Raw genomic sequence first — 72089 nt, 5'->3', positions numbered from 1 at the left:
TTTCTTTTGTTAGATCATACTAATTTTGTCTTATGATCAATTAATAAGATATCAGATCTATTCTTCAGATGAAAAGTCTTAAGCTATCAAAATTATTTTGTTATTGTTTATAATATAAAATATGTATATATAATATATATGGATACCATACAATAGTAAGAACATTACTAACAATAATACCACAAATCAAACACTTAATGATTTCCTTATGTAGACATTGCTATGGGCTGTTTAATCATCATAATTGTAGAAAAGAAACACCAAGATTTTCCTCATTTTCATAGAAAGAGATTGGGAGCTAGAGATATTCATAAAATGTCAAGACTTCTTGAACTATTAGACATTATTTTCAAGCTAAATCTACCCTATTCAAGTTAGAATATGCCCCTCTTCAAATATATAGATAAATATGTGATTTACACATAGTATATGATTGATAAAAATCTTAGGTAAAACTAAAATTCAATTAATGGAATTTTGTGACTATTTTAGAATAAATTCTATTATTTTCATTTTTTCAGACCACCATATCAACTGGATTTTTATCTAAGCTTCTGTAGTATTTTTTCTTGCAATGAGCAGCACAGAGTACACATTAACATCACAAAAAGAGTTAACCTTTGACACGATTTTGCTGGCACTTTATTTAGCATATTCCAGATCTACCAGGCATACTTTAAATGCAACTTCTTTCTGGTAACATTCCTATGAACAAAATTTGGAGGGGGTACATCCTTGCCTACGGAGCTAGACAACATGGTCATTAGAATGCAGAATTGTTACCTGAAGACTTGGGGTTTTGCTCAGTGGTTGAGCACTTGCCTAGCACACACAAGGTCCTTGGCTCAATTGCCAGCACCCCAGAAAAGAAAACAACAAAAAAGGAAATATAACAAAATAAAAAAAGATGGAATTTTCACATGAAACAGATACTTGAAGTAAAATAGTTCACTTCAAGGTAGAGTTCATTTTTCACTCATCTAAAAATTGAGCTGGTGTGATAGCTCTGCTCTAGGGAGTTGCATTTACTTGTAGAGCTCAAAATGGTTCACTTTGGTTTATTCACAGCAGATAGTAATGGGGTGAGGAGCCAAGGACAATTGTCCTTTAGGGCACAATCTGGGATAGTCACATTGCCCTTTTCCAGAACTTTGTCATATGGCTACATCTTACTACAAGGGTTGTTAGGAAATGCAGTCTTTATTATAGTGACTGTATGCCTAGTTAGTTATTTAAATACTATAAAAAGAGGAGGGGAGGCACATATATTAGAAGATAAATAGCAATTTCTCCCTTAGACTTGAGAATCACATATTTACTAGGTCAGCTTTCTAGAATCCTCAATCATTTATTTTGCATTAATGTATATGGATAGTGACAAACATTAGATTAAATACAACATAAAACATAAAGTAAACTGAAAACCAATCATCCATTCTTGAGTATAACTTAAGCATTTGTAAGTTGGGTTTGTAGTTGATATCTAATGTTGGATCACAAAGAAGTGACAATATGTTACTTGAGAAATGCTCCTTTGAAGTGAATACTGGTACCAACAATTACACTTTTGAGTGGTCATTTAAGTGTATATGCATAAGCTTTAACTTTACTAAACAGAGACTAAAAATGCCAAAAATCATAGAGAAGTACAAGGAATATTTTGTGCATAGGATGAAATTTTGTCAGTACTATAAAATGTAATGTATGAATAGAATGACTTTGACATATAAAATAAAAGATTTTGTTGAAGCTATTAAACTCTCTTTTCTCTCTTTCAGTGAGGGAGGATCAGATAAGCAGCCTCCTTTTGTCTAGGAGAAAAGAAGAAAAAAATGAAAATTGCACTATGATCTGTGGAATTGAGGTTTGAGGGATAGGTACAAGGGAGTTTAGAAACAACAGGGGAAGTGGATATATGAAGTATCTAGGGTTGATAGAAGAGACTGTGAAGAGGAAAATGAAGCTCTTATAAATGTATGCCACCTAACCAACAGTAAGTGAACAATATAATAAAATTAAAAATGTTTTTTACCTCTATTGAATTATCTCCTAAAACTTTTTGTTATTAAAGATATCATGCATGCATGCATTATTTATGCATGCATTCACTTTCCTCCTTCTAAATGATTTTATCTAGACAAACCATATCACAACACTTCATGAAATTATTTCTCATATATATGTATATATAAAACAAAAACAAAGATGGAATTGTCACATGAAATAGAGACTCAAAGTAAAATAGTTCACTTAAGCAAGATATATGTATGTATATATGAATATGAAATGAATTGATAAAAGGCATTATCAAGTTTTTAATACACTGCTGTAGATGTATTTGGTTCATACATGATTATAGAGGTGATATGATAATATTTATCCACTCCTCTCCTTTTACAAACTCAGCATTCGATTTGAAATTTCAAATATGGATGTATCTTATCAGAAAGAATCAAACTTGGACATGTACAGGCTGTGCTTAATGGTGATTTTGAAGAGTTTCTTTTGGAATTTTTATTTTCATTTTCTGGTACACACTGCCTAACTTATTTCTTTCGATGAGACTGGTTACTTGGCAACAACAGTCTTCCTAAATCTTGGTAAATACTTTTAAAGATGACATGATTGTGAATACTGTAATCTGGAGAATAAATGGACTCAGTTTTAATAGGGTGGCCTAGTTCCAAAGAAATACATGGTCCATTACAGTTGTATGCCATCACAGAATCAGAATATTAGAGTTGGGTGGAACATTAGAGATTTTTGGATCAAGTTCCCACATTTTGCAGATGAAGAAAGAGAAGATTGTGTTCATCTTCATTTCTATTTTTTATACCCAAACCAAAGCATGTAAAGCATAAGAAAGACTACAGGGATGGTGGAGGTGTTTGTTTCTAAAAGAACTTATCATTGCTTTCTGATGAATTGTAGCAGTAGGTGAAGAATTTTCAGAATTTTGTTAAGTTTTCATAAAATAAATTGAATAACTAAAAGTTCTGTTCTTTTATCTACCTTTTCTGTTGTCCTGGGGATTGAACTCATGACCTGGCACTTGCTATGCTACCATTTCAGGCACACCACTAGTCCTTGTGCTTAGTGCTTGCTCCTAGGTTTAACACATTTGTTTAAAACTCTATTCCTATGAATACAAAGGCAGAACACTTTAATTTATAGTCTTAGCTAGACAACACATTGGGAAAATTTTCCTAAAAGAAATCTGCAAGTTAGAGGGATCCCCAGCACTAGACAGCTCTATTTGAACATCAACAAGAAATGTCAAATTCAAAATGTCTAAAGCGAACCTGTGGTTTCCTCTCCAAATCAATTGTTTGGGGCAAAAATTAAGATGGAATCTGAGTCTTCTCTTTTTGTGTTACCTCATACCTAATTCATCTACAATGCTTATTAACCCTCTTTTCCAAATATGTCTCAAATCATGGCACTGGCCAGGTGATGGTGAAGTTTTCTTTTTCTTTTTTTTTTTTTCTGACCTGGATTTCCAGGACAGCTTCCTATCTGGCTTCCCTCCTAATGCACTATTCCTGTTTTTATCCACTGAGAAGTCAGCCTGATCTCCAACAGTCAATCCTTTCTCAGCATCCCCCTGTTCCAACAGGAGAAATTAAGGCACACTGAAGAAAAGCATAGCTGCTGGGAGCTAGAGGAAGGCAGAAGATTACACACAACAAATGTCCACTACAGGGTGGATGGAATAAAACTGATAGAATTTACAGTTTTAATGATGTGTCTGCTGACTATAGAAATGCTGAACTCATTATGGGGGAAATATGGAAAGCCTCTGAATGTTTGATAAGCTGGTGGACTTCTATAACAGAAGTTATAGTTAAAAGTAGTAAGAGAGATAAATGTATTCTTTTTATTATTTTTAACAGAGAACTGCTTTGAATTAAAGATGGGATTATACAGTGTTTAAATTACGTGGTGTGATAGAACATCACTGTCAAGTTATTTTTGCTCTTGAATCGTTTTAATTTATTTGTAACAAAATTAACTGAAAGAAAGAAGAAAGATCATCCCTACGAACAAAAGACCTCTAAAACACAAACAGTACATACATACATGCTTGGTAATATGAGCAGACAGCAGCAGAAGTGCTGGATTCACTTTGAAAAAGGTTGCCATCCTACCCTTGGACAGTAGATGGCGGTGATGTGCCGGAAGAGAGCCAGGAGGGTTTAGACAGTGGCCTACAGGAGGTAGTTTATGCAGGTGAATGCTAAAAAAGACACTATTTTGTCTGAGGAACTGTAAATTGTATTCATGACTCACATATCATTATTAATTCATTTTGTATTCATTATCATATGGCAGATTCATTTGGCATTTATGCAGATGTTAGAGTGTAGGCACTTCCAAGAGTGTACTGCACAGGTTCAGACCAGGCTAGGCTATGTGTGCTGTGTGCAGGTTTCATGGAAGCTAAGTGAAAAGATGAAATGCTTTTTTAACCACAAAAAATTTTCTGGCTGTAGATTGGGCCAGGGATTGCGCAGCTAATGGCTTTCGGTGTCTAATTCTGTGACTTCTGTGTGTGCTCATTACTTCCCTCTGCATATTTTTGGCAGATTAAGTCTGGCAGATGAGAATCTCCCAGTTTAGAGAGCTCTGGGTAAGATAAAAATTTAATAATCTTATTGCTGAACCAGCCACTAAGGGTAGAACAGATAATCCTTTAATAATGCACTTCAGAAGCCCAGTTTGCATAGTTAGAGGTGGAGGTAGCCCAGTAGAGTGGAAAGAGAGGCACTGAGACAGTGTTCTGGTGTTGGCATCGCCACTAACTAGCTCTGGGACTTAGGGAAAATCAATTAACCTCCCAGGCCTCAGGCTCTCAATCTATAAAATGAAGGGACCGCATGACATCATCCCCAAAGTTTCCTCCAATGCTAAAAATAGCAAGATTTCCTGATAGGAAAAAAATTACATACCACATCCAGTTTTGAAACTCTTAACACTTCCTTGTGACCTACTTCAAATCAGATGAGTTGTAAAACTCCCCGTGAATTGTAAAATGTGTATCAGCTGTGAGTAAATGCACCTCAAGCAGTTGCAAGTGTGATTTATCACTAGTGGCTGGTGTAGCATCACATGTAAGTGACAGTTCTTGGTCTTCAAGCCTTCCTTAAGTCTCAGAAATGACAGAATGGAAACTTTGGGGAGAAAGTCTAACTCTAGAACTGCTTTCTTACAAATGAACACAATTTGACAAACTGTGTGTCCTGCTATGTCCTGCTCTTCACAAATGTGTGAAGAGATGATCCATCTTGTTGCATTCCCAACCCTAAACCAGATTTTCCTCAGTGCTCAAGTCATTCTAGAAATAAAGTGAATGCCCAGAGAAGAATGTTAACTCTTTGAAGATAGCAGGCTCTTCCCTTCACTGCAATATGAAAATGGAGTCCTGAATTGGCTTCATACTCTCACATATTCTCTGATGAACGTAGGAAATAGCCCAATTGGTCAATTCCCAAATAAGTGCATCCAGGTTCTTAGCAAAAACACACATTTGACTACTTTTTTTTTTCATTTTTCTTTTATTATTCATATGTGCATACAAGGCTTGGTTCATTTCTCCCCCCTGCCCCCACCCCCTCCCTTACCACCCACTCCGCCTCCTCCCTCTCCCCGCCCAATACCCAGCAGAAACTATTTTGCCCTTATTTCTAATTTTGTTGTAGAGAGAGTATAAGCAATAATAGGAAGGAACAAGGGTTTTTGCTGGTTGAGATAAGGATAGCTATACAGGGCATTGACTCACATTGATTTCCTGTGCATGGGTGTTACTTTCTAGGTTAATTCTTTTTGATCTAACCTTTTCTCTAGTACCTGTTCCCCTTTTCCTATTGGCCTCAGTTGCTTTTAAGGTATCTGCTTTAGTTTCTCTGCATTAAGGGCAACAAATGCTAGCTAATTTTTTAGGTGTCTTACCTATCCTCACCCCTCCCTTGTGTGCTCTCGCTTTTATCATGTGCTCAAAGTCCAATCCCCTTGTTGTGTTTGCCCTTGATCTAATGTCCACATATGAGGGAGAACATACGATTTTTGGTTTTTTGAGCCAGGCTAACCTCACTCAGAATGATGTTCTCCAATTCCATCCATTTACCAGCGAATGATAACATTTCGTTCTTCTTCATGGCTGCATAGAATTCCATTGTGTATAGATACCACATTTTCTTAATCCATTTGTCAGTGCTGGGGCATCTTGGCTGTTTCCATAAGTTGGCTATTGTGAATAGTGCCACAATAAACATGGATGTGCAGGTGCCTCTGGAGTAACAGTCTTTTGGGTATATCCCCAAGAGTGGTATTGCTGGATCAAATGGTGGATCGATGTCCAGCTTTTTAAGTAGCCTCCAATTTTTTTTCCAGAGTGGTTGTACTAGTCTACATTCCCACCAACAGTGTAACAGGGTTCCTTTTTCCCCCGCATCCTTGCCAACACCTGTTGTTCGTGGTGTTGCTAATGATGGCTATTATAACAGGGGTGAGGTGGAATCTTAGCGTGGTTTTAATTTGCATTTCCTTTATTGCTAGAGATGGTGAGCATTTTTTCATGTGTTTTCTGGCCATTTGAATTTCTTCTTTTGAGAAAGTTCTGTTTAGTTCACGTGCCCATTTCTTTATTGGTTCATTAGTTTTGGGAGAATTTAGTTTTTTAAGTTCCCTGTATGACTACTTTTTTAAAAGAAATGTAGTTTTTCATAAATTTCTTGGTCATTTGCTTTCTTCTCTGGAGATGTGTCTATTTATATCATTTGCTCATATTTTAATTGGATTGTTTTCTGTTGTTATTGAGGCTTTTCCATATACTGACTATTTGATAATTACACAGAGTATATGTTCAATAAATATACATTTCAAAGGTATGATTAAAACTATCAATTAATAAAAATGGAAAAATAAAATTACAGATAAAATGAGAAGGCAAATAAACATGATAAGGACACATACTTGAAATTTTGAAAGCATGGACAGGTCTTTAAAGAAGGGTGATTTAAGAGCAACTGTCAGAAAGGGACAGATGTTTTGTCACAGATCTCACACATCCATCTCCTTGGAAATGAACAGATGAGTGAAGAATGAAAAGAGCAATCCCTCAGTCATTAGTACTAGTACTCACTGTTTGGTCTGATTATCTAAGACCAGCTGAAGGGAGTCCCAGTGTTTCTTCATGTCTGCAGCTGAGTCTAAGCTCTTCAGTGCTACTAAATGCTGGATCAATTGAAATGAAATGCTTGCCTCATGAATGTATTGAAGGAATTTCATTCTATAAACACTGAGCACCTACTATACACTTAGAACTCTGCTGGTTTAGAAAATCTCAAGTAATCCAAAGCAACTAAGAAAGCAAATAGATATATAAGCAAATACCTTGTACCACTATGAAAAGTGCTATTCTAAGAAATGTTGGGAGCAATATAGAAGGGAGGCCATCTGAAAGTTTTTTTTAGAGGATTCTGGAATAAAATAAGACCAGAACAGGTTGGTTAGGAATAACTTAAGTTAAAAGGCAGGAGAAGACATGTATGGGAAGTGTTGTGGAGCTGAAAGAACATATGGCAATCTATTGAGCGTTAATTGGAAAACATGATGCCTGGGGCTATGTTGTGGAGCACGTGATTAAGGAGGGAGACAGGATCTTGAGGGATATAATGTGGGAATAACAGATGCTTTTACGTGAGACAGATTCTGTTTAAAATTTTTTTCTTGTACTTACTAAGTGTCCCCACAAGCATTCCTTAATCTTGAATAAAAGTATCCTTAATTTTGAAATGAAAGAATATATGCCTCTCAGGTTCATTGTGAAGTTTTGAAACAGCACATGGATCTTTGCCTCTGACCCATAAATGGAGGTCAAAATCTTAGCTTTTGGCGTTGGGGAAGATGGCTTGGGTCTCCGTTGCAATTTGCTGCCCTCTGTCCTCAAATTCTTCACAGAAGAAATTTATTCAAGCATGCATAGGGACTCAGTTTCCTTCTTCATTTCTCATCATGCTTAGAAAAAATATGTGAAGGTTGATATAGGCTAGCTGGATATCTGACTTGAAAGGAAGTATGCTTGACGTGATGATAGAGGAAATTCCTTCTAACTTCTCCAGATTTTATCTCATTACATCTCCAGATTTCAAAATAAAGGATCTAGTAAATAAAACTATGAGGATGGCCTCTCTAGAAAGACCAAGTGTCTATGCAAACATCTCTGTTCCTACCTCTGGAAGACATTTCCACAGCATTGACTTCATTTATCCTAGGATCTCTGGCATGCAATTTAGATTGGGTTCAAGAAATAAAAGAAATAATTTATAAATTAAAAGAACCCCTAATCTAAACTTCATCTTTCTAAGAAATCAATCCCCTATTCCACATTCTATCTAAAATATAACAAGACAGATCATCCCATATACTATGTAGGAGTTATGACAATGTACATAAATGGTAAGAAAATTTTATTTAATAATACAATTCTAAATGTCATAAATTTAAATTATGGATTCTGCCTGTCATCACTAAGTTCATAAGCAAAACTCCAAGCCCAATAATCAAACCCCTATAATGTTTTAAGCTAAAATTGAGTAAAAAGCTTTAAGTTAAACCCAAAGGAAACTAGCACTCAAACTTTTACCTTTTCAGTTCCTATCCTTGCACAATGTCTTGGTCAAATGTTGCAGGGAGTAAGGCTTCCCTAAGCAGTTGTAGTTGGAACCGTTTTCCTGAAAGGACATCTAAATTTCAAATGATTTACTGAAAGTTTCCCTTGTGCTCATATTTTGAAATTTAAAAAATAAATAATCCACCCAAGTTTTCACAGCCTTGGCAGTGTACCCCCAACGTGTATGGGAATTAGCACAAATAAATGGCATTCTTGTAGTGCAGTGGTTGGTTCATTTGGACACGGATTATCATTAAAGTCTAGAAACCAAGTGAAGAGTAAGTCTCCCTGACAAACTTCTTAGAATCTTATTCAATCTAGTCCAGTTGTCCCAAATCTAAGACCTAGGAACTTATAGTTAATTCCCCAATATGTTTGATAATTTTAACACTGTGTTTATCAAATTTTTTTTGAGAACCCACTTACACAACTTCCATCTCTCCTAAAGATATTTGAGTCCTTTGTACACTTTGCATATTTGCACTACTGATACTTGCACTCTTCTTTCTTCTCTAGCTTCCATTTTGAACCTATTAAATTCCCTTGGAGCCTGACCAATACTCTTTATGCCTATATCTGTTTTATCCACATACGCAGCAATAACAAAATCTGACATCTGCTGCTGCTTAAACCTTAGAAGGAGTTGTCCTCCCCTCAAGTTCAGTGAACACTAAGACTTCTTCACATGAGTTCATCCCAAAAGGGGCCGTTCTTCCATGCTGCTCTTCTGTTTTTCAGAATCACCGCAACATTTTTCTTTTCTTTTTTCTTTCCTTCCTTCCTTCCTTTCTTCCTTCTTTCATTTGGTGGTATAAGGGATTGAACTCCAGGTCTTTCACTTGCTAGGCAAACACTTGCGCCAGACCTCCAGTCCTTCATGTTTTTTCATTTAGGGTCTTCTGCTTTAGACCATGATACTGCTGTCTCTGACTCCCAAACATAGCTGGGATAAAGGTGTACACCACCTGGCTCAACTCTCTCTACTTTCATGGCAAAATGTGTTTGTTTTTGCTGCTGCATCAGACAATTGGATTCACTGCAGTTTCCTTTGCAGAGGTCCTGTTGAGATTGGACATTCTTATTTGCTCCTTATATCAACTGCTTTTCTTATCCTTCTCATAGGGGTTGAACCTTGTTTTTAATATATCATTCATTGTCATTTTAAGTTTCCCTCCTGTCTCAGTTGCAGACTTTTCCTTTCTTAACATTTTCCTCTAGATTGCGTATGGTTAGGCTTGCTAGGAAGAGATATAGTAGCAGGCTAAGGATCCAATCCATTATTAAACTTGTTATTTCCCCTTGTATTTGTTTTCTTGCCTATTTTTCATATGCTCTTTGCCTTCCCTTTAAGTGCCTGCATTAGTCAGGGTTCTCCAGAAAGACAGAATTAATAGGATAAAAGGACAGACAGACAGATAGATAAATAGATAGATAGATTGATTGATAGGTAGACCGATAGATAGATAGATAGATAGATAGATAGATAGATGATAGATAGATAGATAGATAGATAGATAGATAGATAGAGTGGATTTACTAGGGACATTTGCTCTGTGATTATGGAGGCTATGAAGTCCCCTGACAGGCCATCTACAAGTTGGGTACCCTGATAAGCTAGTAGCATGGCTTAGTCTAAGTCTGAAACCTCAGAAACTGGAAGTCAATGGTGTAACTCTTAGTCTGATGCTGAAGGCTTAAAAATCCTATGGAGTCACTGATAAAGAGTTATGGAGTCCCAAGTTTGGAGTACCTGGAGTAATGATTTCCAATGGAAGAAGAAGACAGGTGTTAAACTCAGGAGTGATAGAATAAATTTGTTTTACTTTGCATTTTGCTTTCTATCCAGGCTTCTAGCCAACTGGATCATGCCTGCCCACACTGAGGATAGATTTCATTATTCACTAAGTCCAGAGACTCAATATGCCAATCTCTTCTGAAAACACTCTCATCAACACATCCAAAGCAATGCTTTACCAGTCAGGTAATCTTTAATCCACTCAGATTGACACCAAAAATTAAAATCACAATCTTATTCCCATCACTAAGGAATAGGACTTGATCAATAATCCTTGATTACTAATCCTTCATCCAGTAGACACTTCTTACTCTCTTCCTTAGCATTTCTCACTGTCTTTCATACTATATACTCATATATTTATCTTTATTTTCCATCTTTCTCTCTGAGAGATAAATTTCATAAGGATTTGTGGTCCTTGGTCCTTCCATAGTCCTAAGATAGATCTGTATCTGACAAACAGTAAATGTTCAAATACTATGTTAAATCAACTTTAAGTAGGAAGAGGAAAAAATGTATGTTTTCAAAGAACACAGTGATCTTCCTTTGAAGTAAACTGAATAATGAATGCTGTAGTGCTTTATGTCCAGTTTTTCCCTCCCAAATGTGAAAATAATCCATATTTGCCTCGTGTGGCTTTCCTGGTCTTCATGAGATGGTTTCTTAATGGCTATTGCTACAGGCCTTCCCATCTGCAGTTTCACGGTAATTCCCTGTGATGCTCTCTTGAATATGAGCTCTTCTAGGAAAGTCATTCAAGTGACTGCTGAGAAATTTCACCATTGCCAGAGGAAGAGCATTTGGTGTAAATGTAGTTCAATCTTCCTTTTCATCTAGTTCTGATTTGATGGTAATGACTTCAAGGTATCTCTTAGTTAAGTCCCAGTGTTTCCTGATTCTTTGAAAATCTGACCTTTATTTTTCCAAAGGTAAAATCATTTCCTGAGCCATAGTCATTTATAAAATTTTGGTTGCTCTATATTTAACCCTGTATGTTTTTATTTTATTTTGTTTTCAAATTATCTATAAATCTTATATCTAAAATGAAGGCAGGTTTTAACATTTCTTTGTTGAATTTAAGGCTTTGACTTTTGATTATCTCTGAATATCCCTTAAACTTAGTTCAAGTAAAAGTAATTTCCAATATAATATGTCTCTCTTCTCTCTACTTGCTTATCTTTTTATTGATCTAATAAAACACCCTTTTGTGGGTCAATTATTCTTAGTCTGGACCTTGGAAATTTTATGCCATGCTTATAACTCATTCAGTGACCAAATTAGACTCAATTTGAAACTATATGGTAGAAAGTGGCTCTCAAAATTATGAACAAGTTATATAAGTCCAAGAAATTAGATCTTGGCAGCACTCATTTTTACTTTTTTTTGGAGTTGGATGCCCTTTCAGGTGTGGCAAGAGGAAGGAATTTCAAGTAGCTAAACTAATAGCCTCTATTAATGTCAAACACTAACAATGCAAAGGCCAAAACCTCACCCACTCACATTACAGCCCACACAGACATTAACTCCCTTTGCAGATGGAAGACTCCGTCAGTTGATGACAAGAAACTCTATAAGGAACAAAAATCATTTCACCCCTCAATGCCTGGACAGCCTGTATGAAGTGAGCCTTAACTGTAACTGGAAGACTCCCTTTCTCTTGATAATCTAACCCCTATCTCATTCATGTTTTCATAGGTCAAAGCTGTAGGTGCATCAGTCAAGGACAGCTACAAAAGTCAGTGTGAGATGTGCTTACCAAGCCCTATGTTACTTATAAAAGTGCTGCGAAACACCATAGGCATCTACTAAATAAACTGCAGTGACAAGCTGCCTTGGTCTTAGGAGATTTAGAACTGGAGCTGCACTTGAAGCATTAATTTATCCAAATCACAACTTGTTTCATACAACACTAACACTTTGCAGATTTTTTTCAAGGTTTCTGGCCAATGTACCAGAATATTTCAATTTTAGGATTCCAATAAATAATTAATATGTCTTCCCTTACTCCAGTGTTATGTACAAATTTGAGAAAGTAGACAAATAAACTGCTAGGTGAATATTGAAATGGCAGTTTTATTATTGAGGAACTAGAAGGCAGGAGAGAATTTAGTTATGTGCTTCTTATACCACTTTTACATTCTATGCTTTGTCAATTGAACTTACCTACCTCAGATGGTAAGCTGCTATGCTAAGGCCAGAGATCGCCTCAGAAAATATACAGAGGATATGCAAATAACTGTGATTGACCCATCCTTAAAAAGGCTGCCAAAGATCCTAACCAACAATCTGGTACAAGAATGCACAAAAATGGGTCAATGTGATTCCACAGTCTCCTCTCTTTGTGCTTGGCACTGAAACTCTGTTGGTAAGCAAAACTAAGACAATAAATACCATTGTGGAGTGAAAGTCTAGTAGGCAAGAAAAAAGTTTTAGAAAATAATTTTTAAAATGTTATTTTAGGGATGGATAGGAAGTCTTGTTAGGAGAGAAGTAATAATGTCATCTTGTAGGTGAAAACAATATGGTATCAAAATTGAGAAAGAAAACAAGCTGAAAAACACTGAATGAAGAAAAGCAAATATATAATGTTAATTTGGTAATATCACAAAACCTTCTTCAGGCTGGTTTGGGAAGGGCATCCTTGTTAACTTGAATTTGTGTATCCATTAGTTGTACACAGACAAATGAATGATGTAATCATTTGAGTTTGAGGGAATGACAGTTAAAGTTAGTGCAAATCATCTACATAACTTACATTCAGAAAGAATAGGGTATTTTTCCTGTCTATAAATCTGGCCACATGTATCTTGGTTCTCTATTGAGTAATAAGTACAAAGGTTTTCTCAGTTGTACTGGCTTTACAGATGTGACATTGTGGAAATAACACTATTTCAAGAAGTAAGATTCCTCAGGGCTTAGCTTTGGGCTTACCACTTCTGACACATGTTGAGATGATCAATGCATACAAATAATCTGAACTGTTGTTTTCTATTTTTAATGTGGTATTGCTAATGTTCAATTTAATTTCACTTGCTCATTTCTTCATTGAATCCTCAAAAGTTGCTCTGTTCTCCAAAAAATTTTAATCCAGTGAATGATAAGAACATAATTTGTCTATAGCTGAAAGCACAGTGCCTCTTCAAGTTATAGTCAACAGACTTCTGGTCGTGACTGTTATCATTTAGCATCTGATATAATCATTTTCCCATAAAGGCAATTCGGACCTTAATAGTATTGCTGATGGGCAATAGAACAGGCAGTGAAGATATTTATAGGAACAAGAACAAATCACCAAAGATAACTAAGGACATGGGAGAGTGAGGCTTTATAGTAATAAAGATAAAATGACATCAGTATCACATTAAACTCACACTTCATGATCTTCCATGATCATTAGTTAGTATTTGTGTGTATGTAGAACTTTCAGAAATATGTTAGAATAAGGGGGGCAAAAACTTTGGTACTAGACCCCCAAGGTTCAAATCCCAGGTCTGTTGTGGTCTATGGTCCCAGTTCTGTTATATAAATTTTGTGCCCCAGTTTTCTCACCTGTGAAATAAAGACAATAGCAAAACCTATCACACAGGAGTTTGTGAACTTAGATTTCACATTCTGAAGTACACTGATCATTATCTAGTATACTGCTAATACTATGCATTTGTTAATTTTATTATTAGATAGTCTGGACTTCATTTACAATCATAAAATTTCACAAATAAATTGTCTTAGCTACAACTAAAGATCTGCTCTACAGTTAGCATCTGAAGATCCTGAACCATTGAGAGGTTGTATGCATTTTTCAGGGATCTAGCAGCCCATTGATGGCCAGTTTGGATTGGAGCACAAACTTCTTCATTCTCAGGGCTATCCCATTTCACCAGCCATCTTCATTATTAAATAGCAAACAGTGGTCCTCACCACGGGATGGAGCATATGACTTGAGCAGTGCTTTGGGGGCAAATGTGAGAATAGAATAGCTCAGGGCTCAGACCACATTACCATGTTTTCTTCAAGTGCTGTTGACATAGATATGCTTGAATAAGTTATTATTCTCATCTGAACTAACTCACTTGGAAAAAACAAGTTTGCTTTGTCAATTTAAATAAAGATAAGAGTAAAATTCTTGGGTCTAGGTGACATAAAAAAAGTAACCATTATGGGAGAAAAATCATTTTAAATGTACGAAATTGAGAGTTGGAAAAGAAAAACAGTTCTAAATGCTGGCAAATATTCTTCAGCTTCTACAATATTAATAAGTATTTATTGAACGGAAGTCCAAAAAACTAAAAATAACTCATTGGAGTTTTTGAGAAATGCAAACCCTAAGAGCTCTCCCCCATCTCAGACTTTCCAAATCCAAACCCCTAAATTTGCAGAGTTTCCTTGAAATTCAATTAAAATAGCAAATGAATAAAACCCACAAACAAGCAAAGATTCTCCAGTTGGGTGAAGATGTGAATGTCTGAATTTCCAGAACCTATGAATATGGTGCCTTACTTGATAAAAGAGGCTTTGCAGAAGATCATCAAATTAATGATCTTGAGATGGGGATGTTACACTGGATTATCTAGGTAGGCCTAAATGTACTTTTAAGACAGAGACAAGAAGGTGTAAAAGATGAGGTGGTGTTGGAAGCAGAGATTAGAGAAATGTTGCCTAGAGTCAAGGAATGCAGCAACTTCAAGAAACTGAAGGACTGGGAGAGTGGCTCAAGCAGTAGATCACCTAATTAGCAAGCATCGAGCCTGAGTTCAAATCCCAATGCCCCCCAAAAAGTAAGAAACTGAAAAAGGCAGGAATGGATTCTCTCCCACGCCTATAGATAGAAAAATGCTGCCAACCCCTTAAGACTCATTTTTTACTTACTTATTTATGGGCTTCAGCAATGTAAGATCATATTGTTTTTACTGTTTTAAGGCCTGAAATTTGTGGTTGTTACAGCAACAAAAGGAAACAATACAATATAGCAAGAAAAGCCAGTAAGAATTAATATATGGCGTGTTAACTTTTAGCATCACTCTGTTCAACTATTTAGAGAAACAAGCTATTTAAGATGCTATTGAGAATCATGTGAGGTAGTTATCAGTATTATCTATATTTTGAAATAAGAGAAGCTGCAATTTACAGACTTTAAGCAATTCAGAGTTAGATAACTGTACGAAGTAAGTAACCTACAGAGATTGCTCATACCATGTGATCCAGAATTTAGTCCCATGAAGATTGGCTTCAATCCACATTGCAAACTGCTACAAGAACAAGAGGTTCTTCCCTGCCTACTCACATTTATCTTTGAAATTCCTGACTGTAGGCTTAAGGTAGAGTCTGTGGTCACAGGAGATAATCATTTCCCATGAGCTTGCAAATGAAGCAATTAATTGAACAAATATCTTATAAGCATCCAACGTATGGCAAGAATTCTACTAGCCAGGAAACCATGAAGAATCATGAAGGTGAATGCAATAAATATAGCTTCATTCATTGGCAAGCTTATAGTTACAGAAAAAATGGGGCAAATTTTAGTACTTCTTACATTTCCAGTCTACATTCAGTGTGTTTTTTCGAGTGGGGGCGGGGGTGCTTTTAGCTGTTTTCTGAATGCATTACCTCTGCTGGGTCACCACAAATGCAGTATATATAACTGCATAACGCAAGTATCTCCATGTTTATAACACTGCTATTTGAGGAAGATGAGGAGAGTTATTTCAGAAAAATGAACAGCAAACATGAAAATACAATTCTTCTTGCAATATTGCCATTAAAACCTCTGCATTCTAGCATTCTTTATAGAAGGTGAAACCACTTTTAATTTCATTTCCTTTACTCCCTGGAAAGCAAAAGGAATTAAGCAGAATCACCATTTGGTTTTAGACATGATGGAGAGTTTAAAGTAAAGCATTTGGGAGCATAGAAAAATTTCTAAATGAGGCAGCAATGAGTTCAGAGGACAGATTCACAATCTGGCAGAAAAACAAAAGAATGCTTTTAAAAACAAAGGGTTTCTTTTCCCCTCCTCCCTCTCATTTCCTCGTCCTAATGCTTTTATTAGCCAAATATTTTACAACCTTATGTTAAAAGGAAACAAAAGGCTTCAGTGCATACTATTAAATATAAAATTATAAGAATAATTACATAAAAATATATTGCATTTGGATTCTCCCAATGCTATTTTTTCAGTGAATTTGAGCTCATTATATTCAGATGGATCTATTGATTCTGTTTATACAAAACCTAAGTGATTTTTTTGCAGTGTATCCATTGTTTCCCTTTAATTAACAGTGGATATCTAATACAGCAATAGGCAGTATTTATTCCATAATATTAATTCTGCAGCTGCTCAAAAACAAAGCACTTTATATTAAACAAAAACACTAGCTCAACTGTATGCTTTAGTAAGCAGGGTGCTATAGCATGCCTTGCCATGTGATTGTTCCACTGGAGTTCTGGAAACCTGGTTCTGCTCCTCTCTGTGTTAACAAGTCATTCCCTCCATCTGCCAAGACCTCACCTGCCTGCATCTGTGAAATGAGGATCTCAGGTTTTCTCTAGCACTACTGATCCCTATCTTATGCTGTGTTCAATTGTACTCTGGAAGGAGTCAGCTTTGGGCTATCTTGGGCACATAGGAAAATTCACCTTACACAGATTCTGGCTGCAAGAATATTCAAAGAGCCTCTTGGTACGAAAGGGGTGAAAAGTTTTTCACAAATCTAGTCCCACCCTTTTCACATTTTCTCTTTTCTTTGTTGAACAGCAAGTGCCAGGCCACTAGGTGGCAGCATGGCTGTAGTTAATACTCCAGAGACTTCATGCAGGTCTACATTTTGGTTCCATTATAGAGCTTTGGGTTTTAGAAATCCCATTCAGCTTTTCCATAAAACCTTCAGTACCAAGAGACCTAGAATGGGAAGGATGTTCTCTTTCCAAGTGTGTCTCCAAACTCTTATATCCTAGTGTGAAGTTTACTTCTGTAGGGAGAAGAGAATATGGAGCATTCTGTAAGTAGTTCTAGGACTGGATGGAAATAGAGTCAGCAAAATACTGGTTTATATTAAATTGAAGCATAAAGAAAGAGGTTAGATGATTTTACATTCCATGTAGCTAACAACAACTTTTTCAATGTCAAAGATACATATTAGTTATGCACTGACATTTTATTATTATTATTCATTTATTCACATGTGCATACATTGTTTGGGTCATTTCTCCCTCCCGCCCCTGCCTCCACCCTCTCCCCCTCCCCCTCCCTTCCAGGCAGAACCTGTTCTGTGCTTTTCTCCAGTTCTGTTGAAGTGTAGAAATAAGCAATAATAAGAAAGACATAGCATTTTTTCTAGTTGAGATAAGGACAACTATATAAGAGATTCCTAGCATTGCTTTCATGTACAAATGTGTTACAACCCAGGTCGATTCATCTTTAACTGATCTTAACACTGGTTTCTGATTCCCTTCTTGTGTTGACCTCTGTTACTTTAAGGTTTCTGTATTAATTCCTCTGGAGTGGGGACATCAAATGCTTTCATGTTTTAAACTCTCCCCAAATCAATGAACCAATTAAGAAATAGGTAACTGAACTAAACAGAACTTTCTCAACAGAAGAAATTCAAATGGCCAAAATCACATGAAAAAATGCTCACCATCTCTAGCCATAAAGGAAATGCAAGTCAAAACCAGACTAAGATTCCACCTCACCCCTGTAAGAATAGCCATCATCAAAAACACCACCACCAACATGTGTTGGTGAGGATGTGGGGAAAAAAGAACCCTGGTACACTGCTGGTGGGAATGTAAGCTTGTGCAACCACTCTGGACAAAAATTTGGAGGCTTCTTAAAAATCTAAACATAGATCTGCCATATGATCCAGCAATCCCACTCTGGGGATATACCTAAAGGAATGAGACACATGTTACTCCAAAGGCACCTGCCCACCCAAGTTTATTGCAGCACTATTCACAATAGCCAAGTTATGGAAACAACCAAGATGCCCCACTACTGACAAATGAATCAAGAAAAATTAAATCTTATCATTCCAAGTAAATGGATGGAAATGGAGATCATCATTCTGACCGAGGTTAGCCAGACTCAGAAGACCAAAAATCATATGTTCTCCCTCATAAGCAGTCTTTAGATCTAGGGCAAATACAGAAATGTTGTAGGACTTGGATTACATGACAAGGGGAGGACATATACAGAAGGTGCAGTGACTTTGAATATCGATATTACCTTAGAGCTGTAAACAGGTAAGAGAAAATAATAATAACATCAACAATAGTAAATCCAATAACTTTAAATGCTGGTACATTTTCGAACCCATTCCTAATGGCTCACACTTAGTATCTAGTGCCTTTCTCTTTCAATTAGCCCCATCAGACTCAATCCAATACTATTGACAATGATGAGGACATGGTACCTGCTGGCTCAGAGATGCTGTTTAGAGAACAGTTATATCTCCTTCTCTCCATCTCAAGGCAGGTTGTTTACTGGTGTGAGAGCCATGCAGAATGATTATTACTACTTACATGTTTATTTTGATCAGAAAAACAGAGATAATAATACCTTCCTGTAGATATTGCTATGTGATTGAACAAGATAAATAACATAAATGTCTAGCCAAGTATGTGGCAAGTAATCCTAGAATGGAGGCTGTTACTATTCCCTTATAAAAATGACCACTATGATTACATTTGATCCCAAGCAAAGATAGGTGTGACTATTTAAGTATATTTTTCTTTTTCTGAGACCATCTTACTTTGTAGTCCAGGTTGGACTTAAGCTCTAAGTCCTTGTACCTCAGCCTTGCAAAGGCTGGGATTGCAGATGCAAGATACCATTCCTGTCTTAAAAATAATTTATTATATGTGTGCTTTTCTAGCTTTCTTGAGGCACAATTCACCAACAAAAATTACAGATATATATATATATATTTATAGAGTATAATGTGATGTTTTGATGTGAAATGGTTTGATTGTGAAATGATTACCATGGCAAAGTGGGTAATTAGGTCCATCACCTCACATAGTTATTCTTTTGGGAGGAAAAGAATAATATCTACTTGTAGAGCAAAGTTCAAGTATATAAGCTGGTATTAATGAAAGTCACAACGCTATATATTAAATCTCCAGAACTTACTCATTTTGCCAAATGGAACTTTGACACCATCTCCCCATCTCCTATCCCCCTCACAATCCCCCATCCTCCACAACCACAATTATCTTTTTTTGATATTGTAAGTTTGACTTTTTACATCATACCCTATTTGTTTTTCTGTGCTTGACATAGCTTGTTTAGCATTATGTTTTCAGGGTTTAACCATGTTGTCATAAAGACAAGATTTCTTTTATTTTTAAGACTAAATAATATGTTTGCATTTCTTTTGCATTATCCTGTAGTCTAAAGATAATAGGAGAGGGAACCACTAATTGGCCCTTTCCTTATGAGAGAGGAAAGGCGGAAAGGAAAGTACCACGTTGCTAAATGTATAGGAAACAATCAGGAGACCAGAGGCAGAATTCCAGAAAAGTCATTATGGGTACCATGGTAAATACATGGCTTGTCTTTTAAAAGCAGAACAAAGAGATGCCTTCTTTGTTGCACTTTTGAGCTACGAGAGGGAGACATTTTCCTATTTAAAAAGTTAATTTTATCTTAAAATTTAAGCATCACTTTATATAGTTTCCCATATGTAGCCTATTACATAAGAAGTGTGAAAAATATCCCACCTTAACTGGTATAAAGAGAGGAGTCTTGGAAAAGAAAATCTCATCATCTAAATTGGTAAGTGACAAGCCATCAACTGCCATTATATAAGCAAAGAAAAGATTTATTGGAGGAAATCCATCCTGCATTGGGAATCATTTCAATGCTTTTCTAATACTTAAAACCCATATTCATTCAATAAAACTGATTTTATGAAACAAGCAGAAACATTTTTATCTGTCAACATTGACATATTTTACAAATAATTTCTTTTCAGCCTGAATACCCTACCTGTGCTGATGTTTTTCGATACTTAGCAGCATGGTTAACCATGAAGCTGAAGGAGTTTGGCTTTTTTGTCCCTCATCTCATGCTGTTCAATATTGGATATTGTTGGGTGTGGTGGATTACAGATACAGAGAAAAATTCCTGCTCAATCAGAAGTATTTCTACATAAACATCTCTTGTAAACTACACAGTAAAAGGACTTGAATCTCAAAATTGACAAAGATATGCATTATTTTCTCATTCCAAATTTTTATTTTTTATTGTGGTTAACAGAATAATGGACTTTCAAAAATGTCCACATTCTAATACTTAAAATTTATGAACATCCTAGATGAATTAAAGATACAGATGGAGTTAAAGTTGCTAACCAACCAGTTTTAAAAGAAGGAGGCCATTCTAAATTATCTAAGTAATCATAATAAAATCATAAAGTCCTTAAATGTGGAAAACAGTATAATGTGTCAATTTATGTAAACCACCTTCATCTCTCTTCAGGCTACATTGTGGGCTTTCTTCGACTTCTGTATTCTCTCTTCTTTCCAATCCTGACCTTGACAATCCTTGATTCACTTTTCTTGCTACTTTAGGATTTGTTTGGAATCTACTTGACATTCTCCCCTGAGTAGGTGGAACGGCCTCTTAAAAGCCCCTTTTACCTTTCATTCAAGACAAGGATGCATGCTTCCTTGTCTTCTTGTTTAGGCACCTTGGAGAAAAAAAATATTGTGTCAAATCAATCTTTATAGCCCTAGGAACATCTAGGATCTAGCCTATGCTCAATCAATATTTATTGAATTAATAACCACATTCACTGACTTTAATGCTTCTGTAAAATACTTTTCTAGAAAGAGAACACATATATATTGTTCAGTGCTGGGTTTATGAAAATTTAGGACAATAGAATTTTAATGCATATTTTATGAGACTTATTTACATCACACTTATTCACTAGAATAGCTGCTAGTTTTATCCTCATTTCATAGATGAGCAAACTAAAGATTAAAAATTACTAATCTGGACATACAATGTATTGGTTCAGGTGACCAATGGTCAGGATAATATTCTGTTCTTTTTTTATTATTATTGTGCTGGGTATTGCAAAAGTTCTTACAATGTATCAGATATATAATATTTGAATTCACCCTCTCTGCTGCTCTCTTTCATCCCCTGTCTGTCTGATTCACAGAACAGTCTCAACAGGCATCATCATTTTTGCATTTACTTACACATGAATCCATTATTTGGACCACCACCCTTCCCCCTACCTCCAGGCAGAATCTGTTCCACTCCCTTGTTCTCCAATTTTATAGAAGAAAAAACAAAAGATGATAAGAAAAACATGGTGTTTTTGCTAGTTTGAAATGAAGATAGCTATATATGGAGATTCCTTGTGTTTCCATGCATATGTGTGTTACAACCCAGATTGGTTCATCTCAACCATACCTCTTCACTATTTCCTAGTCCTCTTCCCATAGTGGCCTCTGTTACTCCTATACAGTAAGCATATCAATGACATTCAAGTTTTTGGTTTCCTTTCTTTGTTCTATCCCTCTTGTACTTTTTCCCCTTAGTGTGACCCTTGTCCAATAATATTACTGCATTTGTTTTAGGTCTATAATCTGCATAGGAGGGGTAACGTGATTTTTGGTCTTCTGAGCTTGACTAACTTCACTTCAGATGATGTTTTCCAGTTCCACCCATTTGCCTGTGAATGACAAAATTTCATTCTTCTTTGTAGCTGAGTAAATTCCATTGTGTATAAATACCACATTTTCTTAATCCATTCATCAGTAGTGGGGCATCTTGGCTGTTTCCATAACTTGGCTATTGTAAATAGTGCTGCAATAAACGTGGGTGTGTAGGTGACTTTGTAGTAACCTGTGTCAGATTCCTTTGTGTATATCCCTAGGAGTGGTATTGTTGGATCATATGGCAGGTCTATGTTTAGTTTTTTAAGAAGCCTCCATATTGCTTTACAGAGTAGTTGTACTAGTTTACATTCCCACCAGCAGTGGATGAGGGTTCATTTTTCCCCACATCCTTGCCAGCATTTGTTGTTGTTGGTGTTCCTGATGGTAACAATTTTAACAGGAGTGAGGTAGAGTCTTAGTGTGGTTTTGGTTTGCATTTCCTTTACGGCCAGTGATGGTGAGCATTTCTTCATGTGTTTTGTTAACCATTTTGGACTGCTTCCTTTGAAAATGTTCTGTTTATTTCAGTTGACCATTTCTTTATTGGGTCCCTGCATATTGTGCTTCTCAGTCCCTTGTCTGATGTATAATAGTAAAGATTTTCTCCCATTCTGTGAGTGGCCTCTTTAATTTAGATACTATTTCTTTTGTTGTGCAGAAGCTATTTAATTTCATGTAGTCCCCTTGTCTATCCTTTCTCTTAGTTGCTGAGCCAATTGAGTTCTACTGAGGAAGTCCTTGCCTATGCCTATTGCTTCCAGTGTATTTCCTGCTCTTTCCTGTAGTATCTTACAGATTTCAGGTCTGATATTAAGGTTCTTATTCCATTACGAGTTGATACTAGTATAGGATTACAGACATGGATCTAGTTTCAGTTTTTTGCAGGCAGATAACCAGTTTTCCCAGCAACATGTCTTTTCTCTGTTGTATGTTTTTAGCATCTTTGTTGAAAATTAGGTGAACATAGCCATGTGGATTCATATCCAGGTCCCCTATTGGCTCCACTGGTCTTCATCTCTGTTTTTGTGCCAGTACCATGCTGATTTTATTGCTATAGCTCTGAAGTATAGTTTGAAGGTCGGTATTGTGATACCTCCAGCATTGCTCTATTTGTTTAGTACTGCCTTGGCTATTCTTAGTCTTTTTTTTCCAAATGAACTTTAATGAAGTTAGGTACATTGACATTGGGTGCATATAGGTTGATAATTGTTATTTCCGTTGGCTGTATTGCTGCTTTTATTAGTATGAAGTGACCTTTATTTTCTAGTTTGACTAATGTAAGTTTGAATTCTACTTTGTCTGATATAAGTATGGCTACTCCTGCCTGTTTTCAGGCCCATCAGCTTGGTAAATCTTCTTCCAGCCTTTCACCCTAAGCCAGTGTTTATTTCTGTCAAAGAAGTGGGTCTATTGTAAACAACAGATTGTTGGTTCTTCCTTTTTCATCCTGTTTGCCAAAAGGTGTCCTTTGATGGGCAGTTGAGTACATTGAAATTCAGTGTTACTATTAATAGGTATGTGGTGAGTCCTGCCATTTAGTTATTTTGTTGTTTTAGGATTTGAGTCTGTGCAGCTAAATCAATGCCATTCTGAGTACTTGTCTTTTCTTCTCCTGCAGTTTAATAGTTCCCATTCTTTCATGGATTTGTTTACTTTCATCTTCTGTGTGCAAAACTCCTTGTAGAATCATCTGTAGTGATGGTTTCGTGGTCATATATTGTTTGTCCCACCACTGCAACTTTGTCTGGTCAGCTACTCCCCCAGCAAGGTGTGGTGATTCAGTTTTGAGTACTGCCCTCAGTCCCACAAGACTAGCTCAGTGATCCACCTCGCCCTACTTTGGGAGGTTGCCTTGTTGCCCCACCCCTGCTCTCAATGCTTTTTCCTTTCCCCACCTTCATTCACTGAAGAGTTTGGCTCATTGCCTCACCCCTGTTCTCTGAGATTGGTTCAGTGCTCTAACCCCCTTTCACTGTCAGTGGTACAGTGCAATTCACTGTTTTGTTCCAGGTTCAATCTGCCCAGAGGCTGCACTGGATTATGTTCCTGGGGAGGTGGGTGAGGCATTTGTGCATGGTGTGTGGCGCTCACCTTTAGGTCTGCAGATTTACACAGGTGGCTCTGAAACTGGCTGGCAGGGAGGAATGGTACACTGCTTTCTTCAAGGCACTTAATAGGACTGGGTTCAGCCTAGCAGGGCGTAGGTAGGCTTTCCATGGGTTAGATGTTCAGTATGTAACAGACTCAGTTCTGTTTGATGCAATTCTGGTTTTTGAAAAAAAGAAAGGCAAAACAAAGGAAAGAAATGGCCAAGTGGATTTTTCCAGGCCAGATACACTCTATTGGTTATGCCATGTGGGGATTTTCCTGACAGGTGCAATTAAAACCTGTTTTAAATTTTATGTGCACCTAATGTGTTGGCAGTTATTATTTTAGCTAGAAATAATCAGAATTACTCAAGTGTAGCTCCAGGTCTTGAGGTGGTCTCTGAATCATGGAGCTCAAGAATTCTGATTCACTATTTTATCTGCCTTTTTGGATCCTCAAATTTTCTTTCACTATTATTATTAATTGAAGTCATTCCTTAGAATAAAACACAATGGTGCTGTCTGCCTTCCTCTTCAAAAATACTGCCCTTTGGCATTTAAAGAGAAGAATAAATTTCCTATTTTCAAAGTCTCCACAGCCTGTTCCATGTGAGGGTAGCTCCTGCCATCCATACATTTTTTCTGCTGAAATATTCTATCATTATGGCTATCAGAGAATGGAAAGTGTAATGTATGATACAGAGAGGATGTTCAAAGGGTACAGGGGCACAGCTAAATAGGAGGAATAATTTCTAATGTTCTGTAACTCAGTAGAACTATGATTGACAACAGCTAAGTGAATATTTTCAAAAGATAGTAGGGGTAATTCTGAATGTTGTAAACACAAAGAAATGGTATCAGTCAGAGGTGATTTGTATGCTAATTACTCTGAACTAATCCTTATACATTATATACATGTATTGAAATATCACACTGTACCTCATAAATATGTTCAATAACTATGTGCTAATTAAAAGTTTTACTTGAGAGACAAAGAAAAGGAGAGGGAGGGAGAAGAAAAGAAGGAAGGAAGGAAGAAAGAAACAGAAAGAAGAAAGAAAGAAAGAAAGGCAACTTGCACAATGTTCTCACACCAGGTTAGTGCTGTATAACTTCACCTTGTTACAGTGTAACTCGCTGGTGCCCTTCTTTGGTCACTGAAGATCGATGATGGCGTTCATGGAAGTAGATCTTGGACAACATGTCCTCAGACACATACTATACAATTCTGTCAAGTTGTAGTGCTTTGAAATCATTCACAGAGTTATGAACCAGTGGTTATGGTCAACAACTGGGAAGAATCTGAATGTCCATTAACAGAAGCACAAAAATATGGAATACTACTCAGTCATGAAAGGGACAAATAGCTGATTCTATCAAATGTGATAATCCTCAAAAACATAAAAGAAATATGTTAGTTTCTTATTGCTGCTGTAACAAATAACCACAAACAATGTTACTAAAAGCATAAATGTAGAAGGCAGAAGTCTAAAATTGTTCTCACTGGGATAAGATCAGTGGCATTCATAGCTGTGTCTTTTTATCCTAGAGACTACAGGGAATAAATCATTTTCTTGTTATATTCAGTTTAGGTAACCTTTATTCCTTGTTTCATGGTCCCCTCCAACCTTCAAAGCCATCAATATTTGATCAAATATGCAGGATAATTTCCCTATTATTTATTTAGCTTATTAGCAATCATAGTTTCATTTTCTCCTTTGTAATGTAACAACACATTGACAAACTCTGAGATTATGACATGTATATTTTCGGAAGTCATTATGTTGCATACTACAAGAAGCCTTTCACAAAAGTGCATATACGTTATGACTATCTTTCAGTAAAGTTCTAGAACAGGCAAACTAATTTTTGGTGGGAAAAAACAATGAAACAACCACTGCTCATTTGGCATAAGGGCAGAGATTACCTCAGAAGAAACATAAGAAAATATTGGGAAGTGATGTTAATTTCTCTATTTCGATAAAGGTTATTGTTGCATAGCTATGTTATATGTTATGTATAATGTATATGTAAATTCTATCTCAAAAAGAAAAAAACCCAAAACAAATATCTAATCTTGCAAATGATATCCATGCAAAAGTATCAGGAGAAAGTACACTAAAGTGTGAAACTTGCTAAGAAGTAACGTGACATCTGGGTTAATGTGTGATAGAGGGATGGATAGGCATGTAGCTATGGGGTTCAAGTACAGGAAAAGGTTAGTTTTAAGTAATAGTGGGTTAGTTTTAGGTCTGAGGTTCCCTATAAATTTTGTTTTTGTATGTTTAAAAATCATCATAATAAAGTATAGGTTAAAAAGTTATTGGATTAGGGTAACGAGCTTCTGCAGCACTGTCGTGTTATGTTCCTCCTTGCTCCCTCTCTCCTCTCCTTCCGACGCTGAGTTGGACTGCTTCACATCACTCAGATTGGGGATGAATTTATTCTTACTGAGTTTAAGAACTCACTTTCTCCCCAAACTCTCTTTTGCTGATATCCAAATTTAGATTTCAGAGACTGTGGAAAAAGAGTGAATTCTAATTTACATCCCTATTCCATATAAGCATACCTGGCAAGTCTGCATGTGTGCATGTCGTGGTGTGGACGGCCAGTAAAGTCATGTGAGTGGTGTCAGGTATAAGTGAACAATTAGGAATGTATTCTAGACAGCCCCACCTCCACATCCAGATATAGGAAAATTTCAAAACAGATGCTGTAGCTGTTCTGTGACTACAGGCTGAGACACCAAAGCTGATTCCTATTATCCTCCAAGAGAGTTTGTGTCTGATCAGAGCAAATGAGACCCATTGTCTATCAGTGGTAGACATTTGCATGCAAATTCATTCATTTGTCATATTAGGCTCCAGTGGAGCATGTGAACAGTCTATTCTACTCTCATGAAGGATACAGATCTTTACTGTATCATAGTAGTACATTTGGATATGCCTTTGAAAAATTCTGAAATGTACCAAAACTTTAGAGCATCTCAAGTGGCTTCTCCAGACTCTCAATATTCACTACCTCTGGTAGATGTATGTGGGCTTTGCTATACACACACACACACACACACACACACACACACACAGAGTTTCTCATTATATATTTATGGATATTTCTCTATAAGTGTTGTCAGTGGGATAAATTCCAACCTGATTTTAAAAGAAAAGGACAGAGCTATTCTCTCTCTCTCTCTCTCTTTCTTTCTCTCTCTCTCTCTCTCTCTCTCTCTCTCTCTCTCTCTCTATATATATATATATATATATATACTTTTCAATCACATATGCTTTAGCTGGTGAAGATTCAACATATGATCTTGGGAATCTCCAAAATCTCTAGCCTAAATAAGGTCATCTATGTGGAAACTATAAGGTCAGTAAAAACAGCCTCCTTAAAAAATTCTAATTGTCTGCAACTGTGGCTTCGCATGTCTTTCTTCCCTGTTCATCCATACATGATAGAGAACCACAACTGAGATAACAGCACTACTACTAAGATGGGGCTTTTCCCTTGACACCAAACTTAGCAACTCTCCACAGTCCAGATAAATTCAATACTTTTATATGAAAACCCAGGCTCGGTAAAAACACAACCTCAGCTTGTCTCTGGTGATGTTCTTGTTGGCAGTTGTTCATGGATGATAAATTGCTTTGATTCTAGGGAGCAGCAGTGCTTGCTACTTACGGAGGAACTTAAGAAAACAGCAGAATCTCCTTTGCTCATGTACACTTGACTTCTCATTATTCTTTGTTGGATCCTTTTACATCTGTACAATGCTTCAAACAACTACTGATTTTTCTATGTTAATTTGCTAATCCAGCAAGGTTCATAGTTTTGTCAACTTTAATTTACCTTTCTTAGATGACTGATGATTTTATTTATACTTCTCTTCAAATCCCTCCTAATTTTCTCATGGTATTTATTTGATTAGAGTTTTATTAAGAAACAATTTGTTCATTTTTAAAATTTGATTCTTTGTGAGAAGCTTAAAACAATCTAATGGATGGATTCAAACACACACACCAGAATTTTCCCTGATGCAGAAATGTATATCCAATTTAAATCATTTGTTCATTCATCCATTCCTTTATTAAGTCAATATTCACTTTACCTTTCACATATGCTCTTGCTGAGCCCATTTGGGACTTAAAAATTCTTTTTAATCATATTAACTATAAATCCATACATGATAGACTGTTAGGTCATAAACAAAACAAAGTTTTTGGGAAGGAAGGTCTTATAAAAATTAAAAGAGAAGGGTATTAGAGAAATAGTGAAACATATAATGAGAAAATGAATGCTTATGAAAAATGGGAAGGGATGAATATATTAATCCATGAATAATGAAAGTGAAAGAACATCTCATTAATTTAAACAACTCTTCCTTAATCTTATCTCCCATATGCTAGTTCCCCTTTTTATTACCTTTGTGTGGGATTACATGGTACACAATAAATGATATTTATCAGTCGTGTAATTTGTTAGAGGCCTGCTCTAAATCACTACTACATTCTGTTATATCTCTTCTACCCCCCAAAAAAATATTAACTGCTGGAACAGTAAGTTTAGTTTCATCAGAAGAAGTATTATCTTTTGAATGACTTAAAAAAGTGGTTGTATTCCAATTCTTCAATTTGAGGCAGACCCTTTAGCCTTGTACTAGCATAATTTCTTCTTGACTTTCAAACAGGGACACTGAAGTCCACCTTCTCAATTGCCTTTTATTGAGTTCCTCAATATTCTAAGGAATTATTGACATGCTGTTAAAGTGCTCTAAGATTCTTATAATATAACAACTAAAAATTCTTTGCCATGCCAATGATTTTCTTTTCTTTTTAAATTTCATATTATTGCAGCTTGGTATTACATGTGATTTATCTGGTTTTGATAAAGTATTTTTAAAATCAAACTTCTATGGTTGACGTCAGTGACAATTATGTAATTTTAAGTTTTTCCTCATTTTCTGCCACAAAAAGTCCCCAAAAGGAACTCCCCATTCTTTTCTGTGTTTCGCCTTACATGTCCCAATACCTGTTTTGAATTGTTTTTGGTTATTCTACTCATATGCATTGTTTAGACCTATGTCTATCTCGCTTTCTATTGTTTTCTATCCTTATTTTGTCATATGCTAAGGTCCTTTCAGATGGCAAATTAAAGGTTGGCCCTCTTTTTCATTACTCTGTCTTCCATTTTTTTACTTTTCTTTGTTGCTTGCATTTTCTGTGGTACAGATGATGTGCTTTGCTTCTGTTCTTCCATCCCAAATTCATCTCATAGTTCATTTTAGTCCAATTCCAAAAGCACAGAAATTGTTCTTAAATAATCATTAACTAATACTTAAAGACTAATTTTTCATTCCCTTGTTCTTTTTGATGACCTAGTAGTTTTATTTTAGTTCATTTTATTCTTTGAAAATGTTTTTTCTTTTCATGATATTGTATCAGAAAGTCTCTTCATTTTTGACTTCCCCTTTATGTTCTCTGCTGATTCATTAATTACAAATTTTAATAATTAAATCTGCATTAGTCAGAGTTCCTTAGAAATACAGAACTGATAGAATATGTATATATATATATAATATATGTTTTATATATGTAATGTGTGCTGTATCATCTGCCTACATAACAGCCCATATATCTATCATTTATCTATGTATCTATCTATCTATTTTTCATCTATCTATCCATTTATCAAAATCTATCTACCTCTCTAACTATAGATTTATTGTAAGAAATTCACTCATTTGATTGTGGAGACAGAAAAAAATCCCATGATCTGAATTAGTAAGTTAGAGATCCAAGAAGTTTGATGGTATAAGTTCTAGTCTTCTTTTGGAAGAGATGTAGGAAGTGCTACTATTTCAGTTAAGGTATGAAGGAAGCAAAATATTTATGTCTCACCAACTCAGGAAATATGGCAGGAGGAATTTCCTATTTACTTGTGGAAAGGTCAACTCTCTGTTCTATTCAGGCTTTTGACCGATTGGATGAGTTTCATCTATACTATGAAAGACAATATTTTACTCATTACACCAAGTCAAATGTTAATCTTGTCCTAAAACACACCAACAATCATACCAAGAATAATTATTTACCCAGTATCTGGGTACCCTGTGATCCAGTCAAATTGACACACTGGAATTAATCATCACACTGTCCTTGACCTTCTTATGTCTAAGTAAACTTTTCCAGACAAATCCCTGACTTACTTCACATTTTATTGGTAAACAAAAATTGAGTTATTATATTCATTTCTTTAAGCTTATTCTTCTTTTTGGTTTTTAATCTGCAGTAGTCCTGCCATTCCACTAGTCACTAATTCATCTTCCATTCCAAACCCTCTCTCAACATTGCTATAAACACTACTACCATTGCTGCCTCTTTCAATGTCTACCACTTGTCCTTTACTCAGATATTTATTACCTCTTACCTCAATAATTATTGTAAGAGTTTCTTAAGTATCAGTCTGGACTTTTCAATCCTCCTATTGCTTCTATAATTGCATTATCAAATTACATTAGCTTTTCTTTGATTTTATTTTGAAGTCCAGAGAATATAAAGTGAGTTAAGTTTCTGAGAATTGTACTTAGTACAATTGATTGCAACCATGGCAAAGCGTGGGTATCCTTCTCATGATGGCATAAGATAACTAAATCCAAAAGAAACTCTGTATCATGTCATGAAAGAATAATTAGAAGTGGTTTAGAGGTATTGGTTAAAAAAAGGGTACAAAGAAGCTCTAAATAAGAAAGTGTATTATGCATTCAAATGCTGGAGTGTGCTTATAGGTATGGGATGAATTAAGGCAAGTGAAATAAGAGTGGTTCTGTATAAAATGTAAAATTATACGGGATCCTCTTTTAGATAAAATAGAGGATATAATAAAGTAGAAGTGATAAGGATCAGATGAGCTAAGAAGATCATGTCTTATTCCTAAGCAAATACAAGTCATACTCACATTAATTATAAAATGAATCCCATGATCTTATGATAATAAGCATATACACTTGCATTTCTATATGCCTAGCTTCAAATCCCAAGTCAGTTGTACTGGTTACATAAGAGCCACCATATTTGAAAAAGTTATTTAACCTCTGTATGTCTATTTATCTATAGAATGGAGATAATAATGTATCCTTGCTGTGTTCTTATGAAAAGTAATTCATTAAAATAGCCTGAGTAAACACCACTTTTCCCATTAGGATGGTATTACATAAAATCAAACAAATAAACCACAAAATAACAGATGTTGCTTAGAATGTGTAGAATTTGTACACTGTTGGTGGGAATGTAAATGGTACAGCCACGCTGCAAAACAATATGGTAGTTTCTCAAAAAATTAAAAATAGATCCTCCATGTATTTCAATAGTTCCACTTTTGGGCATATACCCATATGGATGAATGTGGAAGATGTCATGCTAAATAATATAAGTGAGACACAAAACAGCAAATAATGTATGATTCCACATGAGGTGCTTAGAAATTCAAATTCATAAAGTCGCAAAGCAGAATAGTTGTTGCCAGTTCTGGGAAGAGGAATTAGGGGATTCTGGGTGTAGACATTAAATGCTTATGGGTTAGCTGCTTCATATCATGCCCTATGTGTAACTGAGATGTTTCTCATTCTTGTCCACACACCATTCCTTGAATGGGCCTTGTATATTCATATCTGTTATGGTTTGGATCTGACATGTCCTTCAAATAGTTTAATGGGCACTTAGGTATTAGTGGGAACTTTAGGAGATGAGGTCTACTTAGAGGAAGTAGGTCACTGGGGGCATACCTTAGAAGGTCCTTGTTCTCTCCTCTCTCCTTCTGCTACCATGAGGAAAGCAACTTTTCTCTACCATGCCCTTCAACCATGATGTACTGCTCATCCCCCAGCTATAAAACAACCTGCTCAGCCAAGCAATCATGAATTGAAACTCTGAAACCATGAGCCAAAATAAACCTTTCCTCCTTTAAGTTGGTTTCTCTCAGGTAATTTGTCACATGGATGGAAAGCTAGCATAATATTTATGAACATTTCTTCATGGCTGTTTTCTTATTTTCCTATACTGTGAAATCTTTCCTCATGCCAAACTACTAGTCTACCTGTAAGGTCCCATGTCCTTAGTGAAGCATTTCCAGATGGTCCCAAGTGGAACTGTCAATGACTCCTTCATTTGTAATCTTTGCTATGCTTACTTATACTCTGATTTACATTGTATATGTTTTTTCCTATTGGTTCAGGTGGTTGTTGGCATTTGTTGTCCTCTATCAGATTTCAGGCCTTTTGAAATGCAAAGGATCTGACTTCTTTTCTTTTGCCTAGTTATTCAATGAATATTTGATCCAAAATTGGAAAATCTCACTAATAACCTTCAAGACTGATTCTTGCTTCCTCTTGCCTTCTAAGATGCAGATAAAACTAAACAATAGCTAAAGGGCATTTTCTGTGCTTGAAAATGGTTTTGAGAAGGTTTTGCATTTCAATTGATGCTAAAATTATTATTGTTTATATTTTTCCTTTCTTTAGCTCCTAGACTTTAATATTATTTGCATTAGTGTCATTTAAATGAATGAGGGTTGATCTTGTATTTTCAATTTGGAAAACCATGGAGGCAATATTACTTCAAGTTTTATTTTTGTGAGAATTTATAAAGAAAATACTTTTTCTCAAGTGTTTTAGCTAATGATGATAGAGTAAGTGGCAATTATAGAACAAAGTAGCTATCAAAACAACAAATATTTAAGGTGAACAATAGCACTTATCTGGTTTCAATGCTGCATAAATTGGAAACCCTATCTAATTAATGATGCATAGCAGATATATGCTTTTTCTTCCCTTGCTCTACACACTCTAAGTTATCTCCTGAAGTTTCACTATACTCTGAAGGAATAAACTACAGTGTCTTTAACAATGTTGGCTCTTGACCAAATCTCATACTAGTGGCCTTGTGGTTCCAGAATATATAGAATGACTAGGCTAGGGTTTTGTTTTCTGTAAGTGCTTGAAAACGTATAAAAGGGAGAGTCAGGGAGATGTTTTACACCTTTCTTAACATGCAGATCAGGAAAATAGTAATTCAAGCTTGGATAGACTCATTATGAACAAAATAATCAAAGTACTATGGGCTGCCAGGTTTGTTAGTGGCCCTTCACTAACAGGCATGAAGGCAAAAATCTCCTTCCCTCTCTGGAATTCATTGTTATGATAACCACTATCACCTTAAAATACATTTAATCTCACTTCTTTCTTTTTAGCTCCTTTGCTGGATCTTCTCATCCTCTGAAAGAGATGAACATATTGGAATAAGTAACTGTTCTGTCTACTCAGCTGTGAGGCAGCCATTCTCCATAGCATGTTTTAGGACCACTAGTGTCCAAGCACAGAGGAACCTCTAAGCCTCATGCCCCAGACTGACAGAGGTTACAGACCTTTTGGGATGCACTTGAGTTGCTCAGGGAAAAGAATTAGCTTTTGCGGCAATATTGACAGAAGCATTAGAAAAAATTTCATGTTGTTTATTTCTTGCTGGCTGGAGAGTCCTATAATTGTGGCATGCAGGCGGCAGAACACCTTTGGTAGCTGACAGTGAAAATACTTGATCTGAGCTCTCAAAGCCTTTGTAGATATTTCTATCCAGAGAAGAGCACCAAGGTTGCATTAGCTGAGTCCTTGAGATGCAATTGAGGAGGCAATGCTATTTTCCTTCTGGCTGAGAGGAATAGTAGAGCTTCTTTGCAACAAATGATCATAAATTGCCTGAGTGTCTCTGAGGCAATGAAAGGACTTGCATGTTAGTGGTAATGCAAGCTGCTCTCATAGTTGGAGTGGGGCACTGTACTAGGAAGAAAAAACGGCTGGAGGATAAAACTACCAAGGCATATTGGTATCCCCCAAGTATGTGTAATCAAAAGAGAAATGCTTTCAGCTACTAAGTTACTTTAAAAGCAGAGTCTAAAACCTCAATAATCAAATCAAGAGGGGCCAAGTCAGAAACTAAGATGGAGTGAATTTCAAACATTGGAAATGTGAGAGAGCAAACAAGTTTAGTTGACTTTTCAGCCCTGTCTTATATCTGTCTTTTGTGTTTTGCTTTGTTTGGTATTAAATTCTATATAAAACCAGTTGAGTCATGTTATAGAAATAAGTAATAAAAAAGCATGCATACATATCAAGTTTAAAGTCAGAAAAAAGTTATTCAGTGCTGTTTCAGGCTATTTTTACCAATTTTGAAAAATTTCCAGTATGCAATCTAGGTCACTTTTAAGTTTCCCAAGCTATAGTTTTCCTTGGTTCTTGGTAATCATTTTGTGAATATATGTTAAATGTACAGATTTACAGAGTAGATACACTAAATATAGAGATTTACAGAGTAGAAAACTCATAGATTATGCTCATATCTGGTTTATAAAAGTTCCTTAGCAGCCCTCGAGTATCACACATATTTCTAGATTTCTATCTATGAGAATTGGCTCTGCAAAACATAGACATGAATATTTTTCTACCTGATATGATAGCTTATGTTTTTTAAAGGGAGCTCTGACAGCAATGTTGTTGATGCTGATGGCAAAATAGACCTTTTGGAACATGTTTCCTAAGAGCAAGATACTCTGCTAGTTACTTAACATAGATTATCTCATTTAATTTCATCAACACCCATATCATGGCCCTTACTCTTTTCTTTGAATAAATTGAGAGGGAGATTAGCTTGTTTACAGTGATATAGGTAGTAAATGGAAGATGATGGTCCCGAATGCATTTTATCCTAATCTCCAGTGAAAAACATCAGTGAATGAAGACCAATGATATGACAGAAAAAACACAAGTGTATTCATTAAGATATCTGGGTTCTTACTAAAATTTTGTAGCACTGTACAGTGGCTTCTTTTGCTTTTGAGATCCAGCATATGGTAATGCTTAATCAGAAGTATTACTCTATTTGATGAAACAACATTTCTGATGCTCAGCCATGTAGAATTAGTAATATTAGTTCAATTTCTCAACTGCAGGTGATGTCTGAGTGGCTTAAGTACTGCTTTCCTGGTTCCAAGAATAGACCAGATATTTGCTGTAGTTCCTGGGAAAGGAATCTTTTCCTTTTCTGCAAGAACTACCAAAATACACATCTAGTAAATATCAAGTGGTATGAGGTCATATGGAAATAAAAGGATAGAAAATAAACTATTTGGGCATTGTGGAAGGAAGAATCAAAACTCTTGTAACCACGTCCCTTGACATTGTGACATTTACAGGACTTTTATCAAGATACGGAATTTCTTTTCCCACCTCTTGTACCTAAACTGGTTTTGTAAACTTGATATGACCAATAGAAGAGGCAAGAAATGACATTGTGCAACTCTAAAGCTGAGCATTTGCAACTTCTATTTTTGGTCTCATGGAACTCTGCCCTAATACTAGCAGGTAGGGAAACCAGTCTGGTCAGCTGGGGAGTGATATGTGGTGAGGAAGTGGCTAACAATACTCAAGACAAAAGCCAGCTTCAACTGTCAGACCTAGGAGTCAGGCCACCTCGGACCTTCCAGCTCAGCTTAATGGAGCTAAACAACAAGTGAATGCAGAGACAGATTCACAGTTGGACAGCATTATAGTAAGAAATAACAAATTACTGCCTTTCAAGTCACTTGAAGTCACTTGGCCATTTAGTGGTTTATTAAAGTATGGTGATTAAATGATAGTCACTATGGCTAGGGAATTAGTGAGGCAGAGAAAATGATTACAGAGCAAGATGAAGAAATAAAAATGGATTCTGGTGTCAGGTGAACTGCTGAATGAAGCTTAACGTGAAGTCAGCCCAACTTCTAGACTTAACATTTGTGAAAGTTTATCCCTTCTATCTCAATCTTTTTCCTCTCACAGTTTCATTTTTTTAATGTTTTTATTTTTTAGAAAATGAGGGAGGATGGCTTATACCAATTATAATTCATTATGTTGCAATATATAGCAATAAACTTCCCTAGTCACTACAGTGTGCTGTTGGCTAGGTCTATTTACTATTAAGGGATAGATAGGTCATTATCCAAAATAAAACTATAAAGCTAGAATTATCAAAAATTTGAGTAGATTGAACTGTATTATCTTTAGTATCCTCTTTCCCTTATTTATTTGAAGTAAATAAGCTTAGAGATGACTCAACTTGTCTACTGTTAGCAGAGACCTAGGTTATTTTAATTTAAAAAAAAAAACTGATGAAACAGATTTCCACAATAAAATTATGTTAAGTGATCATTACAAACTTTTACTTTCAGAAAGGGAAGAATGTAATTTTTAATCTGAAACTAGAAACTAATATTTCATTCACATAATGGGTCAGTCTAATATTTGATACAAATATCAAGTAAAAGGAAGAGACAAACCAGAGCAAAAATCTTCTTTAATCAATTATATTAACTGTAGATCTATAGTTTTGAGATAAAATTATCTTTGGAAACCTCTCAGCCCCTAAGTCTCATTATTTAGATTAAGTCCTTGACTATGAATTCTGGCTTTCAACCAGTCCTTATTTCTAGATATTGGCTTCTAAATTACCACATTTGCAGAAGTATTTCCTTAATTATGTCATCAAGTAGGAGGATAATATAACCTAGGAGTTAAAAATGATGATCCAACCTCTATGGAAGTGGTTGATTCCGTAACGAAGCAGAATAAGGTAATGTTATCAATACCTAAAGTTCAGTTTTATTTGTAAGAAATAATCAGAATTGAATGTGGTATAAATCTCCTCCAACCCTCTGATTAAAATGTTCCAAGCATCCGAAGAGCCATTCATTTACTTACTAAATTTATTGAGTACCTACAACATGTCAGGCCCTGTGCTGACAGGAATGAAAAATGGTAAATTTTCTCAGGGATCTCATAATCTCAAGAAAGAGCAAAGTAATTTTTCAAACTATCAAGTGACATGGAATAATGAGAAATGGTCAACAATGCCAGACAAAGATATAAAGTTAATTGGGTATTCTCCTCAAAGGAAAATGCCAGTTATGTTATACAAACTTACCACCTTAGTTTTGGAAGCATTTCATTCATTTTCTCCTAATTTCTGAGCTGGTTGGAGAGGCTTATTCATGGGATTGAAATGCACATTACAGAGAGACATCACTGCTAAATACACATATTTTGTTTTGCAGTTGCCTGGTAGGATTATACCTGTTGCCCCTTTCAGTAAGTCAGACAAAGCAAATAATTCTAGGCCATGAACTGTGAATAGAAATATATTTTCCAGTGTGATATGGAGCCTTTTAGCCTATGGAACAAATTCCTACAGAGCTTGTTCTCTTTTCTTTGGCGTAGCAACTCCAAATGTTACAGATGTTGCTGATCTGGCTCTGAGCAGTACGTTCCTGCAGCAAGTTGCACTTTTCTTGGTACCACTCACTGAGACTTTGTTGTTATTCATTACTAGAATATTAACCATCCATCCTGAGCGATCATTTACTTATGTAAAAGAAAAAGTGCGGTTATGAAGTGGTTACTCCCAATAATGACCCCTATTTTTTTCACTTACTTAAAGCCCAGTCCCTGAAATGTAAACTACATGTAAGTACACAAACATATGTGTTTTAAAGCACATTTGTTTAGAGTTTGGCTTTACTCTTCTGTCTATTCAATACATAATTTTTCACATGATGAATTATGAAGTACTTATGAGGTATTGATTAATTGGAGAACAGTTGGTGTCAAGAATGTTTTAAAGATGGACATTATTTCAGGACTTTGGAAAATTCATTTCACCTCACTTAAGGATGTCATTATGAAGCTACTTCATTTGTATCCACCTCAAGACCTGTCATATGGTTTTATGGGAGGCATTTGGCGATATACAGCATTCCCAAATACACTACCTCACAGACTTTCTCTATGAAGGTGGTTTTTATTTCTAATGTGAGCTTTAATATGACAGCTTCTTCAGAATGTTCTTGACAATCTGTTTACATATGATGTTTTAGTGATGTTATAAAAAGCTATCATTTCATGATATATTTTTCTGTGATTAATCCATCCTAGACTCCAGATGGGATGAGATTCTTTCCCTAAGAGTTAAACTGGAAATTTCTCCAGTGTGCATGTAAAATACAATTTGACAACAAAATGTAGCTTGGAGAATAAAAAATGATGACTATTCTAAAGATCTCTTTAGGTAAAGAAACTGAAGTAAGCATTTCATGTGAAGACAATTAACTTTATAGGAGCTAGACTCCCATAACCTAATTACTTTTTGAGTATATAAAAGGCATGATAGGAACCATATTAATACGTTTAAGATAAATTATCTCTTAGTTTCAAAAAGTTCCCTAGGAGATCACATTTTTTCCTTTTTTATTTCACACTAAATATACATTGGTTGAAAAAGTTGAGAGCCTAGATCTAAAGCAAATCTAGAAGGTGTATTTCTACCATTTATTTTCTATTTTGAAAGTAGACACTTAGGTATTTGTGGTTATCATGTTAGCAAATATCTTCATAATTCACTTGAATTATGAAGTATTCATAGAGCACTTGCAACTCAATGGCAGGTACGTGTAGCAAACTTATTTTGCTTTCCCTTTCAGTTCTGTTTAGCTTGCATTTGATTACCAGCTGCTCAGTTCCAACATATGACGCTGAGATGGCAAAAGCAAATCAAATGTGGTCGTTCGGCTGAGGAATGCAGGGTGGTGGGGGACATTTGGATGAGCAACGCATTTTGGTGTTGTGCAGAAAGACAACGGCTGTGGCACATTAATATCCTGCTTATTTCTCTGAGAAGTTATCGCTTCTTCTTCAGTTAGAGGTTGAGGTATATGCATTTATGTTTCAGTGCTCTTATGTAATGTGGACTGGAATGTCACGCACTTACAGTTACTAGAGCCAAAAAAAGCATGGACAACTCAGCTACGACATGGAGTAATTATATTCAAATTTATACCTAAAACCATCTGTCGTTTTGCATGCATTTAAACTGACTGGCATCTGACATTTTTGTTTGAAAATGTTAATAATCAAAATAGTATATGATGAAATAACACCATATATCAATTCGTCTATACAAGATATTAATCAGTATGGCTGACACGACACAGACATCATTAAATAAGTGGTTTTAAGACAATGAAATACAATATTCTAGAGCTTCCGCGCTTGTCTAAATTTTTTAAATCTCTGATTTGAACAAATTGCCATTTATATCTTCCAAAAAACACATACCTCTGCTGCGTGAAAAACCCAGATGATCTGTACTGTCAGATTTTATTATTATTGTGACAGATACTTTAGCATATAAATCTTAAACTAATGAAAAAATGTCATCTTCTTTTTGGAGCTATGTGTTCAAAGCGCATCAGCTATTCAATTTGGTAGACATTTCTTCAGAAGGCTTGGGAGGAATTTCATATTAAAAATACTCATGAAATTCTTATCATTTGCATCCACCTCCATGGTGGATAAACTAATTGCAAACCACTTTTAAGAACCAAATTAAAAAAAATTATCTGCAAAAATGGAACCCCAAAAATGCCAAGCAATATTTCTGTGCACATTACCCTAGACCAATGATTTTCTTTTTATTCTTTTAATATCAAAAACAGAAAAGTAATGCAAGAACTTTCGAGTAGAAACAAAAACTTATACATCCTTGAAGTCATCACAGTAAGGGTGTATGGCATATGAATGAGGGAATAATTGAATATTTAGTTGCCTTACATTTTTGGGTATTGTTTAATGATAGTGACAATTACACATTTTTAGGACAAGCAGAAGTTAATGTAGTGTTTCTTGAAAAGCAATATGCATTAGATCACCTGGGTATTTACTAAATTGCAGATTCTCAGATTCTCTGCAGATTCTTCAGAGATTTTGACTCAGAAGGTTTCTAGTTGGGGGAACTAGATAATTCTAATGCAGGTAGTTCAAAGACCACATTTACAAAAATAGTGATGTGAAATGTTCAGACTTATTTTTATGTGATTAAGGAAGTGCAAGTGCAGTTGGAGTGTATATGAAATTGAATTTGGAATTGGTTGAGAAAACAATGTATTTTTAATGCACGCCTTCTGCTTTAACATAAGTTTATTATTATTACAATTATTTTAAAGAAAATAATTCATCTGAGTTAATGGGCGATCAGCAATAATTAACATTCATCTTTCAAAGTAATTTTCGTGCAACTGCTCTGTCACATATTAGATATGTATTAATATTAGATATTGTATATATTCTAGGATATTAGAATAACTTCAGCCTAAACCATTCTAGTGCAAGTCTTAGGTCTTCCATCAGCTATTACTCTGCATTTTGATTTCCATTGCCTGACTGTCAGCATAGGTTGTACTTTTGCTATTAAAGTGAAGTCAAGAATACTTCGATAATACAATAGGCAGTATTGCACTCTTCTCTGGGGGAATTCATGGCATGTGTTTAGTTCCATTAGGAATGCATTGGTCGTGTGGCATTCTCCTTGTCTTCCTTTAGGACACACTTAGAAGAATGAGCATTTGGGTCACATCTGAAAGGAGATCCAAGCCATTTTTATTTTCATAATCAATCCAAGTCATTTTAATAGAGTGTAATGTGTATCTTCTAATTCTAGTTGAATTAGTCTAAGGCGAAATATCTGAAATGATGTATGCTATGAAAATATTGTTTTTGATCCTCAGAAATCTCTAGATTTAGCAGAATTTCATACTGAGCTTCAAACAATATTAGTGCATGGAGGTTTCCTTCTAAAAGGAGATTCTCACAAACATTAATATATTAAAGGTCTGTAGTTACCCTGGGAATAAGAAACTCTTTAAAGCAGTTTACTCAGCATTTCCAAAATTAATTGGTCACTGTACGTCCCCCTTTCATACCTATTGACCACATAATCTATTAATGTAAGATAGCTTTTTCCAGGTAAGAACTCATGCCAATTCTTAATTCCTTTGGAAAGAAAAGTCACAAGCTCATTCTAGCCTTCACTCTGCACGTACTCAAAAAGATGGACATTTGGGCTAAAACTATGAAAGGAGATGATAGACATTTCATTTCTTTAAATCAGCTCAAGCCCTTTTAATGCAGTACAAAATGAGAAAGCTATCTCTAAAAAATTAGTTGTTTACAATCTCTCATTCTTCTCTTGTTGTTGTACAGAAAAACAGAAACCAGATCCAGCTGACTCAAATTCACAGTAAACATTATCTGTTCCAGTCTCCACACCATGGCTCTCTAAATCTTCATTTCTCATTACAAATATGTAGTCTTTTTGATGTGGTCCCGAGTTTATATTTTACTTCTATATTAATCTACCTATAGATACTACTGAGAGTGTCAAATCTCTATTTAAATGTCTTCTCTCTATATAAAGAGTAAAATTCTAATTTCTTTCAAATCCTCTTGATAGCATCCCAAGTAACTTTTCTACTTCTTTTAATTTTTATGCTCAAACATTCATTCATATTTTGTTACATCTCAAATAAGATCTACAAATATTCATAAGCACACATATGTAAACATGTAAGTAGGATGGTTATTTCATCATTCTTTACTTTTTGTTAGGAACTTCAGTCTTTTCCTCCCTGATCATCTAGTGGCACTGATGAGACTCAAATCATCTTTCTTCACTGTGAATTAAGTGCCTTGGAAATATTGATCAGACTAAGGATGAAACCTTCAGCAAAATAAGAAACGATGACTAATGGCTAAGAGATAATAGGCCCAGTAATGTCAAACATTTCGTGGAAGATATATAAACCCTTGAGTTATTGAAAGTCATGTATACAGGGCAACAAGGGGAACTAGCTAGCAACAAAGCAGATGTACAGAAAGCAATAGAAATATAAAATAGAGTAAGAATCTTCATAGCATTTAGGCATCTGATTTCAACACTCCTGAAGTCTTGTATGCCATAGCTATTTCCACAATGTTTACTGCTTGTTCTTTAAGCAACCTCATACCAGTGTCAGTGTCTTTCAACCAAAAGAGCAGGGATGCCCCCAAAAGTGGATATCTATGCACATGTACAAATACACACATCCCAAAATGCTTTTCCTCGTGTTGGGAATGCTTATGTGTCTGTACTACTTCTCAAATTTCTACCCATCATTTAAAGTATATTTCTTGCTTAAAGCTCATCCTAACTTGCCATTCACAGACATTCTCTTTATGCTTCTGGATTTGAAGCAGTTTTATACACATATGAATGTGAGACAGTGTCAAAGTTACTGTCTATAAGCTAAGGCTTACACCTAGTAGCATGATTTAAACAGAGGAGTCATTAATAATAATATTAATCCATAAAATTACTTATTTCCTCTATAGACATAACTTTCTTGATAGGAAAAACTAGTTCAAAACCAGCATCACAGTGGCAATGAAGATTATTTCCTGGAGAGGACACTTCAATTCCTACTGGTATCTTAGTGAATGTCTCAGCCCCAAGGATTATGAAACCCTGGTTGTCTACTTGTAACTCCTTCAGAATAGTGAGAAATCAAATGCAGATTGTTGCTAGACATATGAGAAGGCAGGTTTTTGCAAGAATCCTAGCTATTATGATGAAAGAGGGAGTCTGATGGCTGAAGAGACCCCAGCTGTGTCTGAAAGACTCTTGCAATGCATAGGAATAAATTGCTTCCATATAACACCTTTAAAATGTATGCCTAATGCAAAGGGCTAAAATCTAGTAGACACTAGCAAGTTGATGGTTAAATAATTATTAAATATACTTTCCTAAAACTAAAGGTCATCTGAACTTATTGGCAATGATATTTAACATCTGAATGGATTTTTGACAGTTTAAGTCATATATCAAGCAAAACTGTGACTCATGTGAATAAACCAAATTATTTGCAAGGTACCTAATGTAGAGACTCAGCTCTTCACCTCTGCCCCTGCAATAGCATGTGCTGAGTTAGGGATAAGGGTTGACTCCCAGAGTCTAAGTCTTGACAATAGAGAAGAAGACATGAACTGGAAGGGTGGACAACATTTTCCCTTGCATCAAACTCTATCAAAGATCTAGTTAGCTAATGTTTATATTTTAGAGAAGGTATTATTTTTTAAAAATGGAAGAACGGGGAAGGCAGGGCAAGACAAGAGAAAAACAAACCATCATTTTGACCTCTGATTATGTACCCACTAACACATTAATTGCTTTGCTGACATTTCAAAAAAATCCTTTTAGGTAGGGTTTTGTTATGATTGAGATGATGATATTACTCATTTTATGAATTAGCTCATTTGACTCAGTTTTTCCCACCTATTAGTGATGGCCCAAGATTTTCACAGAAGATAGAGACTATACAACATTGTCCCTAAATCCTGGCTTACTCAATTCTGTTTTATTTACCAATATCCAAGACCTTAGGTGCTGCTAACTATGTTATAGTTAGCTTTTGGTATGAGTATTATTTTCATCTAAGAAGTACGTAGATGATTTTTCCCACCTATACATGAGATCTGAAACAAACAATACTATGGGATCAATACCCAGTCAATTATGCAATTTTAACTTGGAGTCTGTTTGAGAAGCGGCACTGTCGGTAACATTCTTTGCACAATAGTTGGCATGATTAGATGATACAATTTAAGTTAACAATATTAAAGTGTCCAAAATGAATAAAGGATCTGGTGGTGCTTTAAGTGTGAGAGACCAGATAGAGTTTTATATCATCTAGCTCCTAGGACATCTTTAAAGAATCCTTTAAAAGCAACAAACTTATACCAGTGGAAAGAACAGGAGGTAGACATACAAAAGAAAAGGCTTTTAGTAAATTACTGAATGTAAGAAATGAAAGGACGAATGATGAAATGCATTGAGAAAAATTTTAGGAGTTTATGTCATAAAGCCAGAGCAGGCTCCATTTATTACAGGAAGCACTTGTTCACAGATGCCTCCCAGAAAGACTACAGATGAAAAGTAAAGTAATAAAGCATTGAAACATGGGCCTGGAAGTGGGCGATGAGAGATTAACTAAAATTAGACACATGTAAGATGCAACATCTACACACACACACACACACACACACACCCAGTTTAAGCACATCCCTCTCGCAAGAACAGTTTATACTGCATAGCAGTTCAGTATTAGCCAAATAAAAATAACAATAATCACTATTATTAAAAAGTAAAATAGTGGGAACTCGTTTTTCTGGAAAGATATCTACATAAATACATATAACTTCTCTAACAAAGCACTTAAAATGTAAGATAAAATACATTTATAAGTGTTTTTTATATGAAGAACTGAGAGAGTAAAACATAAGGCTAATTTATTGTAGTGCTTGAAGCAGAGTGGTAATAAGAAGCAAGTAGTTTCTGAATCTTGCCCTGTCTTAGGGCAGCTGTTGACCTGCTTTACTCTAGTGTTTTATGCTTGAGTACTTATGATGTACATACTACCAAGAAACATAAGAGAACATGTTCTGTTCTAGTCAGCTTTCTGTTGTGACAAAATACCTGTGATAAGTGACTAAAGCAGGTAATATTTATTTTGGCTTGGATTTCAGAGGTTTCAATCCATAATTGTTTGGCCCTTTGCATAAGACCTGTGATGAAGCCAAACATCTTGGCAGGGATCACATGGTGGAACAAAGGTGCTTATATCATGGCAGCTAAGAAGCAAAAGAGATAGAGGGACCAGGGTTCAAATATAACTTTCAAGGTTATGCCCACAAAGACATAACTTCCCTTCTATAGGCCCCACCTCCTAATCTTTCCAACACATCCCAGTAGTGTCACTGGCTGGCAACCAAGCCTCCTAACACATGAGACTTTGAGGGACAATCCAGATCCAAACTATGACCCTTTCCATATGTAAATTAGGAAGATTTTGAGGAACTGTCTTCAATCTTACTTTGGACTCAATTAAATTATGCCTGTGTGAAAACACATAACCACAATCTAACCATTCCAGGGTTTTTCTACTTAGACTGAAATTCTTAAGGCAGGAATTAGTTCAAAGATATTAATAGTTCATACATCCCAGAAGCAGGGAAAACAAATGAGATACTGTTATATGCATCAGTATCAGTGTACCACATGAAATACGTCATATGAAAAATAATTAAGTCACAGATGGATGTGTATATCTCCACTCACAAGCATGTGAAACAAAGCAACACATGTTCAATGATACATGTGTACATTGTGAAATTCTAGGTAAGCTCTTGAGAGCAGCAAAGGTTATGACACTATTTTCAAAGTCACACTGGGGACTTCAAATATATTCAAAATTCTTTTTAAAATCAGGGTGATATTGACATAGATGGTCTTCCTGTTATTTATAAAATATTTTACTTCAAATACTATCTTGTAAGTAGGATATACTATAAGTAATTTAAAATTAACTCTCTAAGAGTGAAGGGCAATTAAAATGAAATGTTAACTCCATAGCTACTCTTCATAAAATTGGGCTTGCCAGTCCCTAAGTCCCTCACATGTGCAGGGCTTCCTGCTCAATATGGCCCTGTTTTATTCCTAAGCATGTTCAAACCATAGAGGTTCTCCAGCTGTTTGAGAACAAGCTTCAGCCTGAAAGAAAAAAGAGCCAAGAGAAGTAAGGAGAAAAAATATGGCCCCAACATGAAGATGACAGAATTAGACAAGATAAAATCAATTGCACCAAATGCTATTAACACATCCAAAAACATTTATAGTAAAGTCATCTATAAAATATGAATGACCTAAAAAGCTAATAATTAAGTCATACTAGAAATCACAATACAGTTGCTGAAATTAAAATAATTATGTTATTTTAAGATTGCTTATACAGTTGAGCTAATCTCATAGAAATTAGAGCAGAAAAATAAGAAAAAATTAAGAGAGAAAAGCTATGACAAAAGGAATAAAATCAGAAATTTCATCATTTCATTATTAGTAGAATTAGAAAAAAGAAAAGGGAAAATTGACCAAAGAAAGTTATCACAGAAGTAATATGATAATTTCTCATTAAAGACCACCTTTTTTTTTCTCTTTTTTTATTTTTTTTTCTTTTATTATTCATATGTGCATACAAGGCTTGGTTCATTTCTCCCCCCTGCCCTCACCCCCTCCCTTACCACCCACTCCGCCCCCTCCCTCTCCCCCCCACCCCCTCAATACCCAGCAGAAACTATTTTGCCCTTATTTCTAATTTTGTTGTAGAGAGAGTGTAAACAATAATAGGAAGAAACAGGGTTTTTGCTGGTTGAGATAAGGATAGCTATACAGGGAGTTGACTCACATTAATTTCCTGTGCATGTGTGTTACCTTCTAGGTTAATTCTTTTTGATCTAACCTTTTCTCTAGTTCCTGTTCCCCTTTTCCTATTGGCCTCAGTTGCTTTTAAGGTATCTGCTTTAGTTTCTCTGCGTTAAGGGCAACAAATGCTAGCTAATTTTTTAGGTGTCTTACCTATCCTCACCCCTTCCTTGTGTGCTCTCGCTTTTATCATGTGCTCATAGTCCAATCCCATTGTTGTGTTTGCCCTTGATCTAATGTCTGCATATAAGGGAGAACATATGATTTTTGGTCATTAAAGACCATCTTCATGTTGAAAAGGTCTATTCAGTATCCAAGGGGAAATTGATTAAAAAGAACCACATTTAGTTGTAGCATTATAAAATCTCACTGCATCACAAAGAAAAATGTCAGAATTCACCTGAACATGAAAAAATATAAATTCATTGAAAGAGAATATAAAACCAGGCTTGAATAAAAATTGTTTTAACCAAATTAAAAGAAGAGGCACAACAGCTTTAATGTTCACAATGAAAATGGCTTAAATAATCTGTCCTATTGAGTTGGGTCTGACAATTCTTTCCTATTGAATTGGGATGCTGCTCTGACAATTCTTTCCCATACTCTTTCATGGGAATTCTTTGAGGAGCTTCACCAGAAGAATCAGGTAAGAAATTCAAACAAAAAGACAGGAGACAGGGAGGCATGGTGGTGCATGCTGATAATAACATTCCAGAAAGAGTTGTGAGTCCAAGGTAAGTCTGTTTTTACACAGCCAGACACTGTCTCAAAAACAAACAAGGTTAGTGATCTACACAAAAAATAAACATGTGCGGGAATTAATGGTATGAAGTTCTAGGAAATTAGGTGTGAAATCTGCCTAGATTGTGATCTGGATAGATGAGAATAAAGAGAGATAATTTTTGAGGCAAGTGTGTGGGAAATGAGAAGAATCCATTGCTTCGATCATTTATTTAAATATAGAATAAAGAAAGAAGACACAAGAAAATTTCACAATGGAAATAAATTTTAGATCTGTGAAGGTAAGTAAGTACAATCAAAGCACAACAACACTGGGTTCTGTAGTAAATGTCTTAATAAAATCCTACTAATACAAACCTTATTTATAGGTTTTCCAATGTAAGGTACAGAACAAGAGGCAAATATTACCAAATTAATGCTGTAAAATAAAAGGCATGTAATTGGGAAGCTTTTTCCAGTAGCATTCTCTCATCTCTCTCTTTTTCTTTTAATGTTTATATTAGTTTATAATAGTTGTACAGGGTGTTTCATTGTGACATTTGTATATATGCATATAATCTACCCTAGCATGGTTCATGTCCTCCACTGTTCTCCCTCATCCCCCTCCCTGTTCTTACAATGACTTCAACAGATTTCAATGTTCCATATTCAGACTTGTACAGAAAATGTGTCAATCATGTCCTTACTCTCATTCTTACATCACTACATTCTTGTTGCTTTCCATGTCTCCACAAAGCTTAAGCATGAAAATAGGAATTTTGTTTTTTCAGTGTCAATTGACTGGAATGAACATTTCTCTCATAAAGTAGGGAAGATAACAGTGGGTATTACTGTGCAGCAAGGAAGCCAGTGTTAGCAAGAAAGCATGTATGAGATAAAGTCAAGGAAATCATCTACATTATTATGGTTAATATGTTGGAAAGAATAAGAGTAGAGACTCAGAGAGGAAGGAGGTAAAATCAAATATTTGCGTTTACTCATGCATTCATTTGCAATATACTGATTGAATGCTTATTTTGTTTTTGGCAGGGTTTAAGGTGCTGACATATAAGTTTCAAATAAAATAAGCAAAGTTTTCTCTTCTCACAGTGTTTAACTCTGGAGAATAGTGAGAACTCAAACTGAAAATTCTTACTATGTTTATATTAAGCATCTTCAGAAATATTTTATAGAAATTATATTGTTTAGAATTTCTGCTTTCTGCAGAAATTCTGCTTTTCTGAGGTAGACTCAGAATGCTTCTTTGTGACATAGACAACCAAAGGGTGACACTAGGTTACCTGTTAGATGAAAGATGCTAGTACTGGGTAAAGCCAAAAGGTTCTAGATTATGAATTTGGTCAAAACACAAATCACCCAGGTGCATATATATATATATATATATATATATATATATATATATATATATAATTTATCTATAAAGAATGCTTTCTCTCATATGTGGAAGACAGATGCAAACACAAATACAAGCATTGTAAAAAATGTGTATACATATACACATAGATGTTTATATGCATATATGTGTGCATGTTTGTGTATGTATACAGAATATGTTTCCAAAGGTGAAACAATTAGAGGAGACAAAGGGAGGATGTAAAGAAGAAAAGAATAATAGGGAATAACACTGAAATATATCACATCCACACATCTGCACATCTGTGTAGGAAAAAGAGGCAATGAAACACACTAAACACTGTTAAACAATGCAGGGTAGGAGGAAAAGGGTAAGAAAGAGTAATAGAGGTGGTTAGGCTGATTAAAGTGCAATATCTTTATAGGTAAAATACCAAGGTAAAACCCCACTGAACAGTGGACACTTAAACAATGAAGCACAGGAATGTAAAGAGGAGTATGAGTGGGTGGGGGAGGGAAAATAAAGAGGTAAAGGAAAGTGAACATGGATGAAGTACTTTGTGTACATGTAGGAATATGGAACATTTTTAAACCTGTTGAAGTCATTTTAAGAAGATGAGGGGGAAGAGGGAGGATAATGGAGGGGATGAAACCAACTTGGGTACAATATATGTATATATGGAAATATCACAACAAACTTCTATTTAAAATTATCATATACTAATAAAAACACTTAAAAATCCTTTACTAATGGCAAATTAGGATGGTGTTGTGGTAGAAAAGAATGAATAGCTCCTATAATTTGTCAGTTTTATATTATTTAATCTTATTTTATTTTATGGGCAAAGAATAATTATAAATATAATGAGTTTGGAAGGCTATTGCTAAGTGCCATTGTTCCTTGATAAAGATGATAAAATTCCCTAAGGATTAATGAGAAATTAAAAACTGAATGTAAAAGCCAGAGGGATCCCAGGCAGTTTAAAAGAGTCTCACCTCCTGCAGATGAACTTAAAACTAGTCTCAGAATTTAAGAATGGCTGTATTTTTTAGTACAGTTTGTTAAATGCCAGCCACAGATGTCTATTATGACATAGTCAGGGCCCTACTAGGAAAATAACTAGGAACAATGCCACTTGAGTGAATGTTCCCAGGCATTTTTAATTGCTCAGCATTTCTGCAACTTCTGAGACTGCAGAAATGGCCTATCCCTCCCCATTAACACTTCTTCATTTCCTTGAAGAAAGTATGTTTTTCCAACATAATCTGTCCTCTAATCTTTCTTCTTGCTGAATTACTAATCATCCAGCTAGGCACACATGGGACCCAATAAGGAAGAGAAGGAACTATATTTCAGTGGCCACACTTAGCCACAATATGCTGGCAGGATTCTGGGGAACTTCCATAGAATTGGATTTCTAGGGTGATTGATCAAGGGAAGTGGATTACATGACTAGAAAGGGAAGCATTTACTGGTTTGAAAGTATGAAATGTACCTGGGGTTTTGGGAAATGTTCAAATTCATTATTAGAATGGCTCCTAGAAACATGAAAAATTATGGCCCATATTAAGTACAATTGAATGCCAGAATTTCTGTGCCAGGTAGGGAAAGAAGGGAATAAAAGCTTCCAGGAGTGTGGAAATGCTAGCATAGAAACATCACAGAGAACCAGAATACTTACCAATGGTTGTGTTTCATAGGAACACTTGGAGGATTCACCATGGCATTTACCATGGTGATTAGGAGCCCATAGTTTAGAGCACATCAGCACCACTAACCTGTTCTGTATTTGTAAGGAGAAGAGAGACCTAAAAGAGAATTTACAATGGCTTAAAAGAAAAATTTACTTAAAAGTTTTATCACAAATGTCTGTAGCCATCATCAGCCCAAGTAAACAGATGTACTTTGATAACTAATGATAAAGGTAACTGGTCTCCAGGAGAGACAAGAATAAAACAAATCCCCGAAGCAGTGGCTCTCTTCTGTGTGGACTATTTTTTTTTTAGAGGTTGGAAAGATTTTATTTGTAAAGAAGAGAAGAAAAAGACTGCATAGTGGAGAATGCAGGGGGACCCGGAAACAGGTGGCCCCCTGTGTGGACTATTAACCAGGAAAGCTTATTACATAACTAGTCTTGGGGAAAATAATAATATAACTGACAATTGAATTATCAATTCTACTTTATTAACAGGTAATAGATCCCAGAAATAATAGAAGCCAATGAGAGGTATTTATCACCAGAAGTTAGATGAATGTTATTCTTGTGAGTGGCAGATTTGCAGTTTCAGCCAAAAGGCCCAGACCACAAAAAATTAAGGAGAAAGTTAATTGAACACTTTGTTCAGAAGCACAACTAGATGATCACCTAATGAGATACAAACATGTATGACTATTCAAAAATAGCATTCAGACATTTTGTGGCCCAGAATTACAGACTGTGGGGAAACTTGGACCTCTTTCTCCAGGAGGAAGAACCCTGCAAAACCACTACAAATATTCATTCAAAATGACTCCTGGAGACCTTCCCCAAAGGAACCTACAACCAGGGATGCTTCATGGTCACAAAAAATAAAACAAAACAAAACAAATAAACAATGTGGTTCTACAGGGCTTTGTGCACAGAAAATGACTGACTGGTACTTGGTACTTGGATTTATGGCTCTGTAAATGCCTACTTGAAATTCTTTTTTTTTTTTTTTTTTTGGTGGGTCTGGTGTTTGAACTCAGGACTTTACACTTGCAAAGCAGACACTCTACCAATTGCAATTGAGCCATAACTAAAGTTCATTTTGCTCTGGTTATTTTGGAGATGAGGTTACCTGAAATATTTGTATGGGTAAGCATTGAACCTTGGTCCTCTTGATCTCAGCTTCCCAAGTAGCTAGGATTATAGGCATGAGCCACCAGTGCCTGACAATTTCTTGAAATTTTAATAATTTCATCTTTTAATCAGTGTTTTGTAAGATTGAGGTCCAATGAAATAAGGGAGCATCTGTCAGGAACTTTGAGCTTAGATGTACATATACTTTGCCTCACACCAATTCTCTACCTCCCCTCTTCCCCACATCACTGGAACCAGTTCACTGCTGCCTTGCTTGGTTTCTGTTTGAAGACTGTGAATAGATGCCTGGACTGGATTCAGGAAGGGTTAATGGTGAAAGTCTGCACTCAACTGATGAATATCCTTGTGCCTAAGTGAAATCATGGTAAGTAGCAAATTAAATACACCATGGTAGGCTGACAGACTATGGAGGAAAGAAAAATCCTACTTTTTTCATTCATTTTGAATAAGTAAAATGATTTTCACTTTAAACTGGAACCAATTATGAAGGTACTACCTTAGAACATTTACTCAGGAAAGTGTGCATCAAGAAGACAGGAAGGTTCAAATATTCTGAGAAATATTGAGCACAGTATTTGAGTTGACATTGGTATCTAGCATTCTGAAATGTCACTGTGGTGCCCCTGTGAGCACGGAGACATATGAGAATCAGGAAATAAATAGAATCATGGGCTAGGTGCAATACACACTGATATACTTTTCAGATGGCCACAAATGGTCATCATTTACTGGTTTCCTGAATGTATAATTAAACTTACAAAGCTTAATAGGGTGAGCGGCCTCCACATTGCGTCTTTGGCCTGTGCAGTAAAGAATATCATGGTGAAGAGAAAAACATGGAATCCCTTGAAGTATCTTTTTTCTGGACAAGACATCAAAAATAATGAATGTGCATAAATAGGGGAACAGTGTACACCACCAACTGAAAGAGTCTAAAGGCTAATGTTACTTTTAAAATTATTTGATAAAGCATATTTACTAGAGAAGATTAATATAACATGAGGCAGAGAATGCAAAAGCACTGTCATGAGTAGATTTTTTTCTATTCTAATGAGAAAAGAGGAATAGAATATTTACATGGAATAGACAATACACATGTCTAATTTTGGTTCAAGAATATTTAAATTCTCTTTATCTATCCTGGACTGAATATATCTAGCAGAATGTCATCTTGATCTATGACATCAGACTGAATGAAGAAGGCATGTTTAGTAAGATGGAGTCCTTGTAGGACACACATGCTCCTGGGTGTGGGAGATAAAATCCTATGAAATTTCAAGGGTTTAAAATCAGTAAGCATTCTAGGGGTTCTGTTGATTAAAGCTATAACAGAGCACTGTCTCCAAAGTAAGAGATGAAATATTGCCCTTCATAGGTCCTGCACAACTTAAAGCTAGTGATGCCTCGGAGGTAGTATTTTCTAGCTGGAAATTGATCTGACATCATAATAATAGATAACAGAAATCCTCTAGTTTTTTGGGGTACATAACAGGACAAAACTCTGAAGTACATCCAAGCTTATGTGTAAATAGTCCTGACATTTTGGCTCCCCAAAAATCTGGAATAATCTATGGTTCTAGAGAAATCAGTGGTAGGCAAAATGTTGTGTGGGGTTTATAGGAATGACTAGTAGAAGAACTGTAGTACAAACCCTTGTAATTCTGGAGCAGGGTCATGCCACCAGCAACAAAAAATGATGTACCCATAGTAAAATTGCTTTTAGAATGCTATCAGACTCTGGAAGAGTCAGTGTGTGGTCATGTGGTACCAAATAACTGCTCATGTGATACGCCATGGGTTGTGTCATATCCACAGTTAGAAGATCTGGTGGACTCCAGAGCAATATGGTGGAAAAAGAGCTTCTGAACTGAGAAGAAGGAGAATCAAAAACAAATGTAAGTGGTATGGATGGGTATGTAGCTAAGTTCCCCACTTGAGCACAAGTGAACCACTCGCAGTTTATATTAAGGTCCATGTGGGGATTCCCTTAGAATCATCAAAAGAAATATGAAAACCTGAGACATGGTTTACAAATGGATTAGCTTGGTAAGTTTTGGTTGAAACTGAGAACCAATGGCTACTCCATTGTAGCCTCCCTCACTTGGAAGACGTTTGTGAAGGAAATTCCTCTCCACCTGGTCAGCCTCTTTGTTTGGAAGTAGAATTAGCCTTCATTTCTAGAAGTGGCAGGGTAGGAGGTCTGGCTTTCTCCTTCATGCCACAGAAATTGAGAAACCAGCACTAGACATTGCACCAAAGGGTCTGGTAGATATTGGCTCCTGATGAAGATCGAATTAATTATGGAAAATAAGCTATATTTCTTTTACTCATCTAAGCTGTAAGTGTACTATTTGTACACTTGAAATTGAGAGTAAAAAGTTATGAGGTGGAAAACTGGGAGGTAAAGTATGGAGTAGCTGAAGGGAAGCAAGGACTGAGTAGTATTTGTTTCTCCATGCCTGGATTTTTCACTTAGAATTGTGTCCTCTAGGATTGTATTAGCACATTTTCTGCTACTATCATGAAACAACCTGAGACTGGATAGTTATACAGATGCTTATTTAACTTACAGTTTTGGAAGATGAAAGCCCAAGAAACATGGTGTCAGCTCTGTCAAAGGCTCCTATGGCAGCATCACTATATGGTGGTGTTACCACAGTAAAAGAGGACCATGTAAGAGAGAGAGACCACATTGCTAGACAGGAAGCCAGAGCCAAGGTGAAGGGTCAGTTTTCCTTCCTTAATAGCAATTGTCTTATGAGAAGTAAACAGAATTCCTAATGAAATGAAAATGACCTTAATTCTTTCCAAGCTTGTTCCGCTAATGGCATCCCATTAGGCCTTACCTCTAAAAGTCCCACTTCCTGCTAACATTGTTACACTGGGAACTAAGTTTCCAACCCAAGAACCCTTAGGGGAAAAATCTACCTACAAATGATAGCAAGGTTCATACATGTTGTCATGAGTGATAGAATTGCTTTCTTTTTTTGGCAGTACTGTGGTTTAGACTTGGGACCTTATGCTTGCCAGACAAATCCTCTATATTTTTAACCATGTCCACAATTTTTTTTGCTTTATTTTCATGTTTTTGATCCTCCTGTATAGCTTGTAGCTACACAGTTTTATTAGTTAATATGGGGTATTGCTAACTTTTTGCCTGGATTGGCTTCAAACTACAATCCTCTCATTCCTCATTGTCTGAGTAGCTGGGATTATAGGCATGAGTTACCATGCCTTGCCCAGAATTTCTCTACTTAAAGACTGAATAATATGCTATTGTACATATATATCACATTTTAAATCCATTTATCTGGTGATGGAAACTAAGGTTTCCTTCATATCTGGGCCATTATAAATATTGCTGAATATTTATAATATTGTGAATATTAAGATACTGATTTCATTTCTTTTGGAATAGAAACCCAGAAGTAAGATTGCTGGCTCAAATGATTTTTTTTAAATTTTTTGAGCAATATCTATACTCAATACTGTTTCCTGTAATGGCCACATAAATTTACATTCCCACCAACAGCTTTCAAGCGTTCTCTTTTCTCTGCATCCTTGTCAACATTCGTTGTCTTTTGTCTTTTTAATAATAACATACAAACAGGTGAGAAGTTCTCCTTGTGGTTTTGATTTGCATTTCCCTAATGATTAGTGCTGTTGAACATTTTTAATATACCTGTGGGTCATTTTATATGCCCACTTTTTAATCAGGTTGTTTATCTTCTTGCTACTGTGTGGTTTTAAGTCCTTATATATTCTGGACACATAGCCTTTATCAGACACATGGCTTGTAACTTCCCCCCACTCTGGTTTGCCTCCTCATTCTGTTGGTGGTTTTCTTTGCTGTACAAAACCTTTTTACCTGATGCAATTCAATTTGTCTGTTTTTTTTCCTTTGTTGCCTGTGCTTTTAGGGCCATATCCAAAAACTCATTGCTCAGACCAACGTCAAGAAGCTCTTTCCATATATTTTCTTCTAGAAAAATCCATTTTCTAAGTAAAGTGAAAAATTTTAAAGTAATATTATGCTAGATATAAATTACCCATAATGATACAATTGATGAGCATACCAAATGTTATTATGACATTCTTAAAAATAAAAAGTTTTATCTTCCTGGAGCATGCAAATGGCAGGTGTAATCGCATTTAATTATGTTGGTTCACTAATAATTGAGTAGCAAACAAAACGAAATAATATAAAAATAAGTAAAATTGGTCTTATTTCACTCATACCAGGTATCCTCAATTATTTAAATAGAATATTTTCTGGTTCCACTGCTTTTTCTCCACTAGAACTGCCCCACCTCATAGGCTACAGACAATGGCAGAGCCTTTATTTTCTTTGCCTCTATTATGTGACTCATCTCAATTTGTATGAAAAGCCTTAGAAAAATTTATGAGCCTCACAACTAATGCTAGTTATTGTAACCTTTTCTTCTCTTTAGCTTGGTAAAACATCATATGTTTTCCTCTTATTACATTGCATCCATAAATATTATTAGACATATCACAAGAGTAGGAGTTATTTTTTTTTCTTTTCTTCAAGTTGGTTTTTAATCATTGGTGTCAACCTGAACTCTTCAGCTTTACCTTGTCTGCTCATGCCTATACTGACTCTCCCAAAGTGGAAGGTCTTAAATATGCCAGAAGAGTTTTCAGTACAGGTCCCTTTTCGTAAAAAGTGTACCAACTTCCTAATTTGCTTTTATTTTATTTTTTAAATAACAAGCTTGATAGAAGTTTTGAGTTGATATTCACGTTTTCACAGAATACAATATCCTTGGTGATTCTACTCAGCTCTGATCCAACCTCATGGGTCTGAGGTAAGATTTAAAGCAAAGTGATTTCTAATACATCCCTTTAAAAATGTATTTTTCACAGGCAAGGCAACATTGAAGTCTGAGTAGCCAGTTCACTTTCAAGGAGGATTGAGACAAATGAATCATTAACCATTTTTTAATTTCCTGAGAGTTTATTATGCTCCCAGTCCCTTGCTAACAATGACTTTTGATAGAATTTAAGCAAGGTTGATGACCATTCTGCAAATATCAGTACTCCAAAATAAATATGCAGATCTGGATTTTTGGAAATGACTGCTTAAAGATTTCTGTAACAGAAAGTTATTGGTGTCTTTAACTTATGTTATATACAGATAACTTTGGGACCACTGGTTATTTAAAAAATCCAGTTCCTTAGAAAAACATCACACAAATTAAGAAAGTAACTCTGAAGAAGTTGTACATTAGTACATTTTGGCATTTAAAAATGTCCTGCACACACTAAAACCCAATAAACTTGGTGATGCCAGCCACATCAGTATATGGACCTTTCATGAAAGGTAAGGAAAGAACATATGGTAGACAATTATAGAAGTGGAACATCTGGTGGAGCAGAATCCATAAAACTACAGTTTGAACCCTTGGCTCACTCACTTCATAGCCCTGTGGATCATGCAGCAGTGATAGATAACACTACAGAACAATGGGCCTGTGTGTCTCCCTATATTAAAGTGGGATACCATCGCCTAACAGAGACTTTGTACATGTTCCTTAAGTGAAATAATTTTTTCTTGCCCTTAATAATGAGTTGGTCAATGAACATTAAGGGTGATATTCAAGATTTGCAGATTATAATTTTTTCTTGAAAATCATGCAAAGAAACTCCAGTGATTTGATAGCTTTGGTTGAAATCTATTTGTATTTTTACATGGTGTTTTAGTGACTTCCTAAGGCTGCTTCCTGCTGGACTTATTTATAGCTCTATGTATTCCCATGTGTCCCACATAGCTTCTTCTCTATGAGGTGTAAAATAACTGTATAGTCTTCTTAGGTACAGCCCAGCTTGGTTCTCCTTCTTTCTGGGAACTCTACTCTACTTTCTGATACTTCTGTGGCACACATCATAAGTATCAGATCAAATCAGACTACAGAACATTATAAATAAAGCATTTGACATGAATTTGAATTATTTTACTTTTCATGTGTTTCAGAAAATACTCAATATATATATATCAATAAGATCCTATTTATTACTCAGATGTACAATGCAAGTTTGGTCTCAGTTTCTTACAAGAATGTAGGCAGGATGAGTAAATGTATGTGAATAAAAGTTCATATGTAAATCTACTTAGTGTCCTTATGCACCCATGAACAGACTGTAATATCAAACTCATCAACTAATTAAATTTCATTGTCCATTAAAGCACATTTTCAGTATAAAATACTATATAAGAAAGAAAATATTTAATACATATAAAAAAATCCAAGAAGTATGCTTGCATGAGGTTGACTGTAAGGGACACTTTCATCAGAAATGTCATCTAGACATTATTCCCCTTTCTTCCTTCCTTCCTTCCTTCCTTCCTTCCTTCCTTCCTTCCTTCCTTCCTTCCTTCCTTCCTTCCTTCCTCAGTACTGAGATTTGAACTCAGAGCCTCATACTTGCTAGGTAGATGCTCTACTGCTTGAACAACTTCAAAAGCCTACTTGTTGAATCTACTCCAGAAGTTTCTCTGGATGAAGTTACACTGACAAAACAGGAGAAAAGCTATATTGCTTACAAACTATAAAAAACTTCAAGTTTTCCTATAGATCTTGTGAATAATTCTTGAAAAACAGGCTATATTATATTGTTATCTCAACAAATCTTACCTCCTTCCTAGAAATCTAAGGTGTGGTTTGCAAGCAGTATTTTTGTAATGTAGAATTTCCTTGGAAATGTATTTCTTCAACAAAATGTGAATCAGTAAAAGTAAGTGCTGTGCATCTTGTAAGGGAAATATACATGCATGAATCTGTAATATCAGAAGTAGTGCTACATCCAAAAAATACTAATAATTAATGTATAATTATTAAGCATGTATTTGAAGGGTTTGTAGAGTTTGTATTTAGAAAAACAGTAAATATCTTTTTTGTATACAAAATTTAAGAAAAGTGGAAACATGGATTTCATTTCAAGTTAGCTGACATAATTACATGTGTGTGTCTGTGTGTTTGATTAAAGAGAATTGTTGACCAGTAATTTAGAATTAAAATGAATGGGTATCATCTTTTATATTTTTCAGATTTTCAATGCATTTTTTTGGTGGTACTGTGGCTTGAACTCAAGGCCTACACCTTGAGCCACTCCACCAGCCCTTTTTTGTGATGGCTTTTTTTCTCACACCCTATTTGCCCAGACTGGCTTTAAACCATGATCCTCCTGATCTCTGCTTCATGAGTAGCTAGGATTACAGGCATGAGCCACCAGCACATGGCTCAATGAATTTTTTAATGTCCAGCACACATTACAAATTTGTGTATTTGATCATTGTTTGTAGCAAAATCACTCCCGGTAATCTTTGTTAATAGGATCCTCGCTTCACAAAGAAATGAAGGAATGCAGTCACTGTCATAGAAATTTTTGTGTATCTCATTGTCTCATTAATGATAGTCAGCTCTATGTAAAGAAAAAGAATAAGAAAAATAATTCCCAGAGTGGATGAATTTCACTCATTAGTATTTTCCCCATAAATTGCCCCAATATTTTATCCCTTGTCATCGTGTTTCACTTAACAATTTTAATAAAGATCAGCAAAATTCATTAGAAAAATAATTAGAATACAAACAATCTGTTATTTGTTTGGCATGTGGCTGTTTTGTCTTCCTTGTAAGTTCATTTCATTAATTCATTCTTCATTTGAAAATTTTCATTATTCATAAGAAACTGCTGTGGGCATTGTAGACATGGGAGCAAATAAAAAATGACTGAATCCCTGGCTTCATGAATGTCACATCATGAAGTCAATGATGAGTCAAAATTTGAACAAGGTGTATAATACATTAGTTGATGATAAGTGCAATTACAAAAAAATGAAGCAATAGGGAGAATAGAGTATCAACTAAGGGGGAGTCATCTTTGGGGGACTGATTTTAAATCTGGCTGTTGTTTAAAAATTAATTAAGAAGACAGATGCTTGGGAACTTCCTGAATGAGGTATGGGAACAAGCCATTCACATATTGTAAGGAAGTGTGTAAAGGTAGTGGAGAAAAAAAAATTTTTAAGGATTTAAATTAAGAAATATGACTGCTCTGCTTGACAAAAACCAAGTGAGAGACTACAAGACTTTGAGAATTCACTCTGATGGCATAGGAAGATGTTAGAGAGTCTGCACACTTTCCTTCTATTCATCTCACTTTACAAAGGGTTATTACAGTGGGTTCATTCTGTTAGCTTTTCTACGCATAGTTTTTTGATAAACAAGAGATGAAACAGATCATTTAGCTGACTAATGAGTCTTGTTAGTGACTTACTTCAGTGTTACTGTGATGAGGGCAATGAGAAGTCAGCAAATTCAAACTACAATGTGAATGCTGATAGAGGTAACAGATTATAACGGTTGGTGTAATATGAGAAAAAGAGGATTAACTTCACTCTTGTTAGAATTGCTATCATCAAGAACCCACCAACAGCAAATGTTGGCAAGAATGTGGGGAAAAGGAGCCCTCATACACTGCTGATGAAAATGAAAGCTATTACAACCACTTTGGAAAACAGTATGGAGGTGTCTTAAAAAACTAAACATAGATCTGCCATATGATCCAGCAATACCACTCATAGGGATATACCTTAAGGAGTGTGACTCAGGTTACTACAAAGGCAACTGAATACCCATGTTTATTGCAGCACTATTCATAATAGCCAAGCTATGGAAACACCCAAGATGCCCCACTATCAAAAAATGGATTAAGAAAATGTGGTATTTGTACACAATGGATTTTTATTCAGCCACAAAGAAGAATGAAATTTTGTTGTTCACAGAAAAGTGGATGGAACTAGACAGCATCATCTTAAGTGAAATCGGTCAAGCTCAGAAGACCAAAAATTGCATGTTTTCCTTCATATGAATATTATAGACCTAAAACAAATGCAGCAATATTATTGGACATGGGTCACACACTAAAGGGAGACTAAACAGGAAGGATAGAGAAAGGGAAGGAAACCAAAAACTTGAATGTGGTTGATGTGCTTACTGTATAGGAGTAATATAGTAATCTTAAACTGGCAGAGATCACTATGGGAAGGGGACTAGGAAGTAGTGAAGAACTCTGGTAGAGATGAACCAATTTGAGTTGTAATACACATATGCATGGAAACAACACAAGGAATCTCTCTATATAGCTATCTTTATCTCAAACTAGCATTTCATTTCATTCTGTTTTTTCCTTCAACAAAATTAGAGAACAAGAGGGCAGAACAGGTTCTTTCCTGTAGGCAGTAGGGTGGTGGAGGCCCAAATAATGTATACACATTTAAATAAACATATAAATGATAAAATAAAATTAAAAAAAAAGAAAGAGACTTATGAGAGTAAATAGGTAAGGTGTACATATTAAATCTCTGAAAATTAAAAAAGTAAAAATTTTTTTTCATGGAGACCTGACTATATTCTCTATAACAGATACACTCTTCCCATTGATCTTTAGGTATATTTTTCCCAAAGGTGCAAATGTGAAAGTTATCTTCTTAGCTGAAATGTTTAAATAAAAATATTTTCAAGAAACCACTCCCCTTATAAAGATGATTTAAAAAGTTTTTTATTTTGTAACTTGAAAGAAAAAAAAATCCTGTTAGGGTTGCTGGGGTGATTCAAGTGGTAGATCACCTGCTTAGCAAGCATTAAATCTTGAGTTCAAACCTCAGTATCACCAAACCCAAAAAACTTTCCATGAACTAAGGTAGGAAATGCTATGGCAATAGCAGATTTAGAGAAAATGATCAATAATTCAATATAAGATATATTCATTTTGAGATGTCTAAGACAAGATTGGTAGATAGGATGAATAGAAATATTTCACAGTTGCTTAGATATGAAAATGAATTTTCAAGAATTCCAGACTGGAAGTATAAACTTGGGTGTCTTATCACTTATGTACAATGCATGAAAGTCTATTGGGTATGATTTTCAAATGAATAGTAGAGACCCATGAGAAGTACATTTCAGATTCAAGAGGAAAAGAAAATCCAAAAAGGATAACAAAATTCCACACTTGGAATCTGGGAAATTTCCAAGCACTTTCACATCTGAATTAGTTTAATCCCCCCAAAATGATGAGAAATGATGTGCTCCTGATATAAATGAGGAAAACAATTTTGTGGGACAATCTTACTTAAGGTCAAATATTTTAAATAGTGTGGATTATAGTTGAGTGTTGGTAATCAGATTTTAAGTCAAATGAATCTTGCACTTTTAAACCAGGTCAAGTTCCCTACAGTAGTTGCCTTTGGGTTCAGACATCAACTTTGAACAGTGGCTTAAATATCGCCAAAGGAGTACAATTCGTTTTGGCTGCAATCACTTAGAAAACATCAGTTTGGCCAAACCTAAGATGATATACAAAACCAGTAAGTATGGAAATGCTTTAGGTGTCTAAGGAGAATGGGAGAATTTGAAACAAGGGAGGGCCAATAGACAGGAAAGATAATAAGCTAGGAATACACAGATTAAAATTTATACAAGATAAGCAAGTTCTATAGACCTCCTATATAACGTGGTATCTCCCAATGACACTATGGAAGGATGCATTTAAAATTTTGTTAAGAGGGTAGATCCCATGTTAAGCATTCTTCCCACACGAAAGAGTGAAAGAAAGACAAGAAAAATTTTCAAGTTGATAGATATGTTTATTAACGTGATTTCAGCAATAATATCATAGATATGTGCATATGTTAAAATTTACCAAATTGTATACATTAAACATGTACACTGGTTTTTGTATATTAATATTTCAATAGAGCTGTTCAGCCTAGGTGCCTAGCAACTGATGAATGGATAAAGAAAATATTATATATATATATATATATATATATATATATATATATATATATATATAAAATGGAATATTATTTAACCCCATCAAAAGTGAAATTATGGTGTTTTTAGGAAAATGGATGGAACTCGAGATCATCATGTTAAGCTAAATAAGCCAAACTGAGATAGACAAATATTGTACATTTTCTCTCCTATGCAGAAACTAAACTTACAAAATTAATGACACAGGTCTTGAAAGAGAGCAGATTGCTGGCAGGTACCACTTTCCCATGTCTCCACAAATTAGGTGTGTGGCTAAAAAGAAGGACCCATATGAGCACAGATATTGGCTAGAGAAAATCAAGAAACACCAAACTGTGACTAAACCTCTAAAAGTGGAAATCAACTGCATTCTGTGCCCATACCAGACATTTAAAAAATATTTTGATTTATTTTTTTCCAAAAAGTATCACTGAGGGCTGCTGCACAGGCCAGTCCAACATGCAGACCCAAATTAATCTGACCCAAGAAACGTTGTAGCTAAATGGGCTGATTAAAGGTCTTTACATGCGGCCGTGGACAGGCAGGGGTGAAAGGTGAAGCCACTCAGTGACAGGGTCTCTGGTCAAAGGGCACAGAAAAAAGTGGACCAGCAGGTTAGAGCTAACATCTGAGTATCTATCACAAGACAAGGAAGGTACTGAAGTGAGTTAGCCAGTCAGCTTTTTGATACAAGCTCTGAAGAAACTAGGAATAGAAGAAATGTGCCTTAATATAATAAAAGTTATACATGACAAACCCACAGACAATATCATACTAAATGGGGAAAAAGTGAAATAATTTCCTCTACCATGAAGAATTAGATAAGGGTATCCTCTCTTCCTAGTCTTATACAATACAGTACTGGAATTCTTAGCCAATGAAAAAGGCAAAAAGTAAGAAATAAAAAGTCAAATTATTCCTATCTGTGGATGATATGATTTTATACTTAAAAGACCCTAAGGATTCCACCACAAACTCTGAGATCAGATAAACAATCTTGGAAATAGATCAGGAAATAAAATCAACATACAAAAATCAGTAGCTTTTATATACACCAACAATGAACAGGCTGACGAATCAGGAAAATAATTCCATTCACAGTAAATAAAAAATATCTATACATAAAATAAGGAACTGATATTGTTTAAAGTCCAGTATTGTGAACCTCCAGCAAATGCTCTTTTTGCTGAGTATTGCCTTGTCTATTCAGGGTCTCTTGTGTTTCCAAATGAACTTTAGGGTGGATTTTTCAATCTCTGTGATGAAAGTCATTGGGATTTTAATGGGAATTGCACTAAACATGTAGATTGATTTTGGTAGTATAGCCATTTTTACTATGTTGATTCTACCAATCCATGAGCACGGGAGATCTTTCCACCTTCTGTAGTCTTCCTTGATCTCTTTCTTCAGGGGTTTGTAGTCCTCCTTTGTAGAGGTCATTCACATCCTTTGTTAAATTTACTCCTAGGTGTTTGATTTATTTTGAAACTATTATAAATGGAATTATTTCCATATATTCCTTCTCAGTTTGTTCGTTGTTGGTGTATAGAAAAGCTAATGATTTTTATAAGTTGCTTTTGTATCCTGCCACCTTGCTATAGCTGTTTATGGTGTCTAAGAGTTTTGGGTAGAGTTTTTTGGGTCTTTAAAGTATAAGATCATATCATCTGCAAATACGGATATTTTGACAGTTTCTTTACCTATTTGTATTCTTTTTATTTCTTCTTCTTGCCTAATTGCTCTGGCTAGGAATTCCAGTACTATGTTGAATAGGAGTGGGGATAGTAGGCACCCTTGTCTCATTTGGATTTTAGGGGAAATGGTTTCAGTTTAACACCATTAAGTGTGATGTTGGCTGTAGGTTTGTCATTTACAGCCTTTACAATGCTGAGGTACATTCCTTCTATTCCCAGTTTTCTTGGAGTCTTCATCATGAAGTGGTGTTGGATCTTATCAAAGGCTTTTTCTGCATCTATTGAGATGATCAAGTGGTTTTTGTTTTTGAATCTATTAATGTGCTGTATTACATTTATAGATTTGCATCTGTTGAACCACCCCTGCATCCCTGGGATGAAGTAGACTTAGTCAAGTTCGAAGATCTTTCTGATATGCTGTTGGATTTGGTTTGCCATTATTTTATTTAGGATATTTGCATGGATATTCATTAAGGAAATTGGCCTATAGCTCTCTTTTTTGGAGGTGTCTTTGTCTGGTTTTGGGATAAGAGTAATATTGGCTTCATGCTATGAGTTAGGCAGTGTTCCTTCCCTTTTTATTTTGTGCAACAGTTTAAGGAGGGTTGGTACTAGTTCTTCTTTACACATCTGATAGAATTCAGCAGAGAATCCATCAGGTCATGGACTTTTTTTTTTTTTGGAGATTCTTTATTGCTGTTTCAATTTCATTTTGTGTTATAAATCTATTCAGGTGATTAATATCCTCTTGGTTCAGATTTTGATGGTCATAAGTACCTAGAAATCTGTCCATTTCTTCAATATTTTCAAATATATTAGAATATAGGTATTCAAAGTAGTCTCTGATGATTTCTTGGATTTCCGTGGTGTTTGTTGCTATCTCCCCTTTTGCATTTCTGATTTTACTGATTTGGGTTTTTTCTCTACTCATTTTAGTCAGGTTTGCCAGGAGTCTTTTAATCTTATTTAGTTTTTCAAAGAACCATCTTATCATTTCATTGATTCTTTGTATTTTTTTTGTTTCTATTTCATTGATTTCAGCCCTTATTTTTATTATTTCTCTCCTTCTGCTTGTTTTAGGATTAGCTTATTCTTGTTTTTCTAGTAGTTTGAGATGTAGCATTATGTCATTGATTTGAGATCTTTTTGACCTTTTATGTACTCATGGCTATAAACTTTCCTCTCAGGACTGCCTTTGCTGTGTCCCATAGGTTCCAGTAGGCCATGTTTTCCTTTACTTTAACTTCCAGGAACATTTTAATTTTCTCTTTTATTTCATCAATGACCCATTGATCATTGAGCAATGAGTTGTTCAGCTTCGAATTGTTTGAATGTTTTTTACTGGTGTTTTTGTTGTTGATTTCTAGTTTTAATGCATTGTGATCAGATAGAATGCATGATATTATTTCTATTTTCTTATATTTGCTGAAGCTTGGTTTGTGCCTTAACATATGATCAATTTTGGGGAAGTTTCCGTGAGCTGCTGAGAAGAATGTATATTGTGCAGAAGTTGGATGAAATATTCTGTAGACATCAGCTAGGTTCATTTGATCTATGATGTGATTTAGTTCTAGAATTTCTTTATTGATTTTTGTTTGGATGACCTATCTATTGGTAAAGCTGGGTTTTAAAGTCTCCCATCAACACAGTGTTGGAGTCTATATATGGGTTTAGGTCCTTCAGAGTATGTTTGATGAAATTGCATGCATTGACGTTGGTGCATATAGGTTGATAATTGTTATTTTCTTTTGGTGTATTTCCCCCTTTATAGGTATGGAATCTCCTTCTTTATCTTGTTTGATCAACATAAGTTTGAAGTCTACTTTGTCCGAGATAAGTATTGCTACCCCTGCCTGTTTTGGGAGGCCTTTGGCTTGGTAAATCTTCTTCCAGCCTTTCACCCTAAGCCAGTGCTTGTTTCTGTCAATGAGATGGGTCTCCTGTGGGCAGCAGATTGTTGGATCTTCATTTTTATTCCAGTTTGCTAAATGGTGTCTTTTGATGGGGGAATTAAATCTGTTAACATTCACTATTAGTATTGGTAGTTATGTGGTGATTCCTGTCATTTAGTTGTCTTTGTTGTTTAAGGGTTTGATTGTGTGCAGCTACTTTCTTGCTTTTTCTTCTCTTGTGGTTTGGTACTGCTTGTCCTTTCATGGTTTTGTTTGCTTTCACTCTCTGCAGAATTCCTTGAAGCATCTTTTGTACTGGTGGCTTGGTGGTCATATATTGTTTTAGTTTCTGCTATCATGGAAGGCTTTTATTGCTCCATCTATTTTGAACAATAATTTTTCTGGGTAGACTACCCTAGGATTGAAGTTATTTTTATTCAGTGCCTGGAAGACCTCACTCCATGCTCTTCTTGCTTTTAAGGTTTCCATTGAGAAATCTGCTGTGATTTTGATGAGTTTACCTTTGTATGTTATTTGTTTTTTCTCTCTTGCAGACTTCAATATTCTTTCTCTATTCTCTCTGCATGTTGTTTTAATGATTAAATGTCGTGAGGTAGTTCTGTTTTGGTCAAGTCTGTTTGGTGTCCTGAAGGCTTCCTTACCTGAATGGGCATAAATTTCTCTAGATTTGGGAAATATTTTATTATTTTGTTGAATATATTATGAATTCCTTTTGCTTGCACCTCTTCTCCTTCTTCAATGCCCATGATTGTCAGGTTTGGTCTTTTGATAGAGTCAGTGAGTTCTTGCATATTCCTTTCACAGGTCTTGAGTTGTCTGACTAATAGTTCTATAGTTTTTCATTTAATTTCCATTTTACCTTCAAGTTCTGAGAGTCTGTCTTCTGCTTGTTCTAGTCTGTTGGAGTGGCCTTCCATTGTATTTTGTATTTCTGTTTCATTCTTTTTCCTGAGGTTTTCCATATCATGGATCACTTCTTCTTTAATATTTTCAATTTTCATCCTTAATTCACTTATCTCTCTATTTATGGTGCTCTCTGTATCACTTTGGTGTTTATTTAGGGCTCCTATGAGTTCATTTATTTGTTTTTGTGTTTTCTCATTTTCTTTATTTTTGTTGTCTTAGAATTTCTTGAGTGCCTCCTGTACTTTTTGGTTGACCATGTCTAGTAAATATCTCCATGAAGTTCTCATTGATTACTTGCAGGATTTCTTGTTTCAGGGTGTTCTTGTGGGCTTTGTGGTGTTCCTTGGTATAGTTTTTCTTTGTCTTTTGGAGTCTGGATCTGGGTATCTGTTTTCTTCATTTCCCTCTGAATTATATACTAATTTTTTTGGGGAGGGAGAATGGTTTCCATCCCTTTTTCATCTTCCCATCTCTCCATTTGTTACTTTTTTGTCCCTGGTCTATGTGTAATTTAGTTTTAGCTAACTTACAATAGTAAAACTAACAAATCCAAGAAAGAAAAGAAAAAAGAAGAAATAAAGAAAGAAAAGAAAAATAAAAAATAGAGAACCGAAGAAATCAACAGAGAGCGATGGTAGACAACCAAACTGAACAAGCAAACAAATACTTAAGAAAAAAACAAGAAAAAAAATTCCCAGTTCAGAAACAGTAGAATTTCAGTCTTAGTAGTTCTGTTTTTACTCCTTTAGCATCCAGTCCTGTTTGTCTTCATCTCCTAGGCAGTTTGGTGCTGTCATCTGGCAGTGCAAGAGCCCCCCTGTTTTCTCAGTGTAATGTGGCATGGTGAAGCTTTTTATGGTCTGGGTGTTCAGGGTTTTGGAGTTTTGTTTCTCCTGTTTCTTTTTTTTTCTTTTTGCCAAGTGTGGCTCCAGCAGGAAAGTATTCCGTTTGGTCTGCTGAAGGTCTCCCAAACACATTTGGAGCTGATGGCTGGTGTGCCGGTGGTCCAGCATGTGGGCAGCGGCAGCATGAGGGTGGTGGCCTGCCTGTTCTTTCAGTGTATTGTGGCATGGAGAAGCCTTCCATGGGCTAGAGATTCAGGGTACTGAAGTTTCAGCTTTCCCTTATGCTTTACCTCAGTCAGGAGTGTCTCCAGTGTCTCAGCAAGTCCCTGATTCACAAAGCTCATGCAGTCTGCATCTCTGTCCCAGTCACCATTTTTATTCTAGCATTTTTAATATAAATTTGTTAATTTATCTAAGCTAACTAGAAATATACCAGTCTTACAACATGATATTTACAAATTAACTTTATTTTCCTTCATAAGTGCTACTAGATGAATACCATCAAATAGCTACAGAAATCAAACCATGTCAGTATGGCACTAGGTATCACAGTCATCCTCAACTAACTTAACAGACATTTATTAGTTTAGTTTCTCTAAATTTAGAAGAATTTAACTTCAAATATCAGCCTGTTTTAATGCAATGGAAATATTGTTCTGTGAAGGCAAATTATTTGTTTTGTATAATCTCGGTTGCACTATCAGCTGGTTTGCTGTGTTTTTTGGAGTCTATTGTAAATGGAATTGTTTCCATATATTCTTTCTCAATTTGTTCATTGTTGGTATATAGAAAAGCTAATGATTTTTTGTAAGTTGAGTTTGTATCCTGCCAGCTTGCTGAAGCTGTTTATGGTGTCTAGGAGTTTTTGGGTAGAGTTTTTGGGACTTTAAGATATAGGATCATGTCATCTGAAAAGCAACAGCAATAAAAACAGCATGGTACTGGCACAAAAGCAGAAATGAAGACCAGTAGACAGAATAGAGGTCCCAGAAATGAATCCACACAGCTATACCAATCTTATTTTTGACAAAGTGCCAAAAACATACAATGGAGAAAAGACAGCCTCTTCAACAAATGTTGCTGGGAAAAGTGGTTATCTGTCTGCAAGAAACTGAAACTAATTCCATGTTTATCACCCTATACTAGCATCAACTCAAAATGGATCAAGGACCCTAATATCAGACCTGAAACTCTGAAGTTAGTACAGGAAAAATCAGGGCATACTCTGAAAGTAATAGGTATAGGCAAGTACTTTCTCAATAGATCCCCAGCAGCTCAGCAACTAAGAAAAAGGATGGACAAATGGGACTACATAAAATTAAAACACTTCTGCACAACAAAAGAAATAGTCTCTAAACTGGAGAGACCACCCACAGAGTGAGAGAAAATATTTGCCAGCTATGGATCAGACAAAGGATTGAGAAATAGAATATATAGGGAGCTCAAAAAACTAAACTTCCCTAAAATTAATGAACCAATCATAAAATGGGCAACTAAACTAAACAGAACTGTTTCAAAAGAATAAATTCAAATGGCCAAAAAACACATGAAAAAGTGCTCACCATCTCTGGCCATAAAGGAAATGCAAATCAAAACCACACTTAAGATTCTACCTCACCCTTGTTAGAACAGGTATCATCAAAAACACCAACAACTGGTGTTGGTGAGGATGTGGGGATAAAGGAAACTCCATACACTGCTAGTGGGAATGCAAGCTAGTGTAAACACTCTGGAAAACAATATGGAGGCTTCTTAAAAAACTAAACTTAGATCTGTCATATGATCCAGCAATCCCACTCCTAGGGATATACCCAAAGAAATGCGACTCAGGTTACTCCAGAGGCACCTGGACACCCATGTTTATTTCAGCACTATTCACAATACCTAAATTTTGGAAACAGCCAAGATGCTCCACTACTGATGAATGGATGCACAATGGAATTCTACTTAGCCATGAAGAAGAATGAAATCTTATCATTCACAAGTAAGTGGATGAAACTGGAGAACATCATGTTGAGCAAGGTTAGCCAGGCTCAGAAGATTAAAAATCATATGTTCTCCCTCATATGTAGACTTTAGATCTAGGGTAAAGGCAATAATGTTGTTGAACTTGGGTCACATGCTAAGGGGAGGGCACAAATGGGAGGAACTGGGATAGGTAGGAAACCCAAAACTCAAAAGTGTTTGATGTGCCCACTGCAGAGGAGCTTATACAGTAACCTTAAATTAACAGAGGTCAACATGGGAAGGTGACCAGGAAGTAGCGAAGAGGTCAGATAGAGATGAATCAATTCAGGCTGTAATATACTTGTGCATGGAAGCAATGCTAGGAATCTCTCTGTATAGCTATCCTTATCTCAGCTAGCAAAAATGCTGTCTTTTTTATTATTGCTTATGTCTACTCTTCAACAAAATTGGAGAAAAGGGCAGAACAGGTTCTTCTGAGAAGTGAGAGGGTAGGGGGGATAGGAGGGGGTGGGGGGCAGGGGGGAGAAATGGTTCAAACAATATATGTACATGTGAATAAATGAATAAAGAATAAATGAATAAAAATAAAATAAGGAAGTGAAAGGCCTCTATAGTGAAAATGGCAATCCTTGAAGAAAGTAGCAGAAGAGCACCAGAAGATGGAAAAACCTCATATATTCATGGATTTTCAGAATTAATATTGCAAAAATGGCTGTAGTAGTTAGATCTATAGATTCAAAGCAATGCCCATCAAAATCCCAATGTCATTCTTTGCAGATGTAGAAAAGTCAATCCTAAAATTCATAAGGAAGAACAACCAACTTTGAATAGTGAAAGTAATCCTGAGGAAAAAAAAAAGAAAGAAAGAAAAGAAAAAACAATGCTGGGGTATCACAATATCAGACTTCAAATTATACTACAGAGCCATAGTAACAAAAATACCACAGTACTGGCATCAAAGCAGACATAAATACCAATAAAATTTTATAGTTATAGTCATCTTATCTTTGACACATACACTGGAAAAAAGATAACTTCATCAACAAATGGTGATAGGGAATCTGGTTATCTACATGTGAAAAACAGATATTAGACATGCTACCTCTCACCTTGTAGAAAAATCAATTCAAGATAAATCATATGACCCTTTAAGCCTACTACAGAAAAAAATAGAGAAAACTCTGAAAACCATAGGCACAAGTAATGATTTTCGGAATAGGATTCCAATTGCCTAGAAAATAAGAACAAGAATTGACAAATGGTCTGAATCAAACTGAAAAGGTTTTGCATACCAAAGGAAACAAATATCAGAATCAGGAAACAACCCACAGAATGGGAGAAAATTATCATCATTTATTCAGCAGATAAAGAATCAACATGCAGGATATACAAAAGACCAAAAAAAAAAAAAAACTAAATAGCAAATGAACAAATAACAATTAGTAAACTGGCAAATGAACTGAACAGACAGTTCTCAGAAGAGGAAATACAAAGGACTAATAAATGAAGAACTGATCAATATCCTTAACCATAAAGAAAGTGCAAATCAAAAGTGACTCTCATCCCAGTCAGCCTGGTGATCATCAAGAAATAAACGGCAGCAAATGCTAGTAAGGATGCGAGTAAAAGGAACCCTCATACACTATTGGTGGGAGTGTTAACTTGTGAAACCACTACAGAGGTTCCTCAATATTCTAAAAGTATATCTGCCTTTTGACCTCACTGTACCACTCCTGGGCATATATTCAAAGAAGTGTAAGTCAATATATAAGCAAGATACTTGCATATTCATGTTTATTGCAGCTCTGTTTGCAATGGCTAAACTGTAGAATTAGATGAGGTGACCAACAATTAAATGGATAAAGAGAAAACACACACACACACACACACACACACACACATATATGTATGTGTGTGTGTGTATAATAGAATATTAATCATAAACAAGAGTGAAATGACGTCATTTTCAGGAACATGAACGGAGCTAAAGATACCATGTTGAATGAAATAAGACAAGCTCAAAAAGCCAACTATTGCATACTTTTGCTGATTTGTGGAGCTTAGACCTAAAACAAAGATAATGATAGAAATTATAATGATAATGGGACATGAATGTGAAAGGTGTACAGTCTGGGAGAGATCAACTGTAGGAGGGAATTGGAAAGGAAAAGATACTGAGGGGTGAAGAGGATCAAAGTACCAAACAGAAAAGGGGAGGAAGAGTGAGAGGGATCATGGAAATATAATGGTGGGTGGGAACTCCTTTAAGGTACACTGTACACATGTATGTCAATTATCACAATGACATCCCCTCATAGTATTAAGGTATGATAACTCAAAAAAATAAGAAATTAAAAACTGTACACTATATTTTATATATATATATGTGTGTGTGTGTGTGTGTGTGTGTGTATTCAAAGTATATTGAAGCCCAATGAACACTTTTTGAAAAAGGATTGGACAAGGGTGGGAAAAGTGGAAATAGGATGGATGGAGGAGGTGAACTTGCTCACAATACACTGTATATATGCATGGAATTGCCAAAATGAAACTCCTCATA

This window comes from Castor canadensis, chromosome 9, assembly GCF_047511655.1.
Source record: "Castor canadensis chromosome 9, mCasCan1.hap1v2, whole genome shotgun sequence".
Lineage (NCBI taxonomy): Eukaryota > Metazoa > Chordata > Mammalia > Rodentia > Castoridae > Castor > Castor canadensis.
Note: the sequence above shows the minus strand (reverse complement) of the source record.